The sequence below is a fragment of the Equus caballus genome, chromosome X (assembly GCF_041296265.1).
Source record: "Equus caballus isolate H_3958 breed thoroughbred chromosome X, TB-T2T, whole genome shotgun sequence".
In the NCBI taxonomy this organism is placed as follows: domain Eukaryota; kingdom Metazoa; phylum Chordata; class Mammalia; order Perissodactyla; family Equidae; genus Equus; species Equus caballus.
In genome coordinates, this window is record NC_091715.1 from 73,159,497 (window position 1) to 73,231,585 (window position 72,089).

The 72,089-nt window shown below is 38.1% G+C and overlaps 1 long non-coding RNA gene across 1 annotated transcript; it reads left to right on the forward strand.

The window, feature by feature from the left end:
* Positions 1 to 22,862: 22,862 nt before the first annotated feature.
* On the forward strand, positions 22,863 to 28,904 carry LOC138921837 (uncharacterized). The gene is made up of 3 exons (XR_011434726.1): positions 22,863 to 22,962; positions 23,867 to 23,953; positions 24,417 to 28,904. It is a non-coding gene; the product is annotated as an uncharacterized lncRNA (long non-coding RNA).
* Positions 28,905 to 72,089: the final 43,185 nt, after the last annotated feature.

Below are 72,089 nucleotides of genomic sequence, written 5' to 3' on the forward strand. Positions count from 1 at the left end.
GAGAGTATAGTGCAGACATGATACTTTACCTCTAAATACTTCAGCCTGTATCACCTAAAACTAAGGGAATTTTCCTACATAATTACAAGACAATTGTCACCCTTGGAACATTTAACATTTATTCAATGCTATTATATGAGAGGCTATATCAAATTTGATTATTTTTCCATATTGTCTTTTTAGTTTTTTTAATTTCAAGATCAAACAAGGAGTATACATTGCAATTAACTGTCATGTCCCTTTAGTTTCCTTTATTTTAGAACAATTTCATAGCCCTTTTTTTGGAGAGAGTATCTTCCATGACATTTATATTTTTGAGAATCCCAGGCCAGTTGTTCTGTAGAATGTTTCTCAATTAGTCTGATTGTCTTCTCATGATTAGATTCAGGTTATGCATTTTAAACAAAAATTCTACATGGGTGATGCTGTGTCCTTTTCTCCCACTTGGAAGTTAACTTTTTTTTTTTTTAAAAAAACTACTTTATTGTGATAAAAACACTTAATATGTGATCTACTCTTTTGGCAAATTTTTAAGTTTATAGTACAATATCATTAGCAATAGGCACAAGGTTATACAGCAGATCTCTATAGCTTATTTATCTTGCTTAAGTGAAACTTTATGCCTGTTGATTAGTAACTCTCCATTTCCACTTCCCCTGAACATCTGGTAACCAGCATTCCACTCTTTTGAGTCTATGAACTTGATTATTTTAGATATTTAATATGAGTGGAATCATGTATTTGTCTCTCTGTGACTGGCTAATTTCACTTAGCACAATGTCCTCCAGTTTTATCCATGTTGTCTCATATTGCAGAATTTCCTTTATTTTTAAGGCAGGATAGTATTCCATTGTGTGTATATACCACCTTTTCTTTATCCATTCATCTGTCAATGGGCATTAGGTAGTTTCCAGATCTTGGCTATCATGAATAGTCCTGCAATGAACATAGGAGTGCTAACATCATTTTGAGATTCTGATTTGAATTCTTTTGTATAAATACACAGAAGTGGGTTTGCTGGATCATATAGTAGTTCTATTTTTAATTTTCGAGAAATGTCCGTAATGTTTTCCATAGCAGCTGCACCATTTTGCATTCCTACCAAGAGTGTGCAAAGGTTCCAATTTCTCCACGGGTCTTCCTACATCCTCACCAGCACTTGCCTTTTGTTTTTTTGATAATAGCCATTTTGACAGTTGTGAGGTAATATTGTGGTTTTGATTTGCATTTCCCTGATGATTAGTGACATTGAGCATTCTTTCATATACCTGTTGGACATTTGTATGTCTTCTTTGAAGAAATGTCTATTCAAGTCCTTAGCCCATTTTTACACCAGGTATTAGTTTTTTACTATTGTTGTAAGAGTTACATGTTTGGAGATTAACCCCTTATCAGATATATGGTCTGCAAATATTTTCTTCCGTTCTGTAGGTTGCCTTTTCACTCTGTAGACTTTTTTCCTTTGCTGCACAGAAGATTTTCAGTTTGATGTAGTCCCACGTATTTATTTTAGTTTTTATTGCCTGCACTTTTGGTGTCATATTCATTACAGCATTGTCAAGACCAACATCATGTTTTCCCCATGTTTTCTTCCAAAAGTTTTAAGTTTCAGCTCTTACATTTAAACCTTTAATCTATTTTGAGTTGGTTTTTGTGTACAGTGTAAGATAAGAATTTATTTTATTCTTTTGTATGTGGATATCCAGTACCATTTGTTGAAGAGACTATCCTTTCTCCACTGTGTATTTTTGGTGCTCAAGGGAAACAAAAGAAAAAATAAGCAAATCAGATGACATCAGTCTGAAAAGCTTCTGCATGGCAAAGGAAACCATGAAGAAAATGAGAAGACAAACCACAACCCAGAGAAAATATTTGCAAATCAAATATCCAACAAGGGGTTAATTTCCAAAATATATAAAGAACTCATGTCACTCAACAGCAAACAAATGAACAACCTGGTCAAAATGTGGGCAGAGGATATGAACAGACATTTTTCCAAAGAAGGTATACAGATGGCCAACAGGCACATGAAAAGATGTCCAACATCACTAATTATTAGGGAAATGCAAATCAAAACTACAATGAGATATCATCTCACACCCATCAGAGTGGCTATTATTAACAAGACAAGGAATAACAAGTGTTGGAAAGGATGCAGAGAAAAGGGAACCCTCATACACTCCTGGTGGGAATGCAAACTGGTGCAGCCACTATGGAAAACAGTGTGGAGATTTCTCAGACTTAAAAATAAACTACCATATTATCCAGCTATTCCACTCCTGAGTATTTATCCAACGAACATGGCAACACTAATTCAAAAAGATATCTGCATCCCTATGTTCATTGCAGCATTACTCACAATAGTGAAGACTTAGAATCAACCCACATGTCCATCAATGGATGAATGGATAAAGAAGATGTGGAATACTACTCAGCCATAAAAAAAGACAAAATTATGCCATTTGTGACAACATGGATGGACGTTGAGGGTATTATGCAAAGCGAAATAAGTCAGACAGAGAAAGACAAATACCACTCATATGTGGAAGATAAACAAACTCACAGAAATGGAGAACAGATTGGTTGTTACCAGAGGGGAAGGGGGTGAGGGGAGGACAAAAGGGGTAAAGGGGCACATATGTATGGTGACGGATAAAAACTAGACTATTAGTAGTGGTCATGATGCAGTCTATGCAAAAGCTGGAATATGATTATGTATGCCTGAAATTTACACAATGTTATAAACCAATATGACTTCAATAAAATAATTTTTAAAAAAGAAAGAAAGAAAAAGAAAAATAGTAAAATTTGTGAGTGCAGAGATGATGCAGTTGTTTTAAATTATGCTGAGGTTTAAAAACATATTTTAAACATATCTTTCTCATATCAAATTTCAGATTTGAAGCTTAGCTGCCTCTAGTTTTCATGTGCAAACTCATGGAAAAATTCTAAATTGTTGGGAGGGTGACCTGAGATAATGTAAACAAGTTGTTTTACATAATATCTTTCATTAAAAAATTATTCCCCATCATTTTTAAATTGATCAGATGTGCCTTTAGCACCAAATATGCATAGCCCTCGGAGTTGAGGAAACAAAGATGAATAAGACAACGTCTGTGTGCTTTCAAGAAGCCCATAGTCTAGTGGAGATTTATTTGTTCCTAAGAGCAAAGCCTTTTGGGAATGGGACACAAAATAGGGGCTTATTGTGGCAGTTGGACCAAAGGCTGACTTACTAATTTTAAATATAAATATGTGTGTTTCTTATTCCTCTTTGTATAATACAAGGGCCTAGCTCAGGAAATGTTTGTTGAATCAAAAAAATAATTAAAGGAAGGAAGGGTTAGAAAGTGGGCGAGGGTAGGGGTAGCGGTGGTGTTTGGCCTTTGCAGATCAGAACACAGCTTATTTTTGTAGGCTATCATTTCTGTTTCCTTTTCTGTGTTGTCTTCTTGGTACAGTGAGAAGCCAAATAAAACCTGTAACCAGGAGGCACCCCAAAACAACACTGACTTTCTGCTGTTGTCATTTCTTCTCTGTCCCAGGACTCGTATAGGACCTTTTGTCTGAAACTTTTATATGAATAGAAATCCCTTCTTAGAACACTTGTCAGCAGAGGTCTTCAAAGTGAAGATTTCTGGGACCCTTCTGAGGGGTTCAGTGTTAGATCCAAATTACAAGGCCTCCTCAGGCTTGAAATAACCAAAACCGGCTCATTTTGAATGTGGTGAGTCAGAGGGCATTCTCATAGATTGGCAGCATCTGAGAAGACCTCCATCAGATCAAAATAACAATCCATTACATTGCTACGGAACTGTACATTTTTCAAAATGTCTCCAAGTTTATTATGTCAGTTGATCTGTGTAGCACTGCTATGAGAAAATTACATGAGCAATTATGTTTACACAAATGTGGAAATGGAGGCCCAGAGAAAAAGCCGCCTCCTCATTCCCTCTTCTTGTTGCCTTCCAACAGTTTCTTTCTCGTATCAAATTTCATAGTGACTAAAAATCAATTCATTGCAAGGAAGCTTGCACGAGGATCTCTTTTTGACATTTTCTTCAGCTCTAAAATTCCATGCTGTCTTCACTTGCAACTATATTTTTCCTCCATGAGAAACCATTAGTAGGATGGTAGCAGATCTTCTTCAAACGTGTCTTCCCCCATACGACATGTTAAGTAAAGTGGGCAGGACATGAGACAATATTTTAATGGTCAATTATTAAATTAATATAAGACTAGCCTTCTCTATCTCAACAGGAAGTTAGCCCTCTTTTGCCTGCAAACCTTGAGCCCTGTCTCTGCCCATTTCTTAGGGCTTTAACACTTTCTAACTTATATTTTAGTTTCCTCTTTCCATCTTATCTCCTCAAATCAAGTGTGAGCAGCTTTAGGAAAGGGTCTCTCTCTTATACATCTTTGTATTATCCTTTGTCCCTAACACTGGGCCTAGCATTTGATGCTCTTTATTGTCTGTTACCTAAACAGACAAAAACTCAGCATGATAATAAAATCTCAGAGAACTAAATAAGTAGAAAGTAAGGTGTATGGTGAATTTGTTATTCATTTTTAATGCCTATTTCTCTATTCCTCCCACCATCCCAGATGAAGTCTCATTTGTCTCGTAAACTCTCCCTTGACAGCCCCTTTCCTGAATGTAGACAGAATTTGCTGTCTGGACCATTAATTTGTCCCTTTACATATCCTGTCTGGAATGGTCCATTTTTTTTCCATGAGAATGATCAAAAGCTACTTATAAGTAGAATCAAATCCTTCCAAGAAAGACTTGGGAGATAGTCATGAGCTGGTAAATCTCTTCTTTCCCTACCTCATGGGGCTATTATAAAAAGCAACTCAGAACTTATGTGAAAGGGCTTTGGAAACCCTGAACTGGAAACAGAGTATTATCAACATTATTATTTCACAAACCTTTCTGGTTTTTTCTAAGTTAAAATATACTAAAAAATTAGCTTATGTTTCTTATCTGAGCAAACTCTTTCATTGTCCAAGAGGGTCTGAGAGTAAATGGCAGGACCTCAACCACAACTTCTCTCCCTTATCAACCCTGGCCATTTATTAGCACCCTGAAACTTCGTATGATTATTAAACTTTTGTTAACTTTTCTGGCCTTTTTCTCATAGGTCCACAGATGCAAATGGCTCATTGCTGCTTTCTCCCCCGCTTCTTCACTTAGAAAGCTTATGACTACACCAACATCTTCTGGTTGTTCTCTAATCTGGTACTGAGAATGCTGCAAAATGTCTGCATGTGTATATGTGTGTTTTGTCGTTGCTGTTTTTATTTTACAGCATTTTGATTTTATCTCTAAGGTATTTGATTTTCTGAAAACGTCATTTCATTCTTGTCTTGCCCAAATCATGTTTTGGAACAGTAATTCTAAGCTTTGCAAAACCATGGTTTATCCATACCACGCTTAGAAGATGTCATATGCTGAACTGTGTTCTCTCAAAAAGATATGTTAGGGGGCCAGCCCCAATGGCCTAGTGGTTAAGTTCAGTGGGCTCTGCATTGATGGCCCGGATTCGCCTCCTGGGTGGACCTCTATTAGCAGCCATACTGTGCTGGTGGCCCACATACTGAAAAATAGAGGAAGATTGGCTTGGATGTTAGCTCAGGGTGAATCTTCCTCAGCAAAAAAAAAAAAAAAAAAAAAAAAAAAGATATGTTCAAGTTCTAACACTCTGTACCTCAGAATGTGATCTTATTTGGGAATGAGTTTGTTGCAGATGTAATTAGTTAAGACAATTTCATACTAGAGTAGGGTAGACCTTTAATCCCATATGACTGGCATCTTTATAAGAAGAGGGAAATTTGGACACATAGGGAAGATGGTCATGTGAAGATGGAAGCATTGATTGGAGTAGTGCATCTACAAGCCAAGGAATGCCTGGGTTTGTCAGAAACTGGAAGAGGCAAGGATGACTCCTCCGCTAGAGCCTTCGGAGGGAGCATGGCCATTCCAAAACGTTGATTTTAGACTTCTAATGTCTAGAACTGTAAGACAATAAATTTCTGTTGTTTTAAGCCATGCAGTTTGTGTTACTTCATTATGGCAGCCCTAGGAAACTAATACTGCAGTCAAGTGGATTTTCCTAAATTACACCACACTTTACTTCCTTCTACCTCCTTTCCTTTACTACTTTTCATAGTTTCCCAAAAGGGAAAACACATTCAGATCCACTTCAATAAAACAAACACCTCTGACCCATAAACTCTCATTGCCCATGCAACTTGCCAGCCCTATACCTCCATGCTTCTCACTGCTGCCCTGCAAATGTTTTATAATCTGATTCTGTTTTGATTGCCTCGAGTGTTCTTTTTCCTTTCTCTACCTACCTAAATCCTACTCATCGTTGAAAGATTAGCTGACGGATTCTCATTGCTTCAGTGAGGTTGTTCTTATTTCCTCCTATTGAAGTTACTACTTTTACTGCTTTGCAATGGCAATCAGCTTTCACTTTGCCTTGCATTATAATGAATTGCGTATATGCTTATCCTCCTGCATCCCACAGCTCTACACTTGGGAAACTTTTTAATAGCAGACTATGGTTCTAATTTTTCTCTTCCCTCCTCAGTAAGAAGTTTTTTAGGTTTATCCATAATAGATCCTACACTGGTGTTTATTAATTTACTCAGTGTCCTTATCTCCTTCCCATTGTTTATCAAATAAAATAATTTCTGTTTAAAATCTTTCCAAATTTGTCAAAGTCAACCATAAATCTATGTTTCATAAAAAACAACAATTTCTCTCTTAAACTTATTGTTATACAAGTAGAGGAGGAAGACATATCCTCTACCCTCTTGGTCCTTCTGGCTGGGCTACAAATTAAATGCACATGAGGCAGAATAACAGGAGAAAATCAAACAAAGTTTTATAACATGTGTACATGGTAGACACTCAGGAAAACTGAGCAACTTGCCAAAATGGTGGAGGCTGTCATCTTAAATACCACCTTCAGCTAAAGACAAAAGAGGATGTTTGGGGTAGTGGTTTGGGACTTCAAGGGAGTGGAAGGCAATTTACATGGAGATGGAAATGTAAATGGGCCAAATACAGACAATGTGACCTGAGAGACACATTTTATATTACATTACAGTTATCTTATGGTATTAGCTCCTTCCTGGAACAGGCCCTTCTATTTCAAATTCTTTTAGGCAGTTGAGGGGGAAGTCAAAGTATCTTTCAGAGTTCTTAAAAATGATCAAGCCAAAGAGACACATTTTGGGGAGGCCAATTCTGATCCCACACATACAATACCAACCATTGGTGGGTGGGCAAGAAGTCTTCATAGAAATTTGACCAAGGTTATTTTGCCTCTTTGCAAATGGAAACAAATAAGTGCTTTAAGAAAAGATTTCCTCTGAGACAATTTGTCTAGATGCTCCTGGGCTGAAACTATGTTGCAGCTGGAACTGGATGGTGATGATGGAGATGGTAATGGTAATTGTGATGATGATGATGATGAGCATCATCACCTGATGAGATATTGTTCACAGTATCAGTAATTTCATGCACAGAAATGGCTAGGAAAACCAGTTCTTAGCCACTGATATCCCCTCTTATCCATGGGGGGATATGTTCCCAGACCCCCAGTAGATGTCTGAAAGCTTGGAGAGTATCAAACCTTATGTATACTAGGTTTTTTCCTATACACACATATTTGAGGTGCAATAGCAAAACTAGCATGAATTTCTTTCCCTTTCTTCACAATTTTATGGATAGAAGATTCATTCTTACCGTAGATCTTAGCAACCTCAGCATATGATTTTTTTATTCCCTTATTATCGAGAACTTTTATCTTTTCATTTAAAGGAAGCACTTTGCAGCTTCTCTTTGGCATTTCCAAATTTCCAGCATCACTACACTTGTGTTTTAGGGCCATTATTAAGTAAAATAAGGGTTACTTGAACACAAGCACTGCAATATCATGACAGTCGATCTGATAACCTGGACAGCTCCTAAGTGACTAATGGGAAGGTAGTGTATACAGCATGGATATGCTGGATAAAGGGTGGGACAGAGTGAGGCATTGTGAGATTTCACCACAGTACTCGGAAGTGCATGCAATTTAGAACTTATGAATTGTTTATTTCTGGAATTTTCCATTTAATATTTTCAGACTGTGGTTGATCATGGGTAACTGAAACCATGGAAAGCAAAACCACAGATAAAGGGAGCCTACTGTAGTTGCCTATTCCATGGGATTTCTCAGATAGAAAATCTACCTCCCCCAAAGGGATAACTCTTTCCACCCTCACTGACTGAGCCCTTTCCTCTCTTCTCCTAGGGGCCAGGATGTTTCCTCCCAGGGAAAAGGATCAGTCCTAGATGCAGAGTCTTGGTGCCCATGGTGTTAACTAAGTCACAAGGAGGGATCATTTGCTGTGATGAGAGCTAGAGAAAGTGGGAGGAGGGTAGTGGAAGGATTGTGGATGCTGAGAAAAGAGGTTGATGATTAGGTAAAGTCTGCAGAAGGTAGTAACTGGAGATGTCCAGGGAATTTAGCTTCCTTCCTTCTGAGGAATATTAAGCAATGTAATACATGATTCTACCCCTACTGTAGTTGCCTTTGTCCTTGCAGAATGAATGCATTGAGGGGCCATGCCTTGAAGGAAATAAGCAGGCCACAGGTCAGGGAAAGAGGGGAGAGGCAGGAGCTCCAAAGAGCAAGCAAAGAGGAATCCCAAGAGAAGAGAATACAGGACTCACAGAGAAGGAAGGCAAAAGGGAGAGCAGGTGGAGTGATGAAGTGGTGAAGAAGAAGAAGCTATTGCAGGATGTAGAATTACAATCAAAAGGAGGAGATCATAGACCAGGAAGGGAAAAAGAAGGGAAAAAAAGCAAGCAAGAAAGCTAAAATATAAGGACAGGGGTCCCAAATGATGGTCTTGTCTATAAGAAAGAAGGAATAGAAAAGATGAGAAAAGTTGAATAATGATGACTAAAGAATATTAATCTATGAAAAACAGGATGGAGTTTCCTCAAAACATTAAAAATAGAACTACCACAGCCACTATGGAAAACATTGTGCAGATTGATCAAAAAACTAAAAATAGAAATACCATGTTATCCAGCTATTCCACTACTGGGTATTTATCCAAAGAACATGAAATCAACAATTCAAAAAGATTTGTGCACCCCTGTATTCATTGAAGCATTATTCACAATAGTGAAGACTTGGAAGCAACACAAGTGCCCATCAATGGATGAATGGATAAAGAAGATTTTGTATATATACACAATGGAGTACTACACAGTCACAAAAAAGACAGAATCATGCCATTTACAACAACATGGGTGGATCTTGAGGGTATTATGCTAAGTGAAGTGAATCAGAGAAAGAGAAATATTGTATGATTTTATTCATATGCAGAAGATAAACAAACACATAGATAAGGAGAACAAATTAGTGGTTAGTAGAGGGAAAAGAGGTGGGGGAGGGCGAAAGCGGTAAAGGGGTACATTATATGGTGACAGATGAAAACTAGACTGTTGGTGATGAACACGATGCAATCTATACAGAAACTGAAATATAATACTGTACACCTGAAATTTACACAATTTTGAAAACCAATATGACCCCAGCAACAGAAAAATAGAACTACCATATGATTCAACAATTTCATTTCTGGGTATATATCCGAAGGAAATGAAAACAGGATCTTGCAGAGTTATCTGTACTCCCATGTTCATTGCAGCATTACTTACCATAGCCAAGATATGGAAACAACCTAAGTGTCTGTCAATGGATGAACAGATAAGGAAGGTGTGGTAAATATATATATATGTATATATATTAATTAATATATAATTAATAATTATTATATAAATAGTTAATAATATATATTATTATTCAGCCAAGAGAAAGAAGGAAATCCTAATATTTTCAACAATATACATCGACCTTTAGGGCATAAAGCTAAGTGAAATAAGTCAGAGAGAGAAAGACAAATACTGTGTGATCTCACTTATATGCAGAATCTAAAAAAGCCAAACTCATAGAAAAAGAGACTAGAATCGTGGTTACTGGGATCTGGGGGCTGGGGGATATAGGGAAATGTTGATCAAAAAATAGACACTTCCAGTTAGAAGATGAATAAATTCTGGGGATCTAATGTATAGCATGGTGATTATAATTAATCATACTGTATTATACACTTGAAAGTTGCTAACAGCGTAGATCTTAAATGTTCTCATCACAAAAAAGAAATGGTAATTCTATGACATGTTGGACGTGTTAGCTAATGCTATGGTGGTAATCATTTTGGATTAAGTGTATCAAGTGAAGACATTGGGTACCTTAAAATTATGCAATGTTATATGTCAATTATATCTCAATAAATCTGGGAAAAAATAAAGGACACTGAAGGTAAAAACACAGAAAAGAGAGAAAGAAAGAAAATTAATCTTTTGCAAGAAAATGCAAGTGGATTAAGACGGGGAAATGACAAAGGGTGGGAAGACTCAGAAATGTATGAACATATAGCACTCAACTAACAGAAGAATGGGAGATGGAAGCCCTTAAGGGCTCCTAGCAATGAATTTGGAGCTGGCACTACTCTGCCTTCATCCTGTAGTTTTACTGCTCTGGCTGTTGCCTAAAATATATGGGGCTATTGTTTGTGGCTTGCAAAGTTTTTTCTGCACAGAGATTTTTTATTTGCATTAGTTTTAAGTTTGTTTCCCACAGTATTAAAGGAATTTGTCTTAGATCCAAAATTCTGGTCCCTCCATTAAAAAAATTTTAGTTAATAAGTACTGGAACTCTTCAATGTTGAAGATATTATGAGGGATGCAAAGTAGCAGCATCAAACAGTCTTTGTCACAAAAGAGCACGAATAGTGGCTAGAGTCCTAACTCCATGGCATATCAACTAAAGGTTTTTAATGATATACTAACCTTTCCAGTCTCACTTCCTTCATTGACGTATAGGCAGAATTTAGATAGGCAGAGATAGAGTGGGACAAAGAAGCGTTTTGAGTGGACAGAGACAATAAGGCAGAGGCAGGAAGATAGCAGCAGATAAAACAGATTGGTATATCAGGGTCAATACATGGAAGGCCTTCAATGTCAGGATAAGGCGTCACCAAACGAACAGCTCCTTCGCTGCTTCAGCCAGGGCTGAGCGTCAGCTTTGGGAAGTGATTCAGCATCTTGATTCCTATCATCTAGTGGAGCTGAGGGCCTAGAACATAGGGCTGAAAAGTTTGGGTGGAGGTGAGGTCTGAGGAGTTCTTACACCTGAGCCAATGCTAGGGTAGAGGTACTACTGAATGGGTCCTTGGAACCTCAAAGCAATGATAATAGCTATCATTTACTGAGCCCTTACAATGCACCAACCCCTGGGCTAAGAATGTTACGTATTCTTACGTAGTTATATTATCTTGTGTATTTTTTACTACCAGCTTGTGAGGAAACAGAGACTCAGAAAGTTTATGCCACTTGTCCAAAATCACACAAGTACAAAATGACAGAGTCAGGCAGTCTGACTCCACAGCTTGCATTTTTTTTTCTTTCTTTCTTTTTTTTTCTGCTTTATCTCCCCAAATCCCCCCTGGTACATAGTTGTATATCTTAGTTGCAGGTCCTTCTAGTTGTGGCATATGGGATGCCGCCTCAACGTGGTCTGACGAGCAGTGCCATGTCTGTGCCCAGGATCTGAACTAGCGAAACCATGGGCCGCCGCAGCGGAGCGCGCGAACTTAACCACTTGGCCACGGGGCCAGCCCCTCACAGCTTGCATTTTTAACTACTACATTGTATGTGCCACTGAGTAGGGGCTACTAAATGAGGGCCCCTCATGTATTCATTTATCTAGATCTGGCATGAAGAGGTAGGGAGCTCCAATAAAACTGCTCAACAATGGAATACTTCTCTGTAATAAAAAGGAATTAACTATTGATACACTCATCAACATGAATGGATCTCAAAGTAATTATGCTAAATGAAAGAAACCAGACAAAAAAGAATACATTCTATATATTCCATTTGTAGAAAACTCTAGAAAATGCAAACTATAAGAACAAAAAGCAGATCCGTGGTTGCCTGGGGATAGTGGGAGGGAAGAAAAAGATTTATTAGAAAGGGTATGAGGAAACTTTTAGGGATGATAGATAGCTTAATTATTTTGGTTGTAGTGATGGTTTCATAGGTGCATAGATATCTTGTTAAATTGTATACTTTAAATATGGGCAGTTTATTGTGGGTCAATTTTACTCCTCTGTGCTCATGCGTGTGTGTGAGTGTGTGTATGTGTACAGTCATATGCTGCATAACGACATTTTGGTCAATGACAGCATACACGATGGTGGTCCCATAAGATGAGTACCATATAGCCTAGTTCTGTGGTAGGCTATACCATCTAGATTTGCGTAGGTACATTCTATGATGTTTGCACAACGACAAAATTACCTCATGACACATTTCTCAGAATGTATCCCTGTTGTTAGGAGACACATAATTATGAATGTATTTACATATACATATGTATATATGTTTGTATATTTACATATTATAATATGTATACATCTACATATGCATATGTTATTTACAGAAAAATATAATTTCCAGAAAAAACTGCTCAGCAACATAGCATATAAATAGGCAAGGGCAGAGCTCTCAAATAACTCTGGAATTAGTGACTGACTCACTGAGTTGGTGAGGGAGGCTGACTCTCAGAGACATTTTAGAGACTAAGTTTCCTACTTGCCTCAAATATCAGCTCTGAAAAGGATTTAGTTTTCACTGAGCTGTGACCATGGAAATCATATATTTAAGATCTTGTGGCTGTGACTCAGTAAGTATGGTTTCTTTCTAAGAAATTTAATTACACAATCCTTGGTTACTGGATAAAGGCTACATAAGAAGTCAAAACAGGAACATGTTCGGAGTAGGTGTAGTTTTCTCATGGATCCTCAGTCCTGCTTTTTGAAAGTAAGCTTTCGGATGAGTTCCATCCCATATGAAAAGTAAGGCTTTTGTTTTTTCACATCTTCTAAAGTGTTGCTCCCATAGTCTCCAGGCAATTTCATTTCAGATGTCAACTTATAGGGAACTGGGATATGACTGTGGATTGAAATTGAAAATTGTTTTGTACAACTATAGACCTATATAGAAAACTGATATTTGGTGTGGGGAGTGTAAGCTGTTGTCAATGTGATAGATGGATGGGTCAGGAAGGTCTACTTCAAAATAATTCTTCCATAACACCTGAAATTTCACCATTTGGGATCCAGGTCCTTTTTTAAGTAGTACTCTCCTCTGTTCTCTTTTTCTTTTTTTTTTTTGAGGAAGATTAGCCCTGAGCTAACATCTGCTGCCAATTCTTCTCTTTTTGCTGAGGAAGACCGGCCCTGAGCTAACATCTGTGCCCATCTTCCTCTACTTTGTATGTGGGACGCCTGCCACAGCATGGCTTGCCAAGCAGTGCCATGTCTGTACCCGGGATCTGAACCAGTGAATCCCGGGCCGCTGAAGTGGAATGTGCGAACTTAACCGCCGCGCCACCAGGCCGGCCCCCCTCTGTCCTCTTTTAAAAGGAAAATTGTCTTAAGAGGGATATCACATTAAACAGCCAGCAGCCCAATTTGAACAGATATAATGCCCTTCATTACTGGAAAATTGCCATCTCCACCTGTTGCCCTGTGGTATCCTATTTGTAGGCACTAACAGAGACTTTCTCTGTTTTAGATAGACTAGAGAGGCAATCCCTTGCCAACCCTTTAGCACCTTTCCCTGGGGTCCTCATCGGTCCTCCCTAATCCTCCAATGTCTGGCCACTTGTTTCCTTCCTAACACCAAGCTCCCTACTACCCAGTAACTGTCAGTCTCTTCCTAGAGAACTCTGCTGAGTTCTACTGGATAGGTAATAATATATGGTTGGCCTGGTCTTGCTCTGAAAACAAACAAACAAAAAACAAATGCCACAGCCCAATCAGAAGCCAATTTGTAAAGCTGAAAACTTTCTTTGGCGTGTTCCTGGCCTCCTTTTCAGTAAGTGGTCCTCCACCCCTCAGCACTATTGCTCCACCCAGGTAACAACATGGGCTGCTATTTATCCAGCACTTATTATCTACCAAGTACTGTGCTAAGCTCTTTAAATGTTCCCCATTTACTCTCACAATGAAGCTGTGAGGTATTATCCCCACCCTACAGTTGATGAAACTGAAGCTCAAAGAGTTTCAATAACTTGCCTAAGGTCATTTAGTAAGCAGCAAGCTGGATTTCCAATGCTCATCTCTCTGACTCTCCATTGGAGCTTCCCACTTCCTCTGCTCTTATAGCCCCCTTCCAAAAATCCCTGTTCTTTATTATCCCATTCATTCAGGGCTTAGATTCTTCTGGCCAGGGACAGCTGTGCTTAGACTGGAGACTCTAATTTGTGCTAAGGAGTTAATTAGGGTTAGTAGCCATCATCCTTTCCTCTATCAAGAAATAGCTCCATCCACACAGACTTTGCCTCCTGGTCTGCTTCAGCTGAAGGACAAAACAGCTGGGGATCATTCTCCTTTCTCAGTCTGCTTGCTGCCCTGCCTTAAATGTATCCTGTGCACTCACTCACACACATTCATTTAACACTCATCCCAAATGTGACTATATGTTTCTCAGTTCTATAGTTCACATAAAGCCTCTAACCAAAGGAGAAATCTTACAGGACTTCAGAAAGAGGAGCAAGGGAATGGACATTTGCAAAGTCACGATTATGCGCCAAGCCTTTGGGGTAAGCACTTTCATAAACGTGATTTCATTTAATCCTCACAACCCTTGAGTTAGGTCTTATTATCATCATCCATATTTGAGACTCAGGAAATGGGAGAAGTTCTGAGAGGTTAGGCAGTTTTCTGAAATAACTTGCCCAAGGCCACAAGCTAAAGTGTTGGAGCCAGGATTTAAACCCTGCTCTGTCTGGCTCCAAACCCTGATTTTTTTCTTTTCAAGGGCTGATATGATGTTGTCTCTTATATACTCAAGCTTGGTTAATTGAGATGCTTAGGTTAGGAAGGGTTCTGTAGCTATGGGCACAGACAGAAAACCTTCATTTACAAGACATTTATTCCTGCCTTTAGCAGAGTTTTGAAACTATGCCCGGATCATTCTTGTGAGTTAGGGTCTTTGGAGTACCAAAGAACAATCCTCATGTAGTCTTATGGAGATGAAAAAGGGTCAACTGGAGCTTAGATCAATGTGGAATTTATAACATATCTTAGAAAGTGTAAAGTTTATTTATTTTTACTAAATTGATGAAATGAGCTTGCTGTGCTATAAAAATAACAGCTACCATTTATGATGTATTTACTATGTGCCAGGCATTGTGGTAACCTAAACACCTAATTTTTTGCTATTATTATAATCCCCATTTTACCTGCGAGGAAACTGAAGTTCAGAGAAGTACCTTGCCTAAGGTTCACATAGGAGAGCTTGGACTGAAACTCAGCTGTGACTGATTCCAGAGCCTATGCTCTTGCCCCAAATGTAACATTTCTTCTTTCTCTATAAAGGAAAATATAGAGGGACTTCGAGTTATAAACTTGGCGAAGATCTGGTTAATTGACATACGCTTTTTCCTTTGTACCGATGAGGCTCAGGCCCTATAGGACGGCACAGTGCTTAAGAGCCAAAGAATAAAAATTATTTATGTAAAGGAAAGAAATGAATGTACAAGCTTAGAATATCTGAAAGAAACCAATATTGTACATTCTTGAAGACAAAAGGTGGAGGAAACAATTTAACAATTACTTTTAGGTATAAGAAGAATTATTTGCCAGTGTGTTTGGCAATTAGAGACCACCTTGAGATTCAACCTGCTTTGTTGTACCAGTTATCTTTCTGTGCTTACATCCTGCTTCCTTTACTGAAGTGTAAACACTTAGAAAGCAGGTCCTGGGTCTTATGTTTGCCTAAATCCACTCCTTACCCCCTCCCACCTTCTGAGGGGCTCTTCCCAGAGAAAGTCCAAAGTAGACGTTCTGCAGGCCTTTCTGTAGTCATGTCTTCTCTAAGGTTTGAGTTTTCAACCTTTAAGTTCTAGGAACCTGATTTTTTAGTATCTGGTAGGGTTAGTATTCTGCTAAATGAATTCCTGTTGACTGAACTTCCTTGCTACTAAATTACAACTCAGAAAAATAATGTATGCAGTTTTTCAGGAGGCTATGCAGTGCCGGTGACCCTGGGGGCCTTTTTCCAGACTCACCTTCTTTTCTCGGCAACAACTTGCCGTGAACTCTGGTATCTGATCAATCATCCCTCAAGCACTCACTGCGCTCTGGCTGTACGCCGCGTGGTGCCGGCTACTGTTTAGGCACACAAAAGCAGAGCTCTGACCTTGAAGAAAACATAGTTTTCTTGAGTAGTGAGGACATATACACAGAAGAAAATTTAGCTGTCAGAATAGAGCATTGTCAGGTATCTGGCTCAGGGAACTAGTTCTGGGGAAGATCAGAAAGTATTCCTGAGAGCTTGTGTGGTCCAAGAAAATTTCCTGGAGGAGGAGGGACTTGAGATGGGCCACAAAGAACTGGAAAGATTCAGATAAGTTTATGACTGGCAGGAGCAGTCCAGGTAGGGAGAACAAAATTTCTCTTGGCTCTATCTATAGGAAAAGGCAACTTACAAGTTTCCCAACTACACTTCCTTCTGAAGGAGCAAAACTTGATGATTTGTTATTTGGTCCTGAGTATTATATTTTTTGGACTGTTAGGAATTAATATGTGGCATCTCATTAAAGCAGAACATCAGATTGTCCTCCCCTCCCCCAATACCTTGACTGTCCTGGATAAGAGAGAGTTTGCTGAACATGGGAAATCTAATTAATGTGCAAATAATTTTTGCAATGAGTATAGACTGAATCTAGTATGATAAGGTGAAAAGTATATTTCTTGAAGAGTCAGGTCCTTTTATTTCTAGTTCCCAATAACTAGATAACTGTGTGACCCTTGGTAAAATTATCTTCACCTAGGTCTCTCCTATTATCTATATAGTTGAAGGTATTAGAATTTTCCCCCACTGGACCCAGAAGCTCTTTATTGTTTTTTTCAATGCACTGTTCCAGAATGCACTACCAATCAGTTAGAGCTGGCCCATGACGTGTAACATATTTGCCATCTGTGGACTCGATGGTCTTTAAGGTTCAATCCAGCAGAAAGTTTTAAAGAATATTTCATATAGAATAGACTTTTCAGTTTAAATCTATGTCTCATCATTAGATCATAGTCCTGTATTGCATTAAAATTGATTTTAAAAAGCTTGTAATAATTTTGCAAATAGCACATTGTTACTGCATAGCAATTTTATTACTAGTGACAATTTAACTTACAAGTGACAATTTGTTAAATGAAAAAACATTTAAAATATGCCACAACTTGTTGTAACTCTGATTTGAAACTTCTTCCCTTTTTAATACTCTAGGGACCTCAAAAAATGGGAACTAGGGGCTGGCCCCATGGTTTAATGGTTAAGTTTGGCACACTCTGCTTTGGCTGCCCAGGTTTTCGAGTTCAGATCCTGGGTGCAGACCTACATCACTCATCAGCCATGCTATGGTGGCGACCCACATATAAAATGGAGGAAGGTCAGCACAGATATTAGCTCAGGGCTAATCTTCCTCAGCAAGAAAAAAAAAGGAACTAGGCTTTGCTCCTCTCAACCTATGAGAGACCCTGCCTCGAGGACCCCAGGAATGCTCCCTCTCTCATTAGGCTCTTTAGAAATATCTGCCCTCAGTGTCCTCATTCACCTTGAGGTAAGTCCTTCCTCTGTTACTAATTTGCTGCATGGCTTTGGGAAAGTTACTTCACCTTGCTGGGTCTCACTTGCCCGTTTAAGGATGTTGGACAAGATAACCCATAAGAACCCTTTCAGGTTTGATATCCTTTTGTTCTTTTAATTGTAAATGATAACTGATTAAGTATTACATCTCCTTGGGAAAAAGGGAGTTAGGATGGACAGAAAGGTAAAATTCCAGGAAGGGGTGCTGACATTTTTCGAGGATCAAAGCTTTAAATTGAAGGGATAGAATTCTGATAGAATTTGGACATCAACCAGCTGGCAAGAGTCTGGGCCTTCTAGGCATTCTTGAAATCACATCTGATTGGCATGCTCTGCTTTGTAGTTTCTCATGTTCATCCTAAGATTTGACGGACACTTTGGCTCACTGCCAGATTCAGGCAATAGGCTTCACTTTATCTCACCGTATGAGACAAAAAGACTGTGTGTGTGTGTGTGTGTGTGTGTGTGTGTATGAAATTGTGCAGAAACTAAACCTTGGTAACAGTTAGGTTGTCAGACATTTTTTAAGTTACTACGGAGGATGATTCCCTGCTTTGGGAATATGAGAGCTCTTCTAATTTGATGATTATGATTATCTTTGATTATGATTATCTTTTCATTATCCTCAGATGGGGTTCTCCTGAACAGCAGTCAGACTCAGTGATCTCTAGTGTAACCTGCATGATTTCTATTTTTCTGGGTAAGAAAAAGACAGTGATAATGTACTGCCATCAATGAAAACCCTGTCTAGTGCTCTAGCATTGCTTCAGTGTCCCCTACTTTCTTGGGGGAGGAGAGATTTTATTTGCCTCTAGATACAACAACAAAGTTACTTAACGTTTCTTAATTTCCTCATTGGAGAATTAAAGATGAACCATAATTACAGGAAATCATGTGACATAGCAAAATGTACTCTGTCTTGGATGTTAAGAGACATGTATCTTAGCCCTGACTCTACCATCAAGTAGCTATTTGTAAACTCCTATGCAAGTTACATTCACTCTATGGCTCTCACTTTAGTTGCCTATGATGCTTGTCCTATTTATCCCTCCAGGTTATTATGTGAAAATCTTGGGAAAGTAGAAAATACTAGTCAAAAGTATGATGATGAAATTATATTCTTATATCGTTATAGAATAAATTACTTTCCACTGTCTACAATAAATTTATTTTATTGTTTTTCTTACTACAAATGTTTTTTTACTAAAATCTTTCTAATTTTAGAAATATTAGAAAATATAAGCTAGCAAAAAAGAAAATAATCCCCCTCATCTTATTCATATAGACATCCATAATTAACCCCTTGGTATCTGTATATCATTTTTTATTCTTAGAAAAAGATATATAATAACTTTTCTCCCACAAAAATGAGATCATACCATATATTATTTTATACTATATTTCATTACCACTTAAAAGTTAGCATATTATATTTCTATTTCAATAGAGGATTCATTACCTTAATATTTTTAATGGCTCCATAGTTTACCATTGTTTGAATTTACCATAATTATTAAGGATTTTTAAATCACCAACTTTTTGTTCTGGGGTGAATTACATTTTCACATGTCCATTATATGCTTTGTAGGGTGGTTTGAACAGTGAATTCTCTCTGTTGAAAAAGGACGCACAGCGTGGAATCATTCCTTACTTACAATCTTGTATCTCAAACTCATGTTGTTCATGTTGTCTGCAAAGTAGACATGTGCATTGTCGTTCAGACCTTGTATCTGACCGTATGTTTGACAGCAGCTCTGTCCAAAATAAACTATTGGGCTTTGCGCTACATCGGACAAATGCTAACCAAAGCATCTCACTGATCCCAACCGTTTGCTCTTCTCCAGTTCTCAAAGTCCATGGAAAAGAGTGCAAGAGCCTAAGAAAGCACAAATTGACAAAGTTGAAGATTATCCAAAAGCAGAGGATAGCGTAATTTTAGTGGCTAAGGCACGACAGAGAGTGTGGAGCATCCATGGAGGTTGTGAAACATGTTGGAGAGAGCACTGCCGGAAGTCAGGAAGGGAAATTCTAGTTCCAACTCAGATGCTAACTTGCTATAGGACCTGCAATAAATCACTTCCCTTTTCTGGAACTAGATTTCATCATCTGATAAATGAAGGCGGTAGTAGTGATAGATGGTCTTATGAGCTCCCTGGCTTGAAAAGCCCCAGAATCTCTGAAGGTGCAATGTGTGTGGGCTTCACAACGAAAAATTTAGGCAATATGTGTGAGCCTATGAAGAATGTAGGCCTAGAGGGTCAGAATTTGATTAAGGAAGGCAAATTTTGAAAAGCTGCAAAAGACTAAGAGGGTGACTCAGTCTTCCAGTGAAAGTGACGAGAATCCTGTCACTTGAGTCATGCCAGTCTGGACTCCACAGAACTGTGGCTGATCTCTAATCTCTCTCTGTTCTTCTTCTGTTACTCAACTCTACAGCCAGTCAGTGCCCACAGCATTTCTTGTACTTTTTGCGGGGTGCTGGGGGCTGCCTTTGTGTATAGCAAGAGTAGGGGAATAGGGTAGACTCTATTTGGAGTTCAGAAGGATATCTGATAAAATATCTCATGTTAGTTTTGTGGGAAAAACTGGTGAATTTTGGACTACAAGAGAGTGCACATGGGGTGGGGGGAGTGTTTATGACTGACTAAATAATTTGATCTAAAGCATTGATTTTAATGGATCTATGTCGACTGAGATGGACCTCTAATGTGGTGTGTCAGGGGGATCTGTCCTTGGCCCTGTCTTAATTCAACATTTTTCATTGCTGACTTAATTGAGCACATAGATAATAGGCTCATCAAACACACACATGGCACAAAGCTGGGAGGGAGATTTAATATATTTAATGACAGAAACAGAATCTAAAAAGTCATCTTTGACACAGACTTTTACTCTGCTTGTCTAATGTGCATGATGGGATAGGGAGGCAACTGAGGGTAGAAGTCACAGGTTCTTTAGCCATTACTATTATTATTCGTTAGTATTTTACCTCCAGGGTAGTTAGGTCAGATAGTCTCTTGGCAACAAAACCTGTGTGTATGTGTATGTGTGTTTATGTGTGTGTCTGTGTGCGTGTGATAAGGTTGTTTACGTCTGGGTTATTTCATCAGATAAGAATTAATCTCCTAAGCTAGAGAGTTATGTAGAGTTAACATAAGTCATTAGACTTTTTACTTGGATTTCTGACAGGGAATTGTCCATCACTTAATGATTTGGGGAAAATATTTTGTAGTGCTGGATAGTGGCACTGTCTCTTTAACAACAACAATAAAATTTTGACAATCAGTGTTTCTATTTCATTAACTCCTCAAGACGAGAGCTTATTATGTCTACAACACTGTGCTGAGAGGTATGGAAAAGCAAAACTTCTTCTCTATGGGAACTTAAAGCATGTGTGTAGGGAAGATCAAGTGTTTACAAAAATTAGTTCCATGCTACATGGTGAAGCATGATAAGGGCCAAATTAGAAAATATAGCAGAAACCCTGGGGTGAGAGGGAGAGGTAGTGATGATATATGCTCTGAGATGGTCAGAGAAGGCCTTCTGGAGGAAGTGGGAACTGTATCTCAATTTCAATCAAATTACTGAGGAACTCTGCTACAATTTGCCTTTCACTTTGAGGGGACTTAGGGCTTTGTGGAACCTTGTAATACTTATGCAAGACGACATAGGCAAATGGAGAAAGGGAAAGTCACAGTCTGGAACTATTTGCAGGCCTGTCTACCAGGCCTAATGTGAAGGCTAGTTTTAGAACATTTATTTTTTTTCAGTTTGTTTTCTTTCTATAGAAATAGGAAGCCCCTACTGTTCTGTGCCACCAGTTGCTCTGTTCTGCTAATCAGGGAATGAAGCTGAGGATACTCCTTGGCTCTGGGGGAGGGAGAGAAGAGCAGGTGCCAAGGCTTAGGTATTGAAATAGACCAGGGGTCTGTTCACCAGTCAATCATGCTCCAATGGCAGATCCTCAAGGACAAACAGGTCAACTGTGAACCAACAGCTGCCAACAGTCCTTTCCCCAGCAGTTGGAAGATACTTCTGGCTAAGTATGAGCTTGCTATGCGCCAGGTATTAGATTGTCAGGGCAAGCCCGTAGAGCCTGCCAAACTTTTTACTTCAGCAAAAATTATATCTTCTGAAAAATGTTGATGATACCTGAAATAAGCAGTAGTTAGTGCATTTTAAGAAACTAACTACTAAATGTGTTCTAACCAGGAAACTATTTCTGGAAACATTGTGGCTATGTGTTTCTAAACCTGTAATAGCACTATGTTTCAGAGTTTCAGATTTTCAGGCTGTCGCCTGCTTGCCACCCTGGACCTGGCCCCTCCCCTGCAACTCCTTGCAATTTCATACTTAACCCCCTCCTCTGCCCTAGTGGAAATAGTCCGGAGCCAAGAGTCCATAAATGTGGGTACTAGTTCTGGCTTTATCACGGATCTTCAGTTTTCCCATCTGAAAAATGAGTAGTTAGCTAACAGTATGTAGTTTTTGTACTGGTTGTTTTTTGAGAAAACTGCATGTGGAGGCTAATGGGCTGCACAGATATGAGGTGGAAATGTTATTACCTAATTGTGGAGGCTGGGAACATTTGAAAACTGCTTTTACTTGAATAATCAGTCTGAGAAAATCTTGCTTCCAGATTAAAAGTCCTCAGCCTCAGGAAAATCTCTACTCTGGTTTAGTGTCTGTCTGTTGTTTGTGTTCTCTCCCTGTCCCCCTGCCTCCCTCTCCCTCTCTCGCACACATGCAGAGTAAAAAGAAAGGGCAAAAAGAGAGAGAGAAAAAAGCCACACGTCTGGGCATGGACTCTTATGGAAACACAGAGAACTTCCAAATTTTATGGTATTATACCCTTAAGACTCTTACTCTACCTTGAACTTCAATTTTAACCTGTTTTAATTATATACATATATGTTTATTTATAATAGCTTGCCTCCTTTCACAGAAGATTTGAGGCAGCCAAGCTTTAACTTGTTCAAAACCCTTGGTGGTGTTCAAACCAATGAAGACTGCATTCCTCAAGTCTTCAAAGGGAAAATAAGAAGTTGCTGAGTTATGCAGCAAGTATATAAGTATCATTTTTTTCAGATTACACAAAAAGCTATTAGCAGTGACTTATGTATTTCCTGGGAAATATGCTGTGAGCAAATTCATTACAGACCATGCTCTACCATCATGTAAGTATAACATCTATTTTTTAAAAAAATGTCTGAATTAGATGCATCTCTATAAGCATGTATAGAGGGGTGGTTGGGAAGAAAAAAATGTAACCAAATTGCCAACAGATGGAAACATGACTTTTGCCTTGAATTGTTGTAGCCCAATGTACTCATTCGGCACTTAACTCTTGTTACTTACCATTGCTTGTTAGCCGATTTGTGTGTGCGTGTGTGTGTGTGTGTGTGTGTGTTCATATTCTTTCTGATTGGACTCTAAACTGAGGGCAGGATACCATGTCTTTATCCTGGATATCCCTATCATTTGTGAGGTAATTACTGCTGATTAAAGTCTGTGTTTTCCTATTAGGAAACTCTAAATTGTATAGCCAATCCTACTATCTCTGGCCAAGGTCATAATTTTGAATTCATGAGGTAGAGTTTGTATTTTGTTCAGATAGTCTGACTTTTTAAAAATATTAACTTGGGCCTACCATAAAATAATTACGAGCATTTCTTATTTTTGTATAAGGGCTTCCACGATTCAACTTGACAACTGTAAACAGCATAGATGCACCATCTTTAATTCAACTATCAGATTTCAGGTTGCTTCTGATAAAAGTTAAACTTGCATATTTTTGCTTTGTTGTGGTTGGGAGTCACTTGGTTCTACATCTTTCTGGGGTAATGTGTGCCTCGACGATTGCAGGCATTCACTCATGCAGGGGTCTTTGAAGTGGTATTTCTGGCCCAGATTAGGGGAGCTAGCTATCTACAAAATTCTGAACACGAGTTGTCTGACTCAATTTCCTGTTCTAACCCAGTTCCCTCTGAGTATTATTAACTAAAGTATCCCCTTTCTGCTGTACAAAGGTGTAAAATATCATGACTTGACCAAGATTTCTCTGTTGACGTTTTGTGCTAGGGAGAAGCTTCTGTTTTTTTCATATGGAAACAAGAAATCTGGCCTTGCCTCAGAAGTGAACATGGGAGGGAAGATGGAAAAAGAAGTGTAAGTATGGTCAATGGAAAGTATCTCAGACATGACCTGCCCAAGGTTGTCTTTTGTGATCCAACTCCTTTTGAACAAAATGAGAAGTATGGGATATTTTTCTTAGGCATTTATTTGTCTTTTCTTTATCTTTATTTTTTAACCTTCCTGCCTTTCGGCATTTCATATCATACCCAGTGTCCTTATCTTTGTTCCATTCATAAGTTCCTTGAAGTAGAGCCCATGTCTTTTCATCTGTCTATGCCTACCACCTAACACACTACCTTGCACACTGTGGGGACTTTATACATGTTTACTGATTTATACTGCATTGAAATCTTCTTTTCTCTTCTTCAGTACCCTTGGAATTTATGCGATCAGTTAAGGAATTCTTTCTTCAAGGTAGAACTTGTGCCATAACAGGGATCTTTACTACTTTCCCTCAAATTAGATACTGATAGAATTTTTTTGTGCACTGTTGTAGATTGACCAGAGGGAGATGTTTCAGGAAAGTGGAACTTTCTGAGCCACCCTTCAATCAAATCACATAGGTTGTCACCAGAGCTACCAAAAAGCTTCTGAAACACCACCAAATGGAATTTCATGCACTGTGATACTTAGGGAACTTGGGAGGTTGGTTGAGTGACAAAGGGAAGAGAAACTTCTGGAGATCCTGAAATCATATTCCTTATCCGATGCTTGCTTGGTCTTATTCTCAGGGCCCTTAAAATGAAGCAACAATGGAACTGGCATTTTTTAAATTTGTAAGCATCTCAACCAAGCTTAACCATTGCTGGAGGAAACCAAATTTATAGATATTTTGAATTTTCTTTTTATTCTATCACAGTGCAAGTGACTGACTACCCCGTGAAACCTTTTGGATAACAAGAGGAGGAGAAGGGAAAGGGCTGTAGGAGATCTGCAACACGGAGGACTCACTGGGCAATATCTCCACGTGTATGTGGTATAACGTGAGAAGTGGCCACAAAGACTTCTATAACTGCAAATTTCTTTCTTAGACTTGCCAGAGTTCCTGAAATTTAGTAGCCTTAATTTTATAGGATATATTAAGGCATTACCTTTTTAGAAGGCTAGTGCTAAAATGCAGGGTTAACCAGGGAAGAGAACCTATGAGCACATTTCTATAAGTTAAGTTATTATCTTAGCTGTCTGCCTTCCTATGCCTTTACTAGAGCTATTTGAAAGTCATAAATGAAATTCAAGTGGCCAGATTTTACTAGTGAAATCATAGGGATGTTCATTGTCTGATGAGGGCCATGGCTTTCAATCTGACTATCTGACTATCAACACTGACTTAGCAAGGCTGGAAATGGAGATGTTAAATAAAATACACTTTATCCAACTGGATCATAATTTTCACTCCTTGATTGACTGTCTCCCTGACTGGTCTGTAAGTTTGGCGAAGACAGGGGCAGGTCATGTTTGTCTTATATACTACCTAATCTCCAGTGTCTAAAACAGAGTAGGCCTTTATGAAATGTTAGTTGAATAAATTAATTTTAGTGACTGGATGCAAAATGAAATGTATGTATCATTCAGAATCAGCAGCTTTTGGGGGACATTATACTTTAGGTCTGGGCATTTATGGTGTTCACAAAAAATATGTAATCTTGGTGATGGGGAAACTCTTTTGCAGTTGTTGAAATTTTCTTTTCTGTTCTTAGATTTTTCCTGCAGTTTAGTTACTGATGGTCACTGGAATGATGTAAGTGTATAATGCTTTTTGTGCTTTGTAAATTTCCAGAAACTATTCTCTAAAACATTTCAGCTGGGGTGCTAACTTCTCAGAATGTGTGCCAATGATGTAGTGATAGAAATTAGCGAAGAAAGTTATTCCAGGAATAGCCCAGAATGAAAAGACAGAAGGAACAGAGAGAGGTTGGCAGAGGCAGTGTTGAAATCATTGCTACTATGGGTCTATAGTGCTTATCACTCTGTACTGCAATTATCTGTGTACTTGTCTGTCTCCTTGGTGGGACTTTGACCCTCTGGTTAGCCAGACAAGGTCTCATTTATCTTCATATCTTTACTGCTTAGCACAGCTTTTTTGACTGCCACATAAAAGGTACCTGGTAAAGGTGTGTGTTGTATGAATGATTAAGGAGCCTAAAGAGATGCCCTTTGACATTCATCCATTCATCACAATTTACTGAGTACTTATTAAGTGTTTGGCATTATTACAGTCACCTGTAATAAGACCCGTTCCTGTCCACAGGGAACTCATAGTTTAGAGAGGTACAAGTAAATGAGTAATTGTAAAACCATGAATAAGTGCAGTGACTAGCTATACCTGGAGCATAGAGAAGGCATGCCTAACCCCACCTGGAAGAGGTGATGCAGAATCTGATTTTTTTATTACAAAGTGTTTTACACTAAGCACTATTATTAAACATTACACTATCATTTGTTACCAATCAATATATTATTATTAATATGGGAGAGATTCTAGGACATACCTGACAACTAGATACAACTCAATTTTTTTCTAACATTTACAGCTTTACTAACTTTAAGATTACAACCTCCGAAATTGGTCAGTTACAGTTACAATACCATTACTAATCACAGTCACCTTGGAGGGTAAGCTGGGTTCTAAAGGATGGGATTAGTCACTCAGGTAGACCAGAAGGAAAGGAATTTCAAGGTGGAGGGCCAGTGTAAATAGAGTTATGTAGGAAAGAATTGTCATAGCATGTGTGGATCTACAAGCTCCTGTGTGTTGGAATGTAAAGTTTGAGCTAGAGAGTGATAAGAGATCGGTCAGGAGAGGTAGGCAAAGGACAGATCATGAAGCACCATGTGTAAGAGCCTAGTTTATATCTTTTAGGGCATGGAAGCCATGAGGGACTTTTATCTGTGGAGTTACCTGATCGTGTTTTTACTACATTAACAGCAGCTCACATTTATTTAGCTCTTACTATGCCAGGTATAGCTCTATGGGCTTTATTTGTATATTAACACAATTAATCCTCACAACATCCTTATCAATTAGGTACTATTAAAGAAGGCAGAGTCAGGAGTGACTTGCGGGTTTCTCTGGGTCAAAGTATCTTTAAAACATCCAAGTATAGAAATATAGCAGGCAGATAGATCTTTGGATCTGAAGCTTAAAAGGGAGATCTTAGCTGAAGATGGAGAGTTGTATAAGAGTGTGTAGACAGAAAAGGGAAATGGACTGATAATGGAATACTATGGAATATCAAGATATTTAGGAGCATGTGAAGATCAGGAATTAATGAAGGAGGCAGAGAGCAAAAGGTCAGAGAGGCTTGAGAATGTGGCATCATGGTACCCAAGGGAATATAATGTATTAACATGGAAGACATAATCACAAGTGTCAAATGCAGTGAAGAAGTCCATTAACAGAAGGATTGAAAAGATGCATGGCATTTGGCAAGTGATTAATATCCTTAATGAAAAGACTGTCATTGGAATATTGGGGATGGAAGCCAGATTGCATAGATTGAAGAGAGAACGAAAGATGAAGAAGTGGTTATAGTGAAGGCAGACGACTCTTCCAAGAAGTTTGATTGTTTCAAAGAGGAGAGAGAGGAAGGTAATAGGTAGGGGCTGTGGGGACATAGCAAGTTTCTTGTTTATGTTTATAGATTGGAAAAGAGTTTAGCAGGCTTATAGGTTGACGGAGTGGAAGGGGATGCCTGATGGAGCAAGGAGGAGATTAGACGGGACAAGGCCAAAGGTAAAGTTGGGTTGAGAATTGGTCTGAGTGGAAGGAAAACATCTGCACATTTAAGACCAGGGAAAAAGGAGGTAAGGATAGATATGGTTGCAGATAGTTCGGTAGGTAGGGGTGAATGAGTAAAGAAGTTGAGGGAGATAAGAGGGATTTAACTTTTCAAATTAATTTTTCCATTTTCTGTCTTTCTTTCTTTTTTTTTTTTTTTGAGGAAGATTAGCCCTGAGCTAACTACTGCCAGTCCTCCTCTTTTTGCTGAGGAAGACTGGCCCTGAGCTAACATCCGTGCCCATCTTCCTCTACTTTATATGTGGGATGCCTACCACAGCATGGCGTGCCAAGCGGTGCCATGTCCGCACCTGGATCCGAACCAGTGAACCCTGGGCTGCCGAGAAGCGGAATGTGCACACTTAACTGCTGCACCACTGGGCCAGCCCCAATTTTTCCACTTTCTTTAAGGCTCCTACACAATGCCTGCCTCCTCACTTTCAGGGGATAACTTTGATATCTCTTGCATTGGGAAAATGAGGTGAGCGGGAGATAGGAGACAGTAGGGAGAGTTATACAGAGATGAGGAATATACAGTCCCAACCATCAAAGGTTCCAAGGAAGGAGAGGTCAAAACCAGTGAGGGCACATGCAGATTGGGGCAAGTATGGGAATCATTAATTTACATGTATGTAGCATTTGTTAAGGACTTTGAAAGATGAGTAGTGTTGCCACATGTTGGAGAATTGTCTAGGCAGAGAGAATGGTGTGAACATAGGTTTAGAGTGAGGAAAGCATGATGGAGTGTGTCACAGAACAGTGAAGTTTTGATTGCAGTGACTAAATGGGAGAAAGGTTTAGAAAGTGCAAGCTGATAACATTGGAGATAGACTTCTTAACAGTTTTATTTTAAAATGATCCTGAGAAGGGCTGTCTGAGATTGAAAAACACAGAGAGAGACTTTCATGAACTACTACCCTTTATTTTGTGACTTTTCCTGTGCAAATCTTTGAAACGTGTATTATAATTTCACAACTATAGCCTTAAGTGAGACTGTTTCCTCCTGATTCTAGCCTTGGGAGCCTGATGAAATTAAGTTGAGGTTTGCAGCCAGTCTTTGAATGAGTTCTCCATTGTATTAGATATTTGAGAACACCCTTGGGGGTAAGAGAATACATCTTAATCATCTTTGCATCCCCTGTGGGGCTTATTTTCATGCTGGAGAAATCTTGGTGCTTAATAAATTTTTCCACGAAAGATACCACCAACTCAAGCAGACTGCCAACTCCTTATGTATATAAACTATACTAATCTTTTCCTCCCTGTCCCTCAACCTTGTGATATTAAATTGACTCGGACAGATTCTGGGCATGTAGGTGCTCATTAAATAGTCATAAGTCTGTATGGAAGTTCCTGGTGACAGCCAATGTCCTACTCCTTTTGAGAATAGGACCAGCATTGCCTAGTGGGTTTGGTGGGGATTTGGCTTATTGTGATACAGGACTGATGATCTGCAGCCCTATCCTCCAAGACTACCCATTGAGTCTTTTGATCCAAATTAATTATTTAAAGACTATAGAACGTGGACAAAAGACATCACCCAAACAGCAAAACAATTAGCAGACACCCTTCCGTACATACATTATTCAAAATTCACTGGTTAATTGTTTGGTTTTGTTTTACTTTGACAGTCAATACTATGAATAGGCCGTAAAACTTTTCAAGTATTTTAGTATTTCAGTCTGGGTCATTTTGGGGGTAAATTTTTTCCTCTTTGAGCATCTGGTTTTAATTGTGGGTATCATTGACTAGAGGCAAATAAGGAGAACATTTAGCCTCCTTTGAAGTTGATTAATGGTTAGTAATTATTACCCACATGTATACGCAAGACGGTAGTGTGGGATATTGGTGGAGAGAGGGAGATAGGGGAAGGTTTGCCTGTAAAATCAACTCTTTAAAAAAGCTGCCTGAATGGCCAACAGACACATGAAAAGATGCTCATCATCGCTAATCACCAGGGAAATGCAAATCAAAACTACACTAAGATATCACCTTACACCCGTTAGATTGGCAAAAATATCCAAAACCAAAAGTGACAAATGTTGGAGAGGTTGTGGAGAAAAAGGACCCTCATACACTGCTGGTGGGAATGCAAACTGGTGCAGCCACTATGGAAAACAGTATGGAGATTTCTCAAAAAGTTAAAAATAGAAATACCTTATGACCCAGCCATCCCACTACTGGGTATCTATCCTAGGAACCTGAAATCAGCAATTCCAAGAGTCCAATGCACCCCTATGTTCATCGCAGCATTATTTACAATAGCCAAGATATGGAACCAACCTAAGTGCCCAGCAACTGATGATTGGATAAAGAAGATATGGTATATATACACAATGGAATTCTACTCAGCCATAAAAAAGGACAAAATTGTCCCATTCCCATCAACATGGATGGACCTTGAGGGTATTATGTTAAGCGAAATAAGCCAGACAGAAGAAGACGAACTCTATATGACTCCACTCATAGGTGGAAGTTAACATATAGACAAGGAGAACTGATCGGTGGTTACCAGGGAAAAGGGGTGGGGGTGGGGGGAGGGCACAAAGGGTGAAGTGGTGTGCCCACAACATGACTAACAATAATGTACAACTGAAATCTCACAAGGTTGTAATCTATCATAATCTTAAAAAAAAAAAAAAAAGCTGCCTGAGAACACGGCTCTGATATGATCTTGGTTGGCAAATAAGCAATCTGCCCAGAGAGGAGAAACCAGAGTTTCTTTTCCACAACAGGAGAAATAAAAGTACTTCAAGATTTTTGCCTTAGAGAGAAGCACTAAAATTTAAATACTTCACATGAGATTTAGAAATGAGTCAATAAAGACCTTGTTTCATAGGAATTGGTGTTTTCTTAAAGATAATAAAATTACTTCAAAGTTACTTAGGAGTGGGGCTGCCCGGTGGCGCAGCAGTTAAGTGCGCACGTTCTGCTTTGGCGGCCCGGGGTTCACTGGTTCACATCCCGCGTGTGGACACGGCACCGCTTGGCAAGCCATGCTGTGGGAGGCGTCCACATATAAAGTAGAGGAAGATGGGCACGGATGTTAGCTCAGGGCCTGTCTTCCTCAGCAAAAAGAGAAGGATTGGCAGTGGATGTTAGCTCAGGGCTAATCTTTCTCAAAAAAAAAAAAAAAAAAAAGAAAAAAGTTACTTTAGGAGTAATAATGAAAATGGATATTAAGGACTTGAAGGGTGGGGAGAGAAGGGAAACACCATTTTTTTTTTTTAAGATTTTATTATTTCCTTTTTCTCCCCAAAGCCCCCCGGTACATAGTTGTATATTCTTCGTTGTGGGTTCTTCTAGTTGTGGCATGTGGGACGCTGCCTCAGCGTGGTCTGATGAGCAGTGCCATGTCCGTGCCCAGGATTCGAACCAACGAAACACTGGGCTGCCTGCAGCGGAGGGCGCGAACTTAACCACTAGGCCACGGGGCCAGCCCCGGGAGACACCATTTTGACTTCTCTTTGCTCTTTGAGTGTGACATCCTGGCCTATGATCCCACATTAATAAAAGGGGTCCAAATATAAGCTCCTGTTAACTCTTGGGTAAGCAACCTGTTAGGACAGATAGAACAAAAGTTTGATAGACAAGCCTGGATTCTATGGTTCCATCACTTCTTAGTCATATGTCACTTTGGTCAAGTTACTTAACCTCTCTAGCCTTTAGTTTTCTCATCTGTAAAATGGGGATGGTAGTACCTCTACTTCATAGGGCAGTTTAAAATATTAAAAGAAATCATGAAAATAAAGTTTTGAGTACAGTGCCTGGCACATATAAAGGCAGAATTCTAGACTGTTCAATAAATGATAATTTCTTTCCTTTTTTCCTTTTCTCACTCGGTTTAGATGCTGAATTTATTATCTCTGATGGTTTGTATAAGAACATCAGTGATGTTTGTTTGTTGAGTGTGAAATGTGCAGAACTCAACCCAAAAGTTGCAACCTGCTGGGTGGGCTTTGTCTGGTCTACATGGTTTTAAAACAAAAGCAAACAAAACACCAAGGAAACAATTTTGAATTAACTGCACACATTAAAAATTTGAGTAATCTTACCTAAGAGTTTGTCTTCTGGCTCTTCCTGAAATAATGAAAAGGTATGGCAATACTATTTAATGCATACCATAGGCCAGAGGTGATTCTGAGCTGTTCCCTTAAGATAGAGTATCACTCATTTAGATTGGCTTTCTGGAACTTGAAGGTATTTGAATTTGTGACTCCTGTGAGTGTTCTCACCCAGTCATAAATCTTAGGAACGAAACAAACAATTCAATTCAAAAATGGGCAGAGGGTCTGAATAGACTTTTTTCCAAAGAAGACATACACATGGCCAACAGGTACATGAAAAGGTGCTCATTGTCACTCATCATGAGGAAAATGCAAATAAAAACCACAATGGGCTATCACCTCACAACTGTTAGAATGGCTATCATCAAAAAGACAAGAAATAAATGTTAGTGAGGATGTGGAGAAAAGGGAACCCTCATACACTGTTGGTGGAAATGTAAATTGGTGCAGCCACTATGGAAAACAGTATGGAGGTTCCTCAAAAAATTAAAATAGAAATACCATAGGAGTCAGCAATTCCACTGCTAGGTATTTATCTGAAGGAAGTGAAAACACTAACTAAAAAAGTTATCTGCACACTCATGTTCATTGTTGCATTGTTATAATAGCCAAGACACAGAAACAACAACATGAGTATATATGTGTTCATATATATACAATCAAATATTATTCAGCCATAAAAAAGGAGGAAATCCTGCCATTTGTGACAACATGGATGGGCCTTGAGGACATTATGCTAAGTGAGATAACGCAGACAGAGAGACAAATACCATATGATCTTACTTATATTTAGAGTCTAACAACAGCCACTCATAGACACAGACAACAGATTGGTGGTTGCCAGAGGCAGGGGATAGAGGGTGGGCAGCGTGAGAGAAGGTGATCAAAGGGTACAAACTTCCGGTTATAAAATAAATAAGTCCTGGGGATATAATGTACAGCATGGTTACTATAGTTAATACTGTGTAGTATATTTGAAAATTGCTAAGAGAGTAGATCTTAAAAGTTATCTTCACAAGAAAAAAAATATTTGTAACAAAAAATATCTTGGGAACAATGATGATTTGAAGCAGCTTTGATATGAGGAACAAACTGCAGACATGTCCCAGGGATGGAGCTATTAGTGGCAAATATCACGAAACATAGTTGGTAAATTTTAGCAGCCTAGAATTTTGAGATACTTATCAGGGATATAAGATACTTTTGTAGCTTTCCTTTAATTGAAATTTCCCTTATAATACCTCTCTTTAGGTTTGCATTAGCTCAGACCTCCAATTTGACTTCTATTTAAACATGACAAATCACTAAGTCAGAGTTAACATTCACTATCTCCTCACTAACATTTCCAACTATTTCAATAATAATTGGGTTAGAGGGAGATAGAAAAGGGGAGAGGGAATGAAGGGAGAGAGAGAGGTAGGGTGCTATTTGAGTTGTGACTGCAATGTTTTATGCATTCCTCATGAGGCAGCTTAATACATCAATGATATTTTGAAATATACCTCACACAAGGCTCACACTAGTACCATGGAGTTAGACACTGTAGATGACATAAAGGAGGATTCAGATGAGCAGAGAGGATGTTCCAGGCATGCTACTTTCAAATGTAAAGAATTATTTTGGGGCTGTAGAAGAACTAGTTAGTAACTCTGACCAGTGCTTATGCTTAGAGAACACTTAAGTTTCAGGTTTTCTTTCATTTGTTCATTTCACACAAAGAAACTTTATTGTAAAGATTGCCATCTCTTTTTTAATGCATTAACGAAGAGGAATCCTATCCTTCCTCTACCAGACACCTGTTCAAAGTTCTTTTCTGTGATACTCATATAGACATCTATTGGAGCAGAAAAATTTCTTCTAATTCTTTGCTTAAGCTAAATAATCAGAAGAGTAAAATCAAATGAATAAGGACACCAATCTGTGTATAGAAAACACTGAAATAGAAGGCAGATTTCGCCTTTGCCATCAATTGCTACTGTAAGATGTAATTTCACATAGCAGCATGGCCTACTATGAAAGCAGGTTTAACCATGAGAAAGATATTAGCATGCTAGCCTGCTAAAACATCGAACTACTCGAACCAAGCCATAGTGTTAAGTAACTTTAAGTTTTTGTTTTGCATACACTCATCACTTTTTTCTACTTCACTATGGGAATCCTGCCCAATTTAGTGCTTATACAAATCAAGACCATATGAAAAATTTCCCAAGGTACCTGGCGTTCAAATATGTCCAGTGTCTAGTCCTACCTTCTACAAACATCACTGTCACTCTTTGGGGATTGTTTGCCAGTTTGTGTATCACACTGATACTGATGTCACCTTCTGTATCCAGAAAATTCTCTGCCATGTTTATTTGTAACATAGCTCAGGCAGACATCTTAGCTGGCTGTAGCATGTTTTCTGCCATGAGTCAAGATATGATAGAGTGAATTATTATTTTCTTCTTTTCTATCAACCTTGAGGCAGAATTCTAGATTGCAAATATACATGTAAGTTCACTTTCCTCAGCTGTGCCAGCCTTGAGGCCTTTCTAATCATGTTTCTTCCAGCAGAAACACACATAAGGATGGTTAGATGTACCAGAGTGGCTTCTAAAATAATCTGGATTGCTGTAATTACTGAATGTTTCCTTTATCAGATAAAGTTCTTCAAAGACTTTGGAATTTCTTCTCTTGGCATTCACGGGCAAGTTTTGTTGTTGCTAAATTTCTATTATAGAAACACAAAGCTACTGAAATCACTTATTTACCCAATTGGTCTACTTTTAAGGATCTTCAATGTGCATCTTTTTTAAAAATGTATTTCAGAGCATTACCTTGAAACAATCTGTGATGGTTAATTGTATGTGTCAACCTGGCTAGGCTATGGTGCCCAATTGTTTAGCCAAACACTAATCTAGATGTTGCTGCGAAGGTATTTTGTAGACGTGATTTATATTTACAATTAGTTGACTTTAAGTAAAGGAGATCACCATCAATAATGTTGGTGGACCTCATCTAGTCAGTTGAAGGTCTTAAGAACAAACACTGAGGTTTCCCAGAGAAGAAGAGATTCTGTCTAAAGACTGTAATATAGAAATCCTGCTTGAATTTTCAGGCTGCTTACATGTCCTACAAATTTCAGAATCAAGACAGCAACATCAATTCTTGTCTGAGATTCCAGCCTGCCCTGCAGATTTTGGACTTTCTAGACCCCACAATCATGTGAGTCAATTACTTAAAAAAATAAAATTAAAAAAATACATATCCTATTGGTTCTGTTTCTTTGGAGAACCCTGACTGATACTAATTTTGGTACCAAAATCATTCTGGAAGAATAGAATCTTAAGGATGCATTTTCTCAATTGGCAGGGATCAAGTGCTGGTACTTAATTGCCAAAGACAAGTTGGCCGGGGTTACCATAATGTACAACAGAGTCAAAGCAGTATTCAGAATAATCTGACTCACAGAAACCTATGGCATTGGTTAGTTGATCATGGTATCACTAGAAGAGAAATAGATGAGCAGTCTGCTAAATTCTTACTTGATCTGCATAAGCCGAAGAGTTCTACGTCAAGTAAACAGAAGTCTAACATGAATAATCAAAACATAGAGTCTTGATTTCTCAATTTCCAGACTGGAGCCAGTTTATATACCCAGAATTGCTTGAATGAAGAAGAGGACATGTCCTCTTGAAGATGGGGACTCTGCCAAAAAATTATCCTGTTAATCTTCCTCTCAGACTTCGCCAAGGGACCTATGGCTTTTTACCAGGATGACTAAATTGGGGAAAAAGAAATAAACTTTTTGGGGATTACTGGACACTGGTTCTAAATTGACACTAATTCCAGGAGACCCAAAATGTCACTGTAGTCCACCAGTCAGAGTGCAGGCTTATGGAGGTCAGGTGATCAAAGGAGTTTTAGCTCAGGTTCATCTCACAGCGGATCTGGTGTGAATCACAGCACAGGCCCTTAGGATTTTGGAGCAAATCACTGCCATCCTCTCTGGATAACTACTCTGCTTCTGAGAAACAGCTTTTTGCTTGCTACTGGGTCTTAGTAGAGACTGATGCTTAACCATGGTCCACTAAGTTATCATGTAACCCGAAGTGTCCATCATGAACTAGATGTTGTCTGACTCATCAGGCCATAAAATTGGGCATTCACAACAGCACTCTATCATAAAATGGATATAGTATATATGAAATCAGGTTCAGACAAACCTTGAGACATAAGTAAGTTACATGATAAAGTAGCCCAAATTCTCATGCTCCTGACTCTTGCTACATTACCTTCTCTTTACCAGTTTGCATCTATGGCCTCATGGGGAGTTCCCTATGATCATTTGACAGAGGAAGGCTCAGGCCTGGTTTACAGATGATTCTGTATGATATCCAGGCACAACCTGAAAGTGGACAGCTGCAGCACTATCACTTCTTTCTTGGACTTCCCTGAAGGACAGTGCTGAGGGGAAATCCTTCTAGTACACTTTTTTTTTTAATTGAGTTAATGATAGGTTACAATCTTGTGAAATTTCAGTTGTACATTAATGTTTGTCATTCATGTTGTAGGTGCATCACTTCACCCTTTGTGCCCACCCCCCACCCCACATTTCCCCTGGTATCCACTAATCTGTTCTCTTAGTCCACATTTTTAAATTCCTCATATGAGTGGAGTCATACACAGATTATCCTTCTCTAGCTGGCTTATTTCACTTAACATAATTCCCTCAAGGTCCATCCATGTTATTGCAAATGGAATGATTTTGTTCTGTTTTGCAGCTGAGTAGTATTCCATTGTATATATGTACCACATCTTCTTTATCCATTCATCTGTTGATGGGCACTTAGGTTGCTTCCATGTCTTGGCTACTGTAAATAATGCTGCAATGAACATTGGGGTACATAGGACTTTTGGAATTGCTGACTTCAAGCTATTTGGATAGATACCCAGTAGTGGAATGGCTGGATCATATGGTAGTTCTATTTTTAATTTTTTGAGGAATCTTCATACTGTTTTCCATAGTGGCTGCACCAGTTTGCATTCCCACCAGCAGTGTATGAGGGTTCCTTCTTCTCCACAACCTCTCCAACATTTGTCACTTTTGGTTTTGGATATTTTTGCCAATCTAACGGGTGTAAGGTGATATCTTAGTGTAGTTTTGATTTGCATTTCCCTGATGATCAGCGATGATGAGCATCTTTTCATGTGCCTATTGGCCATCCGTATATCTTTTTTGGAGAAATGTCTGTCTATGTCTCCAGCCCTTTTTTTTTTAAAGATTTTATTTTTTCCTTTTTCTCCCCAAGGCTCCCTGGTACATAGTTGTATATTCTTCGTTGTGGGTCCTTCTAGTTGTGGCATGTGGGACGCTGCCCCAGCGTGGCTTGATGAGCAGCGCCATGTCCGCACCCAGGATCCGAACCAATGAAACACTGGGCTGCCTGCAGCGGAGCGCGTGAACCTAACCGCTCGGCCATGGGGCCAGCCCCTCTCCAGCCCATTTTTTGATCGGGTTTTTGATTTTTGGTTGTTGAGTTGTGAGAGTTCTTTATATATTATGGATATTAAGCCTTTGTCAGATATATGGCTTGCAAATATTTTTTCCCAGTTAATGGATTGTTTTTTTGTTTCAATCCTGTTTTCATTTGCCTTGAAGAAGCTCTTTAGTCTGATGAAGTCCCATTTGTTTATTCTTTCTATTGTTTCCCTTCTCTGAGAAGACATGGTGTCCGAAAAGATCCTTTTAATACTGATGTCAAAGAGTGTACTGCCTACGTTTTCTTCTAGAAGCCTTATGGTTTCAGGCCTCACCTTTCGGTCTTTGATCCATTTTGAGTTTATTTTGGTGAATGGTGAAAAAGAATGGTCAATATTCATTCTTTTACATGTGGCTGTCCAGTTTTCCCAGCACTATTTGTTGAAAAGTCTTTGTTTTTTCCATTGTAGGCCCTCAGCTCCTTTGTCGAAGATAAGCTGTCCATAGATGTAGTACATGAAGTTTTGAATAGTGCACCTGGTTGTTCACATTGCTTGGAAGGGAAAATGGCCAGACATGTGATTATATACCAATTTAAGGACTATGACCAATGGTTTGGCTGGTTGGTCAGGGACTTGTTAGGAAGATGATTGGAAAATTGGTGACAAGGAAGTCTGGGGAAGAGGTATATGCATAGACCTGAATGGGTGAAGAATGTGAATATGTTTGTGTCCCCCGTGAATGCTCACTAAAGTGTGACCTCAGCAGAAGAGGATTTTACTAATCAGGTGTATAGGTTGACCCAATCTGTGGATACCAGTCAGCCTCTTTCCTTAGCCACTCTTGTCATTGCTGATGGGCTCATGAACAAAGTAGCCATGGTGGCAGGGATGGAGGTTATGCATGGGCTCAGCAACACTCACTTTTACTCACCAAGGCTGACTTGACTCCAACCACTGCTGAGTACCCAATCTGTCAGCAACAGAGACCAACATTGAGCCCCTGATATGGTACAATTTCTCAGGGTAATTAGCTTGGTAGCTACCTTGTGGTAGGTTGATTACATTAGACAACTTCCATCATAGAAGGGGCAGAATTTTGTTCTTTTTGGAAAAGATATTTGCTCTGGATATGGATTTGCCTTCCAAGCATACAGTGCTTCTGCCAAAATGACTATCCGTGGACTTAAAGAATGCCTTATCCACTATCGTGGTATTCCACACAGCATTGCTTCAGATCAAAGAATCATTTCACAGCAAATGAAGTATGGCGTTGGGCCCATGCTCATGGAATTCACTGCTCTTATCATTTCCTCATCAACCTGAAGCAGATGGCTTGATAGAATGGTAGAATAGCCTTTTGAAGACCCAGTTACTGTGCCAACTAGGTGGCAATACCTTGCAGGGCTGCAGCAATGTTCTTTAGAAGGCTGTATATGCTGTAAATCTACATCCAATATCTGATGTTGTTCCTCCCATAGCCAAAATTTATGGATCCAAGAATCAAGGGGTAGAAATGGGAGTGCTAATACTCACTATTACCCTTATCCACTGGCAAAACTTTTGCTTTATGTCCCTGCAGCTTTATACTCTTCCAGGCAAGAGGTCTTAGTTCCAAAGGGAGAAATTCTTCCACCATGAAACACAACAATGATTCTATTGAACTGAAGTTAAGACTGCTAGCTAGCCACTTTGGACTACTTATGCCTCTGAATCAACAAACAAAGAGGTATCTATGGTGCGGGAAGCACTATCCAGGCTTCATGGTGGCAGAGATCAAGATGAACTGTGCTCAAGATATCTCCTAAAAATGTATGAATAGATAATATGTGAAAAAATAATGAACACTATATGATGTGAACCATAATCTAGTAAACGCTGACAAAAGGAAAAGAACATTTTTCACTGGGTTGGTCAGCAAAGACCTGGCTAAGTATGTGCGACTTTAACTGTGTCATGAATATTAAGCTTATTACCAAGACAAGCTCAATTTGGCAAAGCATGAGTTTGTGGACGTTTATTGTTTTTCATATATCCTTTGTATAGTTCAGAGGAATTTTTTTCTCCCTAATACCAAGCATAATCACTTTGGTGACTGAATGTTGAGGTGTGCTAAGCAGGTACACTAAGCATAACCTATAGGCATACATTTTTGTACTCTTTCACCAATTATCTATATATCATGTGGTAAATGAGAGCAGGAGAATGAGTCCCTGTTTTGCATAAAAGGACCTGTCTTAATGATTAAAGGGCTGGAACCAAGTTCTTGAACAGGAACATCTCTGTAATTTTCATTTTGGGTTACAACTTTGAAATCAAACACAAAGACTTTTGGGGGTTGTAAAGGAGGAAGAAGGGTATAAGAGAATAGAAACATGTGTAGGCAGAGTGTGTACCATAACATTTGGGTTTGGAGGGTTCTAAGAAAAGGAATAACACAGGACTTGAACTGGAAGGAGAGGGAGCTTAAAACAGGCATCTTGGAAATGACTGACTCATTTTTGGTGGCATTTTTACGGTATCTTTATTTCCCTCCTTGCTTTTCTCCCTGACATGACTTCAGTTTGAAAAATCTCTCTTTCCTTGCTCCTCCTTTACTCCCTCTCCTGGTCCCTGTGAAGGATGGTGATGAAGTAACAGAACAAGTCACAGCCAACAGACCCAGGTAGTTTTACCCTGATGGTGTTTTCATTCCTTACAGAACAAATAAAGGAACTCCCCTTAGCACCCCAAAGAAGCTCTGCTCAATTCAAGCAATTGCTTTCTTAGAGGGGCTTAATGGCCAAAGAAATCTCTGATTTGGTATATTCTTTCTTAAAATGAAAATGTCAGTTTAAAAGTCTTACTCACTGAATAGGGAAGTAAAATTAGGGATTTGTTGTGATTCTTCCTGTGATTTTGGGCATCAGAGAAATCTATTGTGCCAGTAATACTGACCCAATGCTTGCCAATACCAGGGCTACTGCCAAAAGGGCAGGAAGACCTTAGACATAGATCTTAACTAAGTGTTTAAAAATAATCAGGAGGAGAGCCAGGAAAAAAGTCAGGAGCCAAATGGTTCTTCATTTTCAATGGAAGGGAAGGTTGCCAAGAAGAGTGATTTGTGAGATGGAGATGCAGAAAGGCAAATGGAGCAGGAAAGGTATAGGCTTTTCAGTACCAAAGACTGAGTATTTTGCTAATTCCGAGGACAGCTAGACTTATGTTGTGACAAACTGAAGATCCACAGTGGCCCCAGCCTCTACAGAAAATCAACTCTACATAAATCCGTTTTCTAGGAATTGACAAAAAAAAGTTGATCGTAGGTTTAGGTTCATTATAACTACTCAATTACATAAAGTAAACAGTATGTATATTCAATGTGCCTTTTAAAAGAAGATAGGGAACTGAGCGAGGCAATTTTTTTTTTGAGGAAGATTAAATCTGAGCTAACATCTGCCGCCAATCCTCCTCTTTTTGCTAAAGAAGACCAGCCCTGAGCTAACATCCGTGCCCAATATTCCTCCACTTTATGTGTGGGACGCCTGCCACAGCATGGCTTGACAAGGGGTGCATAGGTCTGCACCTAGGATCCGAACTGGCGAACCCGGGCCTCCAAAGCGGAACATGTGAACTTAACTGCTGCACCACTGGGCCAGCCCCAAGGCAATTTTTAAATGTCCTACAAAAAAGTTTTTTTTTTAAAGCAAGCGTTGATTCTTAAAGAGATGAACTTTCTGGAAAATTTATGTATTTGGAATATTCTTTCCGAAGACATTGGATATCTGAGATGCTATATAATTGATCAGTAAAATTTCCACTTACCATTGGTAGGATGGCCTCTTACCCATACCACATATTCCTCTTGGGCTGTGTATTTATTAGTCCTTGATTTCACCTGGGTATTGATTTGGTACTGACTTCAGAGTTTTATCCAAACTAGTTTTTAAATTCTACTTTTCTACTTCCTGGTTCTCAAACTTGACGTTGCAGTTACGTTGGAAACTTTTGTTAGAAGAGTGAGATAGAGGCGAAAAGCACCACTCTTCTGAAATCTGCTTGAAGAGGTTTATTTTTAAATATATGCATATATAATGGGATGCTATAATTATACTTGTATAAACAACAGTAGGTTTTTCCAGATATAAAACAGAAATTTGATCATATCCTGAATGCCCTTGTGGTTTAGACCAAGAAGTTCAATCCTGAAGAATATCAAACTGAGAGATTTCTGTAGGCAAAATCAGGCTATGTTTTGCCAGCATGTGTCCCGGGACAATAAATATAAAGCATAATGCAATAAAAATTTTCTTATTGGAATAATGTTATAATTGAGGGTTGTATTTCTGACCAAAGAGTTGGCACTAGATAAAGTTTTTATTTGACCATCAATATGTTAGAAAAATTGATGCTAGAAACCTTCCTTATTTTCAAAACAGAAACAATATTTATGCCAGTATAAATATAGTGGACACATTGATTATAAAAAGTCACAATGTACTAAGACATATATATCCAGTTCCAAAATTGATTTTAGTATCAGAAATGTGATGTAAAAGAAGCTTTCATGATTTTAGAGATTCAATGATTCTGAAATAGAAAGAAACATTCATTCTTTAACTCAACAGGTATTTATTACCTATGATGTGAAAGAGTGTGTTCTAGGTTCATGTCCTGGAACAAAACATACAAAAATTTCTGCCCTAGTGAAGCTTATATTCTAGTGGATAACATGGAAAGTAATGATACAAGCAAAGTACATAATATGTAAGGTTTGATAAATCTTATAAAGAAACAAATAAAGCAGGAAAAGGGAATATGTAATATTGAGGGAGAAGTACATTTAAATTTCGGATAGAGTGGCTTAACTGAGAAGGTGAATTTTGATTTGGGTGAACACCTGAAAAAGATAAGGAAGCAAGCTATGGGGGAAGAGGATATTTCAGATTAGAAGAGCGTTAGAGATTACTTAGGTCTTATTTTACAAGTGAAAAAATATAAGGCCCAAGTGACTTACGCAGGCTGGGTTCCTGATTCTTAATCCTCTGTTTGGGGCTTTGTTTCTTGTGTAAAGAATATTTGGACATAAGCCAGAAGCATCAGGAGTTAGTTTTTTTGAAATTTATTTTTATTCAGATATAATTACCATATAACATTATATTAGTTTCAGGTGTACATGATTCGATATATGTATATATTGTGAAATGATCACCATAATAAACCTAGTTAACATCCATTACCACACGTGATCACAGATTTTTTTCTTGTGATGAAAACTTTTAAGATCTGCTCTCTTAATAACTTTCTTTTTTTTTAAAAAAAAGATTGGTACCTGAGCTAACATCTGTTGCCAATCTTCTTTTTATTTATTTTTTCTTCTTTTCCCCAAAGCCCCCCAGTACATAGTTGTATATTCTACTTGCAGGTCCTTCTAGTTGTGCTATGTGGGACGCTGCCTCAGCATGGCCTGATGAGTGGTGCCATGTCCCTGCCCAGGATCTGAACCGGCAAAACCCGGGGCTGCCAAAGGGGAGTGTGAGAACTTCACCACTCAGCCATGGGGCCGGCCTCTCTTAGCAACTCTCAAATACACAGTACAGTATTATGAACTATAGTCACCACGCTGCATATTACATCCCATGACTTATTCATTTTATAACTGGAAGTTTGTACCTTTTGACCTTTTCACACATTTCACCCACCCTCTACCCCCTGCCTTGGGCAACCACCAATGTGTTCTCTTTATGAGATTTTTTTTTTTTTCAATTCCACGTATAAGTGGAATCCTACGGTGTTTGTGTTTTTCTGTCTGACTTATTTCACTTAACATAATCCCCTCAAGGTCCATTCATGTTGTCACAAATGGCAGGATTTCCTTCTTTTTTTCACTGAAAAAAATATTTATTGAACAGTTAAACCGTGTACATACAAGAGCCTCAGCACAATAGAAAAATAAAGTAGCTGTTAGGTTGGATAACTTGCTCTTGTTAATGTATTTTCAAGGAAATATAAACCTTTTTTATCCATTCATCTATTGATGGAGAGTTAGCTTGTTTCCATGTGTTGACTATTGTAACAATGCTGCAGTTAACATAGGGGTGCAGATATCTTTTTGAGTTAGTTTTTGTTTCCTTTTGATAAATACCCAGAAGAAGAATTGCAGGATCATGTGGTAGTTCTATTTTTAAGAGTTAGTTTTAAATAGCAGCTTTTTCCTAGTCTGATGCCACACTGAGCAGGAAGTGTCCCCTTGGACTTTTGGGGATGCTTTTAGCAACAGTGTTAAATATGATGCATCTGTAACCCCAAAAAGAAGACTGAGTTTCTGCAGAGAAGTGCTCTAGATTCTCTCTCATGGTAGGCCACAAAGACTTAGAAACAATTTAGAATGTGTTCTCTAGTGCTGCAATAAATAACAAATGACAGCAAGAAAAGCCAGAACATCCTGTTAGGAAAATTTTCTGCAATAAAGGATCATGCTTTTAGATGGAAATCCCAGTTGACCAAGTTGCCCCAGATGGTTTTTCAAGATTCAGATCTGAGCCAGAGCCTCTCCAATGATTCTTTTTTTTGAGGAAGATTAGCCCTGATCTAACTGCTGCCAATCCTCCTCTTTTTGCTGAGGAAGACTGGCCCTGGCCCATGCCCATCTTCCTCTACTTTATATATGGGACGCCTACCACAGCATGGCTTTCGCCAAACGGTGCCACGTCTGCACCTGGGATCAGAACCAGCGAACCCTGGGCCACTGAGAAGTGGAACGTGCGTACTTAACCACTGTGCCACCGGGCCGGCCCTCTCCAATGCTTCTTAAACATTTGAGATGTTGTTTAGTTTAGAGAGAAAACTTAGATGACTAAGTGTATTTTTCGCTTTTGATGCACTACAGTATGTTTGGCATTTTGTAGACCAGGGGTTGGCCATATAGAGGCCATTCTAGGGGTTATCCTCATGATGATCACCTATAGGCAGTTACGTTACCTCTGACTGTCCAAAAGCCACTGACTAGCCATGTGAATCTAGGATAAGTCTCTTCCCCTGTTTGGATCTCAGATTCATCATCTGCCCCATGAATGGGGTTGGGCTATAATTTCTAAGAGGACTTGTGATTTTGAAGTTACAGGATTCTGGTTTTATTCAAACCAGATAAATTCTTTTTAAGGGGATAAAAGACATAGTTTATGGTTCCCTGGGCATTTAAAAAAAGATAATCTATACAGAACCATTCTTCTGCTATTACTACTGCTGTCTTAATTTAGGTCTTTTTTTTTTCTTCTGAATGACTACAGCAATTTTCCGTCCTGGATCAATTTTCCTCGATAAAAGCTTTCCATATGTCATCCTCTTGCTCAACAACTTTTAATGGCTCCCCTTGCCCACAGGACAAAATTCAAAACTCAACTTGGAACTCAAGACCACCTTCAATTACCTTTCCTGCCTTATCTCTTACCATTCTCTCTCTCTCTCTAGCTCCACCAGAATACTTGTCTTTGTTGAAATTTACCTTGTACGTTTATCACATTGCTATACCTTCCATCTGTTCAATCTTTCAGGACCTGCTTAAATCTTCGCTAGTCCAAGAGGCCTTCGCATGTCTCCCCCAGACAGAATGCAGAACTCACCTCTTTATCTCCCTGCTGCCCATCACAATGAATTTCCTTTTGTCAGCATTTTCCACCATCTTCCTTGAATTAGTTATTTGTTTCCATGTCTGTCTCCCCAACTAGAGATCAGAGTCTGTGCCCTCAGCCTCTAGCTCATGTTTTGTACATAGTGTGTTGTTATACGTACTTTATACAATGTGATGGTAACACATTGTTGAACTGAATTAAATTATACCTTAAATAAACTTGGCAAATAAAGCACTTCCAATGAACAGGAAAGTTTCAATGATATGGTAGTGTCCAGGGTAATTGAATTTTTGCCTTTAAATACCAAAATATTGGAACATTTGACCATTTTAGGTGGGACTCTAAGATATATTACATTTGCTTTGCAGCTTCAATAAATAGGTCAATGGATTACAACAAAGGCAATTTAACCCCTTTTTCCTGTTTGATACAGAGTCCTTAATAACTGCATAAGTTGTGCCATGCTGTCATGCTGTGATCTCCTCCTAGATAGCTTTGTGATTTGACTAACTGTGTCTCTAGGTTAAATGACTCCCTAATTTTAGTTCTCAACCTGATGACATTTCTGACTCCTTTTCTTTATTGTCAGATGTCTTTTCTCATTGGGTTTATCCACAATCAAATCTTGCAGTTTTCTATGACTTAGTGCCAAGCTGAGAGCTTCTAGGAGAAACCAGATAACGAAGACACTTGTTTAACTAGGAACATTATGTTTTTCACATAGTGCTAAGTCAATAGTCTTTGAGAAAAGTTTGCAGAATTGTCAATAGATAATATCTATCTCTGGATATTGTAAGTTTTTCCCCTGAATTCCAGTTTTGTGCTGCCTTCCGGGTGAGTGAGGTTGTTAGAAGCCTGACCTCCACTCCCAGATAAGCATTACTCTGCTTAACTGATGTGTAATTCCTCACTACCCAGATATTTCCTTTGAATGAAGAATATTGTAGAGGTCTAGATTTTAGTTTTTGGAATTTAACAAATGCAATCTTTGTCAACTACCCCAAGCAAATGTGATAAAATAAAAAGATAGTTTATTACATTTTCCAAACTAGCTTTGGAATACTTTTCTAATCTGTATTTCTTATCTTCTGCCTTGATATTTCTAATCATCTTTCAAGCTGCTGTTGGCTAGATGATTGTCTCTTACCCTAATCCGATGTGCACAATCCAATGTGCAAAATCCAAAGGTCATTGTTTGCAATGATAGCACAGATCTTTCTGTAACCCCGAGACCCCATTGTCAATGACACAATAGGACAAAGGATAAAGGGGATCATCCTTTGACATATTGAAAACATCAGACATCATTCATCAAGTTCTTTTCAAAGGAAACAGTAGTCTTTTGTGTAAATCTCCTTTGGGAAAATTAATCTCTATCTGTAGTTCCTAAAGAACACTTTTTAAACATGTTTTCCTGTAAGTCTTTTAATAATGTGCAGTGGTTTTCATCTGTGCTGTATAATCACTTCAATATTTGATACTCAGAAGACAATTTTCTCTCCACAAAGCAGAAGATTTAAGAGACTTTAAGCAAGAAGGAATATTGAGATCATCTAATCTGGCCTCCTATCCTTGGCAGGTAAGGTTTTATCCTGATTTTATAAATAAAGCTAGTAAGGCCCACATGATCATGATCACTGCAAATAGTTTAATTCATGTAGAGGTCAGTGTGTCTCTTTGATCTCTGGATTGTTTTGAACTTTGTCCTACATTTGGTTTTCTATCAGCACAGCTAAATTCTGATCATCTGCTGGGCTACTCTCAGAATGCTCATTGATCAACTCTTTTTAGGTTTACTCCTAGGCAACATCTCTTACTGTTTGGTATTGAGTAAACCCAGCTCCATAGTAGTCTCAGTTCATGGCTTTTGTTGTTTGGCCTGTGAAATTTGGTAAATAGGATAGTTGACCATTTTCCATAGGCTTCCCACAGTGTATTTTATCCTGGAGATACTTTAATCCACCATCTTACCTTCTCAACACATTTTCAATATGTTCACAGGCTTGCTCTCTGCTCAGGGACAGTGGATTAATCAAATTAATTTGAATATACCATTTGCCCACAAACCTCAGAAGGAAACCTTAGGGCAGTCTTATTTTCTAAAGAATAGGCTTCTAGAAACTCCAGGATATATATAGCGAAATTCACTCTCTGCGGTATAGAGAAATGCATAATTACTCCTCAAATTCTCATCTGCTGCTCTTTTGAGATCAATCCCACTTCCTACCCCAGTCCCTAGCAACCCCATGTATTCTGTCCTATAAGTTTTCCTTTTCCAGAATGTCATATAAATGAAATAATATAATATGTAGTCTTTTGAATTTGGCTTCTTTCATTTAGCAAAATATATTTACAATTTACCCATGTTGTTGCATAAATAGTTTGTTCCTTTTTATTGCTGAATAATATTCCATTGTCTGAATGTATTGCAATTTGTTTATTTATTCACTGGTTCTTCAATCTGGGTTGTTTCCACTTCTTGGCTATTTTGAATAAAGCTGCTATGAACATTTATGTACATCTCTTTGTGTGAACATATGCTTTCATTTCTGTCGGGTGTATACTTAGGAGTGGAATTGCTGGGTCATAACAATAGTGTATTTGTAACTTCATAAGAAGCTGCCAAACTGCTTTCCAAAATGGCTGCATGATTTTTCATTTCTTTAGGGAAATCTTTGACTCAAGCATACCCCATTGCATTCTCAATTTGTGCTCTCCTTCCTCCTTAGGCTTCTTCTCTTTTTATCTCTCCTCCTATCTTTCTCTCTTTTACCAAAACTGCTCTCTCTGAGGTCACCAATGTTGAACCATAGCCTTTTCAGTCCTTTTATCAATCTGTGAAAACCTTTATTTCTTGGTTTCTGTGAAAGTACTGTATTGGTCATTCTTGAATTATCTTAAATGTCATCTCTTCTAAGAGGCCGTCCCTCACCATCCAATCTAAAACAAGCATCTGTTCTTTACACAACCACCCAATTTTATTTTCAACCTATCATTTATCACTACTTTATATTTTGTTGTATGTTTACTTGTTTATTTGCTTATTGTATGTCCCCATCACTAGAATGTAAGCTTAGTGAGAGCAGAGACCTTGTCTGTCTTGATCAGTGCTGTATCCCTAGTTCATGAATCAACACTCAGCACTTAGAAGACACTCAGTCAACATTTATTGAATGAATCTTCCATGCCTCCAAACACACCTTCTATATCTCACTTCCTGTTTCCATTCCTCTCACTCCTTAAGTAGGGTTATCCCCCAAGGTCCTGGTTCTTTCTCCATATTTACTTCCCCTGGGTGAATGGATTCTGGGTCACAACACTTAATTGATTGAATCATAGACACATATTTGAACTAAGCATTGGATTTGATTCTCTCTGACTAAGTGGAAGAGATCTAGGCCTAGCAGTCAGACCTTCTTGCTTAATGTGGTCTGTAAGATGCAGAAACCCATTTCAAATGAACATAAGCTGTAGAGGTAATGAATTATGATATGCATTATGATATGATAATATATGGGGGCAACTCACAAAACCCAAGGCAGTACATAAGTAGTGGAAGCAAGAACAGGAAACCATTAGGGACACTGGCAGAAATTCTCATCTTTACATTTCCCTGCACATATAATTCATTTTCTCTCTCTCTCTCTTTCTCCTTCCCCTTCCATCCCTGCATCCCTCATTTCCTCCCTGCTTCTCTCTCTCTAGATAATTTTAATTTTGTTGGTGTATATGTATATTCAAACACAGTCACTTCATAGCCTCCATGTTTACATTTCCTTGAGTCAGCTCCTACCTAGGGAACAGAGACCAGAAACCAATCCTGACTCGTCGCTCAATCACTACTTCCAAGTTCTTGGGACAGAGAATCTGAGTGGCTCAGATTGGCCAGATGTTTACCTCTGGCCAAGAGAGGGAGAAACCCATCCCTATGAGTGGGTAAGGACCAGTTTTGAGACAGGAGGAACTTGGCTTGAACAATAACTGTAAAACACATCTACCATGCCCACACTATCAGGCCCCAGCAGAAAATGAATAAGTAGGGAGGTGGCAGGGAATAAATTAGATGGAATAGGCTAGTTTATGTTGTGGTAACAAACATCCCACAAATCTCAGTGACTTAAAACAACAAAAATCCATTTCTTACTCACCTTAAGTGTCTCATGAAGGTCCATAGGATCTCTGCTCAACATAGTCACTCAGGTGCCCAGATTTACAGATTTTCTGACATCTCAGCATGTATTTGAAGGTTGCTAAAGCAGGAAAAGGGAGCTCTGGAAAGCCAAGCAATGTCAGTTAAATGCTTGGTCCTTCAGTGACACACATCGCTTCTGCTCAAATCTCATTGGCCATAGTTAGTCTACATAGACATACCTAACTTCAAGGGAGTGAGGGAAGAACTGTATTCCTTCATGTACCTGAAAATAGAAGAGAAAAATAGAAGATAGCTAGAACATTACTAAAGTCTACTATGTGGATTAATTGAAAACATTTTGGCCTGAAAGACAGGAGGCTTGGGCTTTTCCAGGAATTTACTGTGTAATATTAAGTCCTATGCCCTCTCTGGTTCTCAGTTTCACCACATGTAATATGCAAAAGTTGGACTACATGGTTTCTTAGAGTCCTTCCACCTCTTATATCCTATGCCTACTCCTGACCTTGCCATTAACTTGCTGTGTAACTCTAAAAAAGAAACTTCTGTTTCTGTCAAATGATGCTAATAATGCTGTTCCTGCTTACATCTTACATCTCAGGGTTCTTGTGAAGATTAAATTAGCTGATACATTAAGAGTGTTTTGGAAGTTAAAAAATCATGTGGATGTGTGAATGCAAAGTTTTGTTACTATTGCTGCTGCCACTATTACTACTGCTATTGCTATTCCTACTTCTACTCTTACTTCTACAACCACTAGTTACTACTGCTGCTTTTGCAAATGCCACTGTTGCTATTTCTACAAAACTAAGATGATTCTGGAATAAACATAACAGCAAGGCATTCACTGACCAAGTATAGAACAAAAATCTTTCTTAGGATGGAAATCACTTGGTGATATGGAAAGAAGTTTGGAAACATTGCCACCTGGATTGATGTCATAATTGACTAAGACCTCTGTTCCACATTCCCAATTCAGCCCCATAGGGTACATCAACATACCACACAGGGGGAACAATCTCCATTGTCTACCTGGGTCCCTTGGAACACTGCAGAAGCTGTATGCATGTAGCAGATGCTGGAAAAATACTTGCAAGATTTCCCAGTGCTATGTAAACCTTCAGAGAGCTTTCATTTTTTTTGGCTTCTCAACAGCCAGGCCTACGCTATGTGAGTGAGAGAAATAAACTATTATTGTTTCCATTCCAAAGCATACACAAAAATCCATTCTCTGCCTCTACCTTTCATAAGAGATAATACACACCAGAGCTAATGTGGTAATATTGGCTGGGGAAAGGGATTCTTCAAGGCTACTTAGCTATAATTTTATACCTGCAGGAATTTTTTATATAAATGGTAATCTAGCTTGTCCTTTGAAAGAATTTGTCATGCCATTAAGTTTGTTTCAAGTTTAGCAAAGTCCTCTATGTTAGCAGTGATATGAATGTACTTTGTGAAAGAATCGTCTTTTCGAAATGCTTGCTAGTCAGTGGGCTGCAGTGAGCCAATTTTGAAAATAACAGCTGAAAGTAGAATTAAGGTCGTTTCCTAGTTAGATATTTAGAGGTTGACAAACATGGAGAAACTCATCAGTGATTATGCAAAATGCAGTCTCAGGGTAGTCCTAGTGGCAATGTCTATCTTCAAAGCCAAGGCTTACTTGAGAAGTTTCCAGTGAAAGCTGTGCTCTTGCAGTCAGGACCAATTTGAAAGGAAGGCTCCTTTGTCTACCTTTTGATTTGCAAATGATAGCAACCTGTTTCTAATCCAGGTTCCAAGTTTGGAGAATCATTTTTCTAGACTACCTTAACTCTAAATTTTCTCCTCCTCCCCTTCCTCTATCTCCTTATTATTTTGTTCTGCTTTACCTTCTCTTTTTTATTGTGCCCAAACACCATTCTAATTTCTCTCTGAATTTTGTGGCATCTTTCAAACGTAATGAATAAATTCTCTTTTTGGTTTTTCTTGTGGTAACACATATGTGGGTGTATGAGGAAATGGGTGAAAAGACCCATAGGTCTCAAAATATATATCCCAGCTCCTGTTTATTTGCTGAATCTAAATCTATGCAAATATAAACCTGGATGCTCATATAAGCCTCTCAAAGCATTGATATTTCGAAGTGTGTGGTTCTTAGTTTTGCAGGTCATGATACTCACATTCCCCCCATTTTGTCCAATTTCATACTCTTTGGGACTAAATGTACTGAGCAACTTGAGACTGATACATCACAGTGCTATCCTATTAATTTAAACTGAGGAATGCATTTTCCAGTAACCAGAATATTTATGTCTACCTCCCCACAGCACCGCTTTTTAATTTGGGGGTTCCTGGGAAAATAGTTAGTGAATCAGCAGTTTTACAGGTGGGTATAAATTCTGTGCAAAGGATATGAATCTTCCTGAAAGATCTGGAAAATCTCGCTCCTGCCTTTCAACAGAGTCCATTCTCACTCATGTTCAAAATATATGTTCTTCATTGAATTGTTCTAGATAAAATGATCAGATTCTTCTTCTTAGGCTTCATTTTTTCTAGACGTCAAACAATCTACCCATGGTTTTCTCAGATGTATTTTTTTATCATGCTGCAAAACACATTGGCGCTGGCCCTGTGGCCTAGTGGTTAAGTTCAGCATCCTCCGCTTTGGCGGCCCAGGTTTGGTTCCTGGATGCGGACCTACATCACTTGTGGGTGGCCATGCTGTGGCAGTGACCCACATGCAAAATAGAGGAAGTTTGGCAACAGATCTTAGCTTGGGGGGAATCTTCCTCAGGAAAAAAGAAAACGAACAAAAAAACCCATAAGATGAGATCTACGCTCTTAACATATTTTAAGTATTCAGTACAGTTTGTTAACTATAAGCACAGTGTTGTACAGCAGATCCCTAGAACTTTTTCGTCTTGTATAACTGAAACTTTATACCCATTGAACAGCAACTCCCCATCTCCCCATCCTCCCAGCCCCTAGCAACCAACATTCTAATTTCTGCTTCAATGAGTTTGACTACTTCAGACACCTCATATAAGTGTAATCATGCAATATTTGTCCTTCTGTGACTGGCTTAGTTCACTTAGCATAATGTCCTCAAGATTCATCCATGTTGTAACATATGACAGAATTTCCTTATTTTTAAAACTGAATAATATTTCATTGTATATATGTATACCACATTTTCTTTATCCATTTATCTGTTGATAGACATTTAGGTTGTTTCCATGTGTTTGATTACTGTGATTAATACTGCAATGAATTAAGAGTGCAAGTATCTGTCTGAGATCCTGATTTCAATTCTTTTGGATAAATGCCCACAAGTGGAATTGCTGGATCATTTAATAGTTCTATTTTTTAAGTTTTTGAGGATACTCCAGCTGAACCATTTTACATTCCCACCAACAGCATACATGTGTTTCATTTTCTCTATGTGTTCACCAACACTTATTATAGTCTGTTGTTTTGTTTTGTTTTGATAATGGCTATACTGATAGGTGTCAGATGATATCTTATTGTTGTTTTGATTTGCATTTCCCTGATAGTTAGTGAATTTGAGCATCTTTTTGTATATCTGTTGGCCATTTGTATGTCGTCTTTGGAGAAATGTCTATTCATGTCCTTTGTCTATTTTTAGAGTTCAGCTTTTTGCTATTCAGTTGTAGGAGTTCCCTACATATTTTGGAGATTAACCTTTTATCAGATATACAGTTTGCAAATATTTTCTGTCATTCTGTAGGTTGCCTTTTCACTCTGTTGATTGTTTCTTTTGCCTGCAGAAACTTTTTAGTTTGATGGTGTCACAAACCTGTTTTTGCATTTGTTGTCTGTGCTTTTGGTGTCATATCCAAGAAATCATTGCCAAGACCAATGTCATAAAGATTTTCTCATATATTTTCTGTTAGGAGTTTTACAGTTTCAGGTCTGGCCTATAAGTCTTTAATACATTTTATATTGATCTTTGTGCATGGTGTAAAATAAGGTCCAATTTCATTATTTTCCCTATGGATATCCAGTTATCCACCATCATTTGTTGAAGAGACTATCATTTCCCCATGGTGTATTCTTGGCACCTTTGTTGAAGAGCAATTGATCATATATGTGTGGGTTTATTTCTGGGCTCTCTGTTCTATTCCATTGGTCTGTATGCCTGTCTTTCTGCCAGTACCATAATTTTCTTTTTTTGAGGAAGGAAGATTAGCCCTGAGCTAGCTCCTGCCAATCCTCCTCTTTTCACTGAGGAAGACTGGCCCTGAGCTAACATCTGTGCCCATCTTCCTCCACTTTATATGTGGGACACCTGCCACAACATGGCTTGCCAAGCAGTGCCATGTCTGCACCCGGAATCCGAACTGGCGAACCCCAGGCTGCCAAAGCAGAACGTGTGCACTTAACCTCTGTGCCACTGGGCCAGCCACCATAATGTTTTGATTACCATAGCTTTGAAATATCTTTTGAAGTCAGGAAGTTGAGATCTCCAGCTTTGTTCTTCTTTCTCAGGAGTATTTTGGCTATTCATGATCCTCTGTGGATCCATATGAACTTTAGAATTGCTTTTACTATTTCTGTAAAAAAGTCCATTAGGATTTTGGTAGGGACTACATTGAATCTGTAGATCATTTTTGATAGTATGGACATTTTAACAATATTAAGCCTTCCAACCCATGAACATGGGATATCTTTCCATTTAAATGTGTCTTTAATTTTTTTCAGCAGTTTTGTAGTTTTCAGGTCTTTTGCCTCTTTGATTTTTTCCAAAGTATTTAATTTTTTGATACTATTATAAATGGGATTGTTTACTTAATTTACTTTTCAGATTGTTCATTTTTAGTGTATAGAAACACAGCTAATTTTTGTATGTTGATTTTTATCCTTCAAGTTCACTGAATTGGTTTATGAATTCTAACGTGTGTGTGTGTGTGTGTGTGTGTGTGTGATCTTTAGGGTTTTCTACAATAATATCATGTCATCTGTGAACAGAGATAATCCCACATTTTCCTTTAATTTGAGTGCCTTTTGTTTCTTTTTCTTGCCTAATTGCTCTGGATAGGATTTCCAGTACTATATTCAATAGAATTGGTGAGAGTTTGCATTCTTGCTTTGCTCTTGATCTTAAAGAAAAAGCTTTAAGTTTTCACCATTGAGTATGATATTAGCTCTGGTCTTTACATATATGACCTTTGCTATGTTTAGGTAATTTCTTCCTCTTCCTAGTATCTGGAGTGTTTTTATCGTGAAACAATGTCGAGTTTTGTCAAATACTTTTTCTGTAACTATTGAGGTGATGATATTTTTTTGTTTGTTTGTTTACCCTTGTTCTGTTAATGTGATGGAGCACATCAATTTATTTGCCTATGTTAAAACTACCTTTGCATCTCAGGGATAAATCCCACTTGGTCATGGTATATGATCCTTTTATTGTGCTGTTGAATTCAATTGACTAATATTTTGTTGATTTTTGTGTCCATGTTCATCAGGAATATTGTCCTGTAGTTTTCTTTTCTTGTGGTGTCTTTGTCTTGCTTTGGTATCAGGGTAATGATGGCCCCATAAAATGAATTTGGAAGTGTTCTCTATTTTTGGGGGAGAGATTAAGAAGGTTTAATATTAATTCTTCTTTAAATGTCTGGTAGAATTCACCTGTGAAGCCATTTGGTCCTGGGCTTTTCTTTGGTGGAAGGTGTTTGATTACTGATTCAATCTCATTACTAGTTATAAATCTATTCAAATTTTTTATTTCTTTATGATTTAGACTTGATAGGTTATATGTTTCTAGGAACTTATCCATTTCTTCCAGGTTATCTGATCTTTTTGGTGTATAATTGTTCATTCTGCTCTCTTATAATCCTTTTTATTTCTGTGGCTTCAGTTGTAATGGCTCCAATTTCATTTCTAATTTTATATATTTGAGTATTCTCTCTTTTTTCCCTGGTTAATCTGTATAAAGATTTGTCAATTTTGTTTCTCTTTTCAGAAAAACACAACTCTTAGCTTTGTTGATTTTTTCCTATTCTGTATTTCATTTATTTCTGTTTTAATCTTTATTATTGCCTTTTTTCTGCCAACTTTGGGCTTAGTTTGTTCTCATTTTTCTGGTTCTTTTAGACATAGAGTAGGTTGTTAGTTTTAGATCTCTCTTCTTTCTTAATGTAGACATTGAGTGCTATAAACTTTCCTCTTAATACTGCTTATACTGCATCCCATAAGTTTTGGTATATTGTGTTTCTGTTCTTGTTTGTTTCAAAATATTTTTTGATTTCCATTTTGATTTCTTTTTTAATTTCAAATTATTATTCTTTAACTTTTTTTAAATTGCAGTAACATTGGATTATAACATTATATAGCTTTCAGATGTACATCATAATATATTTCAAATTCTGTGTAGATTACATCATGTTCACCACCCAAAAACTAATTATAGTTGATCCCCTCACATGTGAGCATAATCACCCCTTTTGACCTCCCCCCGCCTTCCCCTATGGTAACCACCAATCCAATGGAATACTACTCAGCCATAAGAAATGATGAAATTTTGGCCATTTGTGACAACATGGATGGACCTTGAGGGTATTATGCTGAGTGAAACTAGTCAGAGGGACAAAATCAAATACCGTATGATCTCACTCATAAGTAGAAGATAAAAACAATGACAAACAAACACATACCATTTTGATTTCTTTAAACCATTGGTTATTCAGGAGTATATTCTCTACTTTCCACATATTTCTGAATTTTTCAGTTTTTCTTCTGCTATTGATTTCTAATTTGGTATCAGGGTAATGATGGCCCCATAAAATGAATTTGGATGTGTTCTCTATTTCTCTATTTTTGGGGGAGAGATTAAGAAGTTTTAATATTAATTCTTTAAATGTCTAGTAGAGTATAACCATTGTGGTTAGAAAAGACACTTGGCATAATTTAAGTCTTCTTAAATTTACTAAGACTTGATTTGTGACCTAACATGTGATCTGTCCTGGAGAATGTTCTGTGTGTGCTTGAGAAGAATGTGTATTCTGCTGCTGTTGGGTGGAATGTTCTGCATATGTCTGTTATGTCTATTTAGTCTATACAGTTTTTGAAGTCCTCTGGTTTCTTATTATCTTCTGTCTGTATATTCTATCCATTATTTAAAGTAGGGTACTGGAATATCTTACTATTATTGTGTTGTTGTCTATTTCTATTTTCAGTTCTGTCAACATTTGCTCCATATATTTAGGTGCTCTGATGTTGCATGCATAAACATTTATAATTGTTATACCTTCCTGGTAAATTGAATCTTTTATCATTATATAATGACATTTTTGGTCTCTGATTACAGCTTTTGAGTTAAAGTTTATTTTGTCTGATGTAACTGTAGCTACCTCTGCTCTGTTTTGGTTTCCACTTGCATGGAATATCATTTTCCATCCCTTCACTTTGAGCCTAAGCTGAAGTGAGTCTCTTGTAGGCAGCATATAAGTGGGTCTTGTTTTTGTATCCACCCTCTATGCTTTTTTATTGGAGAAGTCAATCTGTTTACATTTAGAGTAATTATTGATTGGTAAGGACTTACTGATGTCATCTTTAATTATTTTCTGGCTATTTTGTAGTTCCTTTTTTCTTTTTGTCCTCTCTTACTGTGTCCTCTGTGAATTGATGGTTTTCCATATGATATGCTTTGATTCTCTTTTCTTTATCTTTTTCTACTCTATGTTTTTGCATTGCAGTTTTTATAAGGCTTATGTAAAACATCTTATAACAGTATATTTTATGTCAACTACTTAACGTTGATTGCATACCAAAATTTTCTTCTTTTACTCCCTTCCTTTTGTTTTTGATATTACAATTTACCTCTTATTTTTTTTAGAGATGATTCCAAAAGCTTTTTTTTTCTTTTTCTTTTAAAGATTGGCACCTGAGCTAACAAGCATTGCCAATCTTTTTTTTTTTCCTGCTTTATCTCTCTAACCACCCCCGGACATAGTTGTGTATCTTAGTTGTGGGTCCTTCCAGTTGTGGCATGCGGGACGCCACCTCACCGTGACCTGATGAGCAGTGCCATGTCTGTGCCCAGGATCTGAATCCTGGGCCGCGGCAGTGGAGCATGCGAACTTAACCACTCGGCCACAGGGCTGGCCCATACCTCTGTTTTATATTGTATATTCATTAACAAATTATTGTAGCTATATTTACTTTTAATAATTTTTCCTTTAAAATTTTACTAGAGTTAAGTGGTTAGTATACTACCATATTATAATATTAGGGTATTTTAAATTTGAGTATATACTTACTTTTACCAGTGTGTGGTATATTTTCATTTTACTAATTAGCATCCTTTCATTTCAGCTTGAAGAACTCCTTTCAACATTTCTTGTAAGGCATGTCTAGTGGTGATGAACTCCCTCAGCTTTTGTTTGGCTGGAAAAGTCTTTATCTCTCCATTTCTGAAGGACAATTTTGCCAGATAGAGTATACTTCGTTGGAGTATTTTTTTCCTTTCAGCACTTTGAGTATGTCATCCTACTCTCTCTTGGCCTGCAAGGTTTCTGCTAAGAAGTCTGCTGATAACCTTATAGGGGTTCCCTTATAAGTGATCAGCTTCTTTTCTCTTGTTGCTTTTAAGATTTGTTATCTTTAATTTTTAACAGTTATTATAATTTATCTTGGAGAAGATCTTTTTGAGTTGAAGTTGTTTGGGAACCTATGAGCTTCATGACCTTAGATGACCAAATCTCTTTTCAGAGTTGGGAACTCCTCAGTCATTATTTCTTTAAATCAGCTTCCTGCTCCCTTCTCCCTCTCTTCTCCTTCTGGAACTCCAATAAGCAGATTGTTTCTCTTGATAGGATCCCATAGTTCACATAGGCTTTCTTTATTCCTTTCATTCTTTTCTCTTTGTTATCCTATGGATGGATAATTTCGCCAGTCCTGTCTTCTTTATTTCACAGATTCTTTATTCTGCTTGATCCAGTTTGATGTTGATGCTCTCTATTTTATTTTTTTATTTTCCTCCTTGTATTCTTCAAGTCCAAAATTTCTGTCTTGTCCTTTTTTACGGTTTGTATCACTTTGTTAAACTTTTCATTTTGTTCCTGTATTTTTTTAGTGATTTCATTGAATTGTCTTTTGTGTTTTCTTGTAGTTCATTGAGTGCCTTAAAACAGCTATTTTGAATTCTTTATTGGAAAATCACAGACCTATCTGTCTTTTGGGTCAGTTACTAGAAAATCTTTGTGATCCTTTGGTGGTGTCATGTTTTCTTGATTTTCCATGTTCCTTGAAGTCTTGCATTGCTGTCTTCACATTTGAAGTAGTAATCACCTCCTCCAATCTTTACTGAGCAATTTTGAGAGAGAGGTACCTTTCAGTCAGCCCTGCTAGGGTTTCTAAGTCTTTGTTAGATCGTCTATGGATATGCCTGTTCCACACTTCTTGCTCCCTCTTGTGGCAAGATTCTTAAGTTTGTATGCCTTCTCTTCATCCTGTAACATCCCTGACTGGGTGCTGACAGCCTCCCCTTTGCTTTCCCAAGGATGGCGCTAAAGCTCAAGTTAATGGTCTCACCCTGGCCTGCAGATTTGTGCTGGCTTTCCGCTTGTACTCACTAGCCATCTTCTAAAGCTTTCTCTTGCCACCATTAAGAGTATACACAAGGAGCTGGCCATGGGGAGGAGTGTGTATAGGTGAGATGCATGGAGCACTGGGGGTGCCCTTGGACCTGTTGGGGATCCACAGATGAGGCATCCTCAGTGGCTCATGGATGGGCTTCTTGATGTAGCCCATGATGTGGTTAATAAGATCATGTCCCTTTAATGTGCTCTGAGAGTTCTGTCTGCCACTCTCCTAGCTGCTCCCTACTCCCCAGAGATGCAGCTCACAACTCAGTACTCTAGATGGGGCAAGAGAAAAGTCAGCCTCTTTGGCAGTGTCCTGCATAGCTGGGGAAGCTGGGCACTCACTCACATGGTCTCACTTTCCCATGCAGGAGACATCATGGGTTGAGAATGGCTTTCTTGGCTCTGAGCTGTGCTGCCTTGAGGGAGGATGATGAGGGTAAAGTCAAACTGTTCCTCTTACCCTCTCCAATGTGTCCAAGCTTGAATTTTTTTGCTTCAGTGGTGTGCTGCGATTTTTCTGCTAGATACCTGGACTTCCACAAAGGCTCTCCTGTCTGTGGGTGGTTGCCTAAGTCACTGTTCTTCAAGGGCTCCTAGACCATGGCTGAGAGGAGCTGGAACCAGTTCATAGGCTACTTCAGGGTCCACAGCTGGGACTCAGGTTTGTATGCCTACTACCTGATGCACTGATGAGTGACACTTCTCCTGGGTCCCTTGGTGCATGGTGCTGGATCCCATAGCTCCTACAAATGTACTTTTGTCCATGGATGGATGCCAAATTATTGTTGTTGAGGGAGGCATATGAGTAGGGATCATCTTATTTGGCCATCTTGCTGATGTCCCATTATTTTTTCTTTTTGCTTCTCTGACTGGATAATTTTAAATGACCTGTCTTTTAGTTTGCTGATTCTTTCTTCTGCTTGATCAAATCGGTTGTGAACTCCATAGTGATTTTTTCAGTTCAGTTATTGCATTCATCACCTCAAAATTTTTAGGGGGCTTCTTGTTTTATACATTTTTCTATCTGTTGAAATTCTCATTTTGTTCATGTATTGTTTTTCTGAGCTTATTGAACATCTTTATGGTGGTTATTTTGAATTCTTTGTCAAGTAATTAATAAATTTGCATTTTTAAGCATGGTTTTTAGGAGAGATTTTTATTCCTTTGCTTGGGCCACTTTTCCTTGTTTCTGTGTGTTCTTTGTAAATTTTTGTGGTACCCATGCATTTTAAAAAACAGCCATCTTTTCCGGTCTTTACAGACTGGCTTCATACAGGGAAAGACTTTCACCAATGAGCTCAGCTGGAAATTCTGGGGGCCTCTCAAGTCTTTTGTGTAGATATGTCTTCTCTGTATTTGTGCATGTAGATCCTAATTACAAGGTTTTGCTAGCTTCTCTTTTCCAAGAGTTCTAATCTCAAACTCCCTCTTGTGTCTGTCTGCTGTATTGTGGGTCCTTTGTAGTAACATCATGCCACCCAGCTCTTTTTTGTTCCCAGTGGCCCCCAGGCATCTAGAGTATCAGCAACCTGTCAGCATCCCAAATCAGGCTAGTTGGAAACCAGTCCCCCAAAAACTAGACAATTGGACATACACTCCACTTTTCTCTTTTCCCCCTGAGAGAGAGGCTGCCAAGCTGTATTGGCCTGTCTGTGGTACTTTGGGCTATTTGGAGAAGAAGGATGTTGCCCAGCTCCTTTTTTCTTAGTTCCCTTTGGCATCTAGATTCCAGTTCCTGTCCTTGCTCTGAGATATGCAAGAGAAAAAACAGTCCCTTAGGCAGCCTCTTGAAAAGCTGGAACACTGGACACACAGTCCACTCTTCCCTTTCTCGCCTGAGAGAGAGTCTGCCAAGCTGTATCAGCCTCTGTCTGCTGTACTGTGGCTCCTCTTGAAGTAGCAGTATGCTGCCTAACTCTTTTTTGTTCACAGAGGCCCCTAGGCATCCAGAGCATTCTGGGTCCTGTCAGCACCTTGAGACAGATAAGACGAAAGCCAGTCCCTCAGGAAGCGCCCTTGAAAAGTTACAACATCGGGTGTATGGTCCAGTCTTCTCTCTTCCTCCTCAGGAAAAGGCCAGGAGCTAGAATTTTCCTCCCGATCATGTAATGCTGTGCTGTGGGGAGGGATTATGGTGCGATGGTGCCATGAATTTTCCTACCAGCTTCAATTCAGCTAGTTTTGTGCTTGCCTGGAATGCAGGAGCCTCTTAATTGGTTTCTGCATTTCTCACACACAAAACATTTATCCATGCATTGTTGTTGAATCATTGTCTCCATGGGAGGAAGGAGAATCTTGGGATTCCTATTCTGACATCTTGCTGATGTTATCCTTCTCTCAGACTTATTTTAAAGCAGATTGGTTGGAAGACTTTTAGAGAAACACCCTACCTAGCTTTCTTGACTGAATTTTAGGAACATTGTTAATATCTAACAAATAATCTCTCAGGCTGGGTCATTTATGCACATAATTGTCTTTTTCTGTTGCATGTTTATGTATTTACTTATACCTTACCTTATTCCATTGGTTTTTCTTACTTTTGACATCAGAGACTTATCATTTTCCTGACATTCTCCTCACAATTCTGAGTGACCTTACTGTGTTCCCTTATACACGCACTACATCACTGTTATATAAGCTTTTTTAGGGTGGAGACTCTGCCTTTCTTGTTTATCACTGAATTCTCATTTCCCAAACTGAATGGATTTTCAGTAAATATTTGCTGGTTAATAATGCTTGAAGCTTCTTTTACTGTGGAAACACTTTTACTAAAGTTTTTGGATGGTCCCCATTAAAATAGAAATATATTATCTGGGAGAAACAACACACTGATTCAATAGTTTCTACTGATGCAATAGTAAGGCACACAGATGGGCTTGTTTTATCTTTTGGTGAAGTTATGGAGAGGAGTGTGGCACTATGGGGGAGGGGAGCAGCAGTAGGCTATCAGACATCTGGGATTAGATGTTAAAATAGGGTACCCTGAAATGTGTTTCCCTAATCTCCGTTTTTCATAATGTTAACTTGCCAATTGGTTTGTTTCTGGACAATAAAATGCTAGTTATTTTTCTCCTGGAAACTATTTTTGGCAATATGTACTGGGAACATTTCATATTTGGGTTTCAGTGGAAATCCAGTTAAATTTTTTCCCCTCGGGAGATATTTGCAGCTACCATGTGAATTATTGAAATAGAGGGTTTATACTCTTGGTGGGTTGTTGTAAATGTTCCGGAAAAACCCAGGGGATTCTGAGGTTAGCTGGAAAACAAATGTTAACTAGGGACATTTTAAATCCAATGCTTTTAACCTTATTAGCAGAGTTGCTCCCACATGAAGACCCTGGGCTACCCCATGATTTATTATATCCTCAGAAACCTGAGAAATATCCTCAGTAACATCGCCCAGCTTCTTGCACTTCTGAACACTCTATCTTGGCACCCAGAACATGTTAAGTGATTTTGTTACAGTCTTTGTGACCTTGCTCATAATTGTCTTCATGTTCTTTCTTTATTCTCTACCACGCACACAAGGTCACTGACAGCCTGGACCAAGATCTATTGCTGGGGCACCCTCCCACCTGGCAGGCAGTGCCTGGGTGTTCCCACATGGACCTCTGAATTTCACTAGTGGTGCAATCTTTGGCTGCTGTGCATGACTTGCATGTGTTCTGAGGGCTGAGTTATGGCTACCTATGCTCATCTGCTACACAATACTCTCATGAGTTATAACTACAGTTATCACTTGGATTATCACATCTGGTTTTCACTTTGTTTCTCACAGCCTGACTGTTGCCTTGCTAGGAATGACTCCCATCATACCCACTACCTAGCGAGGCAAGGAAGCAGAGCTGTGGTATTTTCTTTAGAGCCATACTTTTTTTTTTTTAGAGCCTTCTTTTGCCATGCTCTTGTCTGGAGGTTACTAACACTTCCCTGTTCCTCATGAGTTATGTTCCACCGTAATCTTATTATTCTTACAATCCTATATCAGGGAAAATACGTAACTTACTATTGGTTAAGCACATGGGTTCTGTTCTCATTCACTGGACACTTTTTCTGACACCCACATATTTCTGACCTGGAGATTTTATCTGCTTGCTTTTCTTCTTGCCAGCTGCCATTAATTACTTTTTCTTTGTGAGGTCCTGAAACTCTAGGAAGCAGCACACACGTTTCTCCTTTGTTCAGCCTTCTTTTACTTCTACAGCAAGAACAAGGCCCTGAGCCATGTTCTCCTGTGACTCCATTTTGAACTTCAAGATTCATTCCAAACTGCTAAGCTTGGAATCAACGTACTCTATGTTGTAGCCCCATTCTACTTATTCAAACTTATCTCTCATTACTATTTTTTAAACATTACCCACTTCAAACCACTTTTCTTGTACAAAGCAGACAAAAAAAGGAAAGAAAGCCTATGTTCAAGTGAACACTGTTGTCAAACAAAATGTGTAAGACAAAAAAAGTGAATTTAAGTAAAGGGGCAGAGGAAAGTTCAGAGTCAACCCAACTACCTTCCTCACCTCCACCTCCAAGGGGTCCAGCTAGGGTTAGATTTGTATGAGAATCTATGTGAGCAAAAGCCTCCAGAGATGTTTAATGCACAGCTGGTATGGTTCTGTAAGTGGTCCTCATCCAGTGGAACCTCCTATCCAGATTTGGACATTCTCTGTTCTTCTCACTCTTATCCTAACATGCCATGATCATTTCAGACTCTAAGCCTTTGTCCACCCTACTCTTAAATTGAGGATGCTTCCCGCTACACTTTTTCTCTACTAAACCAGACCTTACCACTTCAAAAAGCAGATCTCAGTCCTATCTCTTCTACATACCTTTCCTAGCTATCCTATTTACACTGTTCTCAGGCTTTCTCTAACCTGCTACAGTAGTTCTGAATCACACTACTCACCTTCAATCTTGAACAGTTTTATAGGTGACAGCCCATCTTCCTAATTAAATGCAAGTCCCTGGAGGTCACAAATTGGTATCTTCTTATCTTTATGTCACACAAAAATTTAGCCTAACCCAAAGCCTTGCATAGGGTGGGCATTTCAAACATATTTGTCAAATACAATTAGTAAGTAACAAAATGTGAACTCTGAAAAGGCCCTTAAAACTATCACGAGACAATATACTTATGTATCATCCTAAGTATCTACCCAAAATAAATAAAAATCTATGTTTGTAAAGGAAGAATACAGCTTTTTCCTTCTTATGTAGGGAAAAATCCAGTTCTTCCCTAGATGTCTTTCTTTCTTGTGTCTTCTTTACTTTTACATACTGCACTTCACTTCTGACACTTCTGATCACCAAATGTGTGGAGATTTTCCCCACAAGAAGCAATTCACTGTGACACAAGCAGGCTGTCCTACAATTTAACTCAGTGCTGACACGACCTACCCAGAGATAGAGTCAGATTCCAGTAGCTTAAGGACTCAGTCCCACAAAACCTCCTCCCCACACACACACTTCAGACACCGGTCACAAGCCCAGGTTATCACCTGTGTTTTTGATCAACCAGCTATAGATTGGAGGTTCCAATGACCCCCTACTTGGGTTTGATTAATTTGCTAGAGAGACTCACAGAACTCAGGAAACACATATACTTACCAGTTTATTAAAGGATGTGATAAAGGATACAGATGAATAACCAGATAAAGAGATACGTAGGATGAGGTCTGGGAGGGTACTGAATGCAGGAGCTTCTGTCCCCATGAAGTTGAGGTGCGTCATCTTCCTGGTGTGGCTGTGTTCACCAACCTGGAAGCTCTCTGAACCCCATGCTATTAGGATTTTATGGAGCCTTCCTCAAGTAGGCATGATCAATTATTAACTCTATTCCCAGTCCTTCTCCCCTCTCTGGAGAAGTGGGGGGCATGGCTGAAAATTCCGAGCTTCTAATCATGGCTTCATCTTTCTGGTGACCAGCCCCCATTCAGGAGTCATCCAGGAGCCCACCCAGAGTTGCTTCATTAGAACAAAAGATACTCCTACTGCTCTTATCACTTAGGAATTTACAAAGGTTTCAGGGGCTTTGTGTCAGGGACGAGGTCAAAAACCAAATATTATAACAAGAGATGCTCCTAGTATTCTTATTACTTAGGAAATTACAAGGGTTTTAGAAGCTCTGTGCCAGGAACTGGGGGCAGATATCAATACATATTTTCTATTATCTCACAATATCCGAACAAAACATCTTTCTACATGAGGAAATATACATCATTATTTCTTGAATTCCATTGTATTGATATACCATAATCTATTTAACTGTCATTGTTTTGGACATTAGGTTGTTTCTAATGTTTTATTAAAAATATAATGTTGCAGTGAACATCCTTATACATAGATCTTTGCTCACATGTCTATTTCCTAAGAATTAACTAGAAGAAGATATTATGACAATGGTTAAGTATGTTTTTGTTATTAAGTATATATTTTCAAATTGTCTTTTAGAGAAATTATATTAGTTTATATTCCTGATAAGACCACCTGAGAGTGACCGTTTTTCTACCCTATCCAAACATTGGATGTTATAGTTTCATTTATTTATTTTTTATTTTATAGATCCCAAAGAGATCTCATTATTGTTTTAATTTGTATTTCTTTGATTTCTTGTCATATTTTACATTTTTTCTTACTTTATTTGCCTTTTCAGCTTTTCTTATGAATTGCTTATTTGTGACCTTTATCTGTATTTTAGAATTGGATCCTCTTGCTTTGCTCATTGATTCATAAGAGCTCTTTATATATTGATATTTTTATCCCTTTTTCTTGTGTCTCTTTCAAATATTTTTCTAAGTTTATTTTTCTGTAACTGTGGTTCATTTTTATTTACAGAAATTTTAAATTTGTATTTAGTCTAATATATTAATTCTTTCTTTTATTATTTCTGCTTTTGAGGTCATGCTTAGAAAGGCCTTTCTCATCCTTTATCGCAATACTTTAATCTAGGAAACTTCCTATGAATAACATTCACTGCTGCAATATAGCTGTGTTCTGGGGAAGTACTGATTGGCTTGTGTTTCAAAATGAAAATGCCTTGTCTCTTCAGGATAGTTGTCATTCTGTCTGCTTAGCCCAAAGCACTATGTCCAACTATGTGCTGATTACTCTAAAACCTGTATTTCTAACATACATCTGTCTCTATTTGTATGCCCCAAATTACTAGCGGAACATTTAACCTGTTCAAAATTGAACTAATTCCTTTTACTCCATGCTCTGTCTCCTACTTGCTCTGCTCTTTTTTCCCTGTATCAATATTTGGCTCCATCTTCCATTGTTTAAGGTAGAAATTCAAGAGTCATCTTAGCCTTTTTCTTTTCTCTCACCTCTAATCCAGTCCTCTCAATTCTACTTCCTAAATATCTCTTCAATTTTCTCAATCCTCCTCCACTTCAACCCTCTCTGTCATGAGTTTAGTTTGACTGACTCAAAACCTCTGGATAGATTTTTATAGTGACCTTCTAGCATGGTCTCCCTGACTCCTTCCTTGTTTCCCTCTACTTCATTCTCCTGCTAGGATAATCATTTGAAATAGAAAATTTGGCCTTGTCACTCTCTTGCTTAGAATTCAACAGTGGTTCCCCTTCATGACTAAGTTCTAAAGTTTAACTTGAAATAAAAATCCTTTCATGATTTGACTCTTGTTTCCTTTCATGTGTTCCTTCTTGCATGAACATTTTGCAGTTTTCCTAGTGTGTCCTGCTGTCAAGTGCTAGGATTTTGAGTTTGCTGTTCCTTCTGCTGGTAGGTAATGTTATCCTTCTTTGTCAACTTGGCTTATTCTTATCCTTCAAGACTCTTCATGCTCCATTTCTTTCAGGATTCCCTCCAGGACACAATACTATGAGTTAGATGATCCTCCTCTGTGCTCTCATAGTAGCCTGTATTTACTTCGATCATGGCACTTAACAAACTATCTTGTAATTTTCAGTCTTCTACATATATTTAGAGCTTTTGTGGGAGAAGGGCTGTTACTAGCATTTTCAAGTTTGCACCACAGTTCCTAGAACAGTGCCTGGCACATAGTAAGCCCTCAATAAGTGTATGTTGACTAGATAAATGAATAGATAACTTTCTCAAACTGTTAATTCCCTGAAAAATTCCAGTAATTGGGAAAGAAACAGAAATGGGCTTATCTTTAATACCCAGCATTCCATTTGGACTCAGATTTAATTTTCTAATGAGTCTTACCTTTGTGATATTAAAGTTTTACTTGAGATTTTAGGATTTTATATAAGAAGCACTAAAGTCTGTCCAACTCACACAGAAACAGAGTTTCTGATTCTGTTGTCCATGTAGAGCCAAGAGCAGCTTCCCTCACCACAGCTGCTGAGGACCCTGCTGTCTTTCTTTCTCCATACATGATCAGCCTTGGAGTAGTGGGTAGGAATAAGAATGATCACAATGCTGGTTATCTGCATTAGAGATCAGAACTTGAATTTCCACCTCTGACATATGGTTGTTGGAAATCAAACCCTTAATTGACTCTATAATACTTTAAGACCAAATTTTTGATGGGCCTTTAAGAGGTAATTTGGCGCAATGCTCCGTGACCTTATTGACTGGCCAGCATAGGAGTTCATTTAAAGTGTTCTAAAATCTGTTGGTAACCATTTAGGAGTATAGAGTTCTCCATATTTTGTGATGCACTAACCATAAAGTTATTCCAATGAGCTTTGCTTTCCAGTAGTCAAGGAATGGATATTTTTGGTTAATCAGCTATTTTGATTGATAGAGGTAGCATGTATGCCAGTCATGAAGTCTCCATTAATTCATTTATTCATTCTTTAAAAAATTGTGGTAAAGTATAAATAATATAAAATTTACCATTTTAACATTTTTTTTTTAAAGATTGGCACCTGAGCTAACAACAGTTGCCAATTTTCTTTTTTTTTTTCCTTCTACTTTCTCTCCCCAAATCCCTCCAGTACGTAGTTCCATATTTTAGGTGTGAGTCCTTCTAGTTATGGCATGTGGGATGCCACCTCAGCATGGCCTGATGAATGGTACCCTGTCTGCACCCAGGATCCGAACCGGCGAAACCCTGGGCCACCGAAGCAGAACACGCAAACTTGTCCACTCGGTCACGGGGCTGGCCCCATTTTAATATTTTTAAATGTACAGTTCAGTGGCATTAAATACATTCCCATGGTTATGCAACCACACCACTAACCATCTCTAGAGCTTTCTTTACCTCAAACTGAAATTCTGTACCCATTAAAAAATAGCTTTTCATTCTCTTCTCCCTGTAGTCCCTTGAAATCACTATTCTAATTTTATGCCTCTATGAATTTGCCTATTCAGGGTACCTCATGTAAGTGGAATCATACAATATTTGTACTTGAGTTTCTGACTTATTTCACTTAGTATAACGTCGTTTCATCCTTATTGTACTATGTGCCATAATTTCATTCCTTTTTATAATATTTCTTTGTATATATACACTACATGCTGTTTATCCACTTATCTATCAATGGACACCTGAGTTGTTTCCATCTTTTGGCTTTTGTGAATAATGCTGCTAGGACATGAGTATACAAATATCTTTTTGTTTCCCTGTTTTCACTTCTTCTGTGTATACATCCAGAAGTAGAATTACTGGATCATGTGATAATTCCATGTTTAAGTTTTTGAGGAACTATAATACAGTGACTGCACTGTTTTACATTCACACCAGCAATGCAATTTCTCCCCACCCCTGCCAACACAGGGATTGTTTTCTGTTTTCACATTGTACTGTTTTCTGATTTTTTATAATAATCATCCTAATCGGTATGAAGCCATCTTCATGGGTGTGAGATGATATCTCATTGTGGTTTTTATTAGCATTTTCCCAATAATTTGTAATATTGAACGTCTTTTCATGTGCTTACAGGCCATTTGTATGTCTTCTTTGGAGAAATGTCTATTCAAGCCCATCACTCATTTTTCATTTGGATTGCTTTTAAATTGTTGAGTTGTAAGAGTTCTTTATATATTCTGGATATTACTCACCTATCAGATATATGATTTGCAAATATTTTCTTTATTCAGTGGGTTGTTATTTTATTCTGTTGATGGTGTCTCGAGGTACAAAAGATTTTTATGATGATGAGATCTAGCTTACCTATCTTTTTTTGCCTGTGTTTTTGGTGTCATATCCAAGAAATCATTGGAAATCCAATGTCATGAAGCTTTTTCCCTGTTTTCTTCTAAGAGTTTTATAGTTTTAGCTCTTACATTTTGGTCTTTCATCCATTTTGAGTTAACTTTTGTATATAGTAATAGGTAATAGTTTCATTTCAATGTTTTACGTGTAAATATCCAATATTCCCAGCAACGTTTGTTGAAAATTCTGCCCATTCTCCACTGAATGGTCTTGGCCCCTTGTGGATAATCATTTGACTATATATGCCAGGATTTGTTTCTGGAATCTCTATTTTATTCCATTGGTCTATATGTCATTCTTTATGCCAGTGCCAAACTGTTTGGATTACTGCAGTGTTGTAGTAAGTTTTGAAATTAGGAAGTGCAAATCATCCAACTTTGTTCTTTTTCAAGACTGTTTTGGCTATTTGTGGTCCCTCAAGATTCCAAATAAATTTTAGGATGCGTTTTTATATTTTTGAAATGATGCTTTGAGATTTTGACAGGGATTTCAATTTTGGTAGTACTAATATCTTAACAATATTAAATCTTCCAATCTATGAGCACAGGATGTCTTTGCATTTATTTGTATCTTTAATTTCTTTCAACAGTGTTTTATAGTTTTCAGTATACAAGTCTTTCATCTCCTTGGTTAAATTAATTCCTAAGTATTTCTGATGCTATTGGAAATGGAACTTTTACATTATTTTATATATTTATTTCATTGAGATATAATTGACATATAACATTGTGTAAGTTTGAGATGCACAATGTATTGGTTTGTTACATTTATATATTGCAATATGATTACTGTAGTAGCATTAGCTAACACCTTTATCATGTTGCATAATTATCATGTCTTTTTTGTGTGGGAACAATTAAGATCTAACCTTAGCAACTTTGTTTACAATACAGCATTGTTGACTATAATTACTATGTTGTGTATTAGATCTCCAGAACTTACTACTAGTTCAAATTTGTACCTTTAAACAACATCTCTCCAATCCTGCCAACTTCTAGGCCCTGGTACCCACCATTCTACTCTCTGTTTTTACAAGTTCAGTTTTCTTTATATTTCACGTATAAGTGATATCATACAGTAAATACAAATGTCTTTCTCTGTCTGACATTTCACTTAGCACAATGCTCTCAAGATCCATCCACGTTGTCACAAATGGCAGGATTTTATTCTTTTTTGTCTTGAGAATCTTTTTCAGGTACCTATTAGCCATGCATATATCTTCTTTGGAAAAAAATGTCTATTCAGATTATTTGCTCATTTTTAATTGGATTATTTACTTTTTTGCTATTCAGTTGTGTGAGTTCTTTACATATTTTGGACATTATTCCCTTATCAGATATATGGTTTGCAAGTATTTTCTCCCATTCTGTCAGTTGTCTATTTCAATTTATTAATTGTTTTCTTTGATGTGCAGAAGTTCTTTAGTTTAATGTAGTCCAACTTATTTTAGTTTTTGTTGCTTGCGCTTTTGGTGACATCTAAGAAATCATTGCCTAAATGAATGTCATGGATCTTTTCCCCCTATGCTTTATTCTAGGAATTTTATGGTTTCAGGTTGTACATTTAAATCTTTGATCTATTTCAATTTAATTTCTGTGAGTAGAGCAAGATAGGGGTCCAGTTTCATTCATCTGCATGTGGATATCTAGTTTCTCCAACACCAGTTATTGAAGACATTGTTCTTTCTCCATTGTGTGTTCTTGGCATCCTTGCCCCGAATTAATTGACCATGAATGTGGGGGTTTATGTCTGGGCTCTCTGTTCTGTTTCACTGATCTATGTACCTGTTTTCATGCCACTATCATACTGTTTTGATTATGACAGCTATGTAATTATAGCTTGAAATCAGGTATTGTGACGTCTCCAGCTTTACTCTTCTTTGTCAAGATTGTTTGGCTATTCGGGATCTTTTATGGTCCCAAACAAATTTTAGGATAGTTTTTTTCTATTTTTGTAAAAGAAATGCCATTAGAATTTTGATCTAGATTGAATTTAATCTGTAGAATGCTTTGGGTAGTATGGACATTTTCACAGTATTAATTCTTCCTATCTAAGAACACAGGATATCTTTCCATTTATTTGTATGTTCTTCAATCTCTTTCATCAATGTCTTATAGCTTTCAGTGTATAGGTCTTTCACCTTCTTGGTTAAAACTATTTCTAAATATTTTATTGTTTTGATGTATTATAAATGGGATTGATTCCTAAATGTCTATTTCATATTGCTTGTTGTTAGTGTATAGAAACACAATTGATTTCTGTATGTTGAATTTGTATTCTGCAACTTTACTGAATTCATTTTTTATTCTAAGAGATTTTGGTGGAGTATTTACGGCATATATATATATATTTATATCTATGTCTCTCTCTCTCTCTATATATATATATAAGCATGTCCTCCCTGAACAGAGATAATTTTACTACTTCCTTTCTAATATAGATGCTTTTAATTTATTTTTCTTGCCTAATTACTCTGGTTAGGACTTCCAGTACTACATTGAATAGAAATGGCAATAGTGCGCATCTCTGTCTTGTTCCTGATCTTAGAGGGAATAATTTCAACTTATCACCATTGAGCATGATATTAGCTGTGGGCTTTTAGTATATGGCCTTTATTATACTGAGGAACATTCCTTCTATCTACACATAATTTGTTGAGCATTTTTATCATGTAAAGGATGTTGTATATTCTCAAATGATTTTTCTGCATCCACTGAGAGAATCATATGATTTTTATCTTTAATTCCATTAATGTGATGTATCACATTTATTGATTTGCATATGTTGAACTATTCTTGCATCCTAGGGATAAATGCCACTTGACCATGGTGAATGATTCATTTATTGCACTATTGAATTTGGTTTGGTAATATATTGTTGAGAATTTTTGCATCTATATTCATCAGTGATATTGGACTATTCTTTTCTTTTCTTGTAGTGCCCTTATCTGCCTTTGGTATCAGGGTAATACTGGCATCATAAAATGACTTTGGGAGCATTCCTTCCTCTTCAATTTTTTGGAATAGTTTGAGAAGGATTGGTGTTAATTCTTCTTTAAATGTTTGGTAGAATTCACTAGTAAAACCATCTGGTCCAGGGCTCTTCCATGTTGGGAGGTTTTTGATTACTGATTCAATCTCCTTACTCATTATTGTCCTGTTTAGATTTTTCATTTCTTCATTATGCAGTCTTAGTAGTTTATATGTTTCTAGGAATTTATCCATTTCTCCTAAGTTATCCAGTTTTTTGGTATATAATTGTTCATAGTAGTCTTTTATAATCCCTTTTCTGTAATCCTATTTCTGTGGTATCACTTGTAGTGTTTCCTCTTTCATTTCTGATTTCATTTGAGCCCTCTCTCTTCTTTTCATAGT